This window comes from Myzus persicae, unplaced genomic scaffold (genome assembly GCF_001856785.1).
Source record: "Myzus persicae strain clone G006 unplaced genomic scaffold, MPER_G0061.0, whole genome shotgun sequence".
Taxonomy (NCBI): Eukaryota; Metazoa; Arthropoda; class Insecta; order Hemiptera; family Aphididae; genus Myzus; species Myzus persicae.
In genome coordinates, this window is record NW_019102620.1 from 146,642 (window position 1) to 218,678 (window position 72,037).

At 27.9% G+C, this 72,037-nt stretch overlaps 2 protein-coding genes and 1 non-coding gene across 3 annotated transcripts; all 3 read left to right on the forward strand.

The window, feature by feature from the left end:
* The first annotated feature begins 29,118 nt into the window (after positions 1-29,118).
* LOC111032781 (AT-rich interactive domain-containing protein 4B-like) lies at positions 29,119-47,076 on the forward strand. The gene is made up of 13 exons (XM_022313238.1): positions 29,119-30,501; positions 33,507-33,632; positions 33,717-33,916; positions 33,981-34,060; positions 34,128-34,249; positions 34,595-34,732; positions 35,951-36,069; positions 36,552-37,209; positions 37,656-37,876; positions 37,963-38,056; positions 38,862-39,032; positions 44,842-44,998; positions 46,098-47,076. Exons 3-13 carry the CDS (start codon positions 33,750-33,752, stop codon positions 46,973-46,975), a joined length of 2,805 nt encoding a protein of 934 aa, XP_022168930.1. The 5' UTR covers positions 29,119-30,501; positions 33,507-33,632; positions 33,717-33,749; the 3' UTR covers positions 46,976-47,076.
* A 10,004-nt stretch (positions 47,077-57,080) lies between these two features.
* On the forward strand, positions 57,081-57,152 carry Trnad-guc. Its single transcript has one exon. It is a non-coding gene; the product is annotated as a tRNA-Asp (tRNA).
* A 3,206-nt stretch (positions 57,153-60,358) lies between these two features.
* Positions 60,359-60,742, forward strand: LOC111032727 (52 kDa repressor of the inhibitor of the protein kinase-like). Its single transcript, XM_022313165.1, has one exon. The coding sequence runs from the start codon at positions 60,359-60,361 to the stop codon at positions 60,740-60,742; it is 384 nt and encodes a 127-aa protein (XP_022168857.1).
* Positions 60,743-72,037: the final 11,295 nt, after the last annotated feature.

The window sequence follows — 72,037 nt, forward strand, 5'->3', positions numbered from 1 at the left end:
TGTGTTTTTTTGTAATGTTTGTTTTTTAACTGACGTCACCTTTAATAAAAGATAATACACTTCAAATTTCTACTTTGAGTGTGATTTTGGTAGAAAATTGAATATAATTAATACTCTGAGGAGGCAAAAGTAAAAAATTCTCAGTACTTCTAAACTAATCCGGAAAAAACAATCATTATTGAAAAAAAAAATTTTTCTTTATACTAGTTTTTGACAAAATCGATTTAGTCTTTATTGTTGTAACTCAACAATGAATTAAGTTATAACTGTAGAAACTTGAAATTTTTTACAAATGCATTTTTTACACACGATATTATTATCAAAATGTTTTGAAACTCTGATAGTGTACTGATACATTACTACAACAATTGTTAATGTTGACAATTTCACAAAGTATACAGTAAATCTTTTGGTATTCGTAAAACGAATTTATGAATTTAGTCACCAATAATATGAAAAAAAAAATATATAATACAATGATGAATGGGTGTATTAGTTTGAGGAGGTCTGGTATTCTTTTGACATTCAATTATAATAAATATTTTAAGAGATAGATAATAAATAAAATATTGCACAGTCATTAAGTAAATCGATCTTGGTTGTGTATTCTAAAATCGACCAAAATAAGCCGATTTAAGTATATTTAAGTATATTTTAGCTACCTATCGTCTAGAAATCGGCAATTCCGAAAACAAGAATTCGTCATGCAAGCTTTATTTATAAGCGACTTTTCCTTTTTTGATTTTATTGAAATCTCAAACACTACTAAATCAAATTTTTTGTTATAAATATTGATCATTTTTATTAATTTTAATAATATTGAACATTTTATTGAATTTAAAATTTTAAGGAAGTCGATTTCAAGTAGACTTTATGATGAATTCAAATATGTTTTTAGAAATTTTCTGTTATTCAATGTTTTTAGATATTGTACTCCTAGTAAACGGCTAGCCTTTATTATTAAGATATATATATATGTATTGCATGAGTGAACACATTAAAAAAAAATATAGCTCTATATCGCAATTGAAATAATAATTATAATAAGCCAAAATCACGCTGAATGATAAACCATAAATCGTAAATCATAATATATGATACATCGCACTATCGTCAAGCATAAAAAGGTATTTCATTTTGACAATTTATTAGTCATGGTACGGTTGACTAATATCATTCTACCTGCCTCCGGCTACCACACACTGTGGACAGTGGCCATGCATCGGGTCGTGCGGCCGTGTATTGTTCAGCGTTGATTTTAAAATATTTATGTTTACCTTTTCATTAAAGCAACAAAATCATGCTACTGGGTTTGTTTAACACAGCTAAATCAAAAAAAATCTTTTGTAAATAACAATAATACGAAAAACAAGATATTCAGAATATAGATAAATATTGTAGAAATCCAACTTCCGATATGACTATCAATTCTGGACTTATATAATTTTACATTTGACAATTTATTGACCTATATGTATATGTATATGTACTACTAAACAATTTGTGTCTTTATAAATTCATCACACAAATTTATAATTACAAAATATTATCTAAATATTAGATTAAACTATAGAAACTCTAATATAATTATAAATTATAATACTTAATTCAGTTTAAATATTTATCAACTTTTTAATGGTTCATTTAATTCGTATAATTTTATGTTTAAAAACAATTATGTATTAAATACCTCGTAGCCATTGTATTTTCATCCGAGTAGTAAAAAATAACCACACGAAGTACTTTTAATAATTGAGCTATAGTTTTTGAAAATTATATCTATCCTTTTTTTCAAGGTTTTTCAGTCTGATCATACGATTATAAAAAAACGTTTTAATCGAACAAAAAAAATATATAATTTATGCGTGGTTATATAATATCATGTCTAAGATCCTTTTTTCTGGGGATAATTTATGTGAGTTTTTGAAAGTAGAAAACGTTTTTTTAATATTAATTGTATTCGTATGTATATTTTAGTGGCTCAGTGAGTTTAAAACAATTTTCATGGACGGGTGAAAGCATATAAAGTATATAATATATTTATACACCTATAATATTTATGTTAAAGTAAAAGACATTAAATTTATATTAACCGTACTTTATATTTACTGTAACATATACATACATTATACAAGGAAATAGGTACGTGCCGAGACACTCCGTATCGTATCGTCTTTTTAATCATTTTTTCCCCACTGAACGGCTAGCCAGACAGTAAAAACACATCATGTATATAGTATCATCAAAAACATCGAGAATACTATATTACATAACGGACGATATTTTAACTCGATTTACATAATGTAAATGTTATTCATTGAACGCTCATTATATACTATTACTATGCGTCTATACCTTATAGGAACGTTTGTTTTTTTAGACCACACGTCTTGTAATATAATAGGCATAATAAATAATTTCCCCCCCTCCAATTTATTCAACTTGTGTACAATGTATCCTTATCTGTATATTAAATTGTCTTTCCTTGTCTCCTAATTATGTATACAAGTTATCTAAGAATAGAATCTAATTCTATTTAGTTTTTATATTCCTCATTCCATCACCAACCACTTCATGCACATTGACTCCGTCAGGCAATTAATGACTTGCACCAATGCTCTTTTCTGATTTCTACTTATGACAAATAATAGTTACAATGCACAGATTACTATTTTTACCTAATATGTACTACATTTTCAAATTTTTAGAAGACTGTATAGTGTATATTTGTGTCAATGACACATGAATACATGATGCCCATATAAATATACAAAATAAATAAATAAATGTGTTTATGAAAGTCATTAGGTACATCACGAAAAAAATAATTGACAAACTATTATCAGTTATTAATGATAAGACAAATAATTTGTACATTAAATATCTAAAATTAATAGTTTTTTTATAATAATTAGGTGCATGTATAATTTAAAAATAAAAATAAAAATTATGTCCATTTATTTCAAAACGAATAATAAATATTATATAAAGTTGAGTTAATTTTTGAAACTTCATAAATGACTATAAAATATTTTAAATACTACATAAAGTTAAAATGTAAAAATATGTATTAACTATAAGTTCTGCAGAATGATAAAGTCAAGTGTAATTCGAAAATGTTTGTTTAGTTAAAAAGCTATTCGACAATCCCCCATAGGTGACTTACAACCAATTATCGTGGTAGGTAGGTACCTATGAACCTCAATTATTGCACCTAAAGCATTTTTGGTGTTTTGTAGAACAACCTATAATTGAAGTGTATGCCTATATTTTACAAATCCCCGTCTGATCCATCGTATTTTTCGATTAATTTTTATTTTGAAACGGTTCACGTGGTTATAACACACACCCATTTACATAAAGACACTGTAATAAGTACCCAACAGCTGTGGCCTGGGGTAATAAATGGGCGATTTAAAAAAATATATATAATGCAGTATTATATAGACTGACGTTTTCATTATTCATTTCTATATCATGTTTTATTTTATTTTCGAGCAATGTTATTCGTGTTATGAAATACTCATCGTATTATGATACAACACAACAGCGTACAACGATCAACTATGCATTCTTATTATTGAGCTATCGAAGTAATGAGCAAGCAATCCCGGCATCGTCAACGATACCACGGGGAAAAAAGTGCATTATTATTGTATTGTTCCAACAGTGATGTACTGATATAGCTGTCCAAACGATCGTTTAGTGTATCAGTTTAACGCATAAATCAATAATGACAAAACCAAATATGATAATATTATATATACAGTCCGGTTTTCTTTCGTTGTTACGAATAGTTAATAATTATTTTATTTAAGCCACAAAGCTATCATGAATGATGAAATATTTAATATTCATTATATAATATGATACGAATTCGACATAATCGTAATAATTACACGTATTAGATGAAGTCAATGTCATATTCCCAATTATAAATAATGGTACAGACTATTTGATATCAATGGTTTTCTTTTAGCCATTTACAGAGGTCATCGGTCACCTTCATGTCCATTAATCAAATGTTGAATTTCGACTCATTAAAATTAATTATCATATGTTTAGCTGCTACCGGAGAGTCTCTTGTTTTTCGTTTTGAAATAAGACCATTGAACATTTGAACTGACGGTTTTTTTTTTATCGAGTTTGTCTCTGATTAATACATTATGCATCGTACATAGAATATTGTTAATCGGATTCATATATATATATATACATTATCTCCAATGATAAAATTATTTTTGATTTTTATTGTTTAAATTACATCGGACGAATTTAATCGAGACGCAAGTTATGAACATTTTTAAATTTTACATTTCACATTTTTACATGGTATGAAATTCCATTAATGGATGGCCACTCCACACAAGCTCTCTGTCTGAAATATTGTAAATTTCATTTCATTTTATTCTTCATAATAAAGTTTACCTTATAGTTCTTAGTTAACTTATAAAACTAGGTTAAACAACTAGTGTCTACATACTATATTAATGAACTTATTATTTACTACTCATTAGTTATTACAATCAACATAGACACCGGCTTATTATTAAGAAGTCTAGCTCATAGGAGTAACTAGGATTAAATAGTTACAGGGGCTAGAGTCCTAGAAAACTAATGATCAAAATAACTTTGATGGCCCTACACCCCCCCCCCCCACCACAGCAAGCGTAACTGTTCTCTAAAATTAAAATTAAAAATAAACAATAAAATGAAAGAATAAACTCATCATTAAAAACAAAATGTAAACAATAAAACGAGTACAATATTTATCATAGGGGCTAAATACACCTATAGACGCCAATCCCCCCTAGCTCCCCTAGTTACGCCGATGGCCTAGTTTTACGTTGTAAAATTCGTGTGGTGAATTATGGATTGATTTCGAAATATTGACATGTGAATTGCAAAAGTGGCATTTGTCGGTACCCACATTGAACCCCACTGACACCCCACATAATCACTTACGACCAACATATGATACCTAGTGATGACGATATTAGAAATTCTGTTATTGTTCCCTTTCAAATAAAAGCCATAGCGAGCCCCCTATTAAGTATTATAAGTACGTTGTAAATTGTATTTCAATGTGACGTAAGACAATAATAGATCTTGTTCTCTTGTCGTGACTCGTGAGAACAATCTACATGGAACGGTATAGGCACATAATATATTATGACAAATAAAAGTGTTATTAAAAGTTAATTTGCTTTCGAGTATTTACACAACTAAAGATTAGTACCTAGGTAATTATCATTTCTAATCACGCCTGCCACTAATATGAATCACGAACGTGATATTTGAGATAATATAAAGATGGCACTTAAATATGAACGTATAGTTCATCTGAAAATCATAGGTCGAAACCAAATTAATATGAACTATTTTGGATGATTAATAAGAAACACTGTTCTTTGTTTCTATTCCTTGGAAAACTTGGTAAAATTTTATCTGAGTGTACTGTGTATACTGTATAATATACACTGTATACTCACCTGGAGAGCGAACGACGGGCACAGTTTTAGTAAGTATGCATTTATCTATATCGTTTATTTATAATGTATGTATAATGTATACATATCAAGTGGAAGGGGGGAGGCGGGATAAAAAAGTTGTGACCTGCACAATATGATACAAATATATATATCAACTATCGTAACGGAAATGGGTAAGTTTTCAAATGCCCAAAAATGTGTAGAATAAACAACAATGTAGTATAGCATACAATAAATCAGATTAAATGTTATGTGAGATAGTTTTGTCTGAATATTATAATATTGTTATATTAGTCAAAATGTTTTCTATCTTGAGAAGACCCGAGCCTTGGTTTGGTTACCAATGGTATTTGTGATATATTATGATGTATACTCGCTTGAATATATACAATTATGGTGTATACGATATAACTTATAATATTATTATCGTTCTGCCTTTTAAAAATTACATAAAACTGTTTGACTCAGCTACTCCGGTTCATGGGCATTATTATTATTATTATTTTTTTTTTTTAACATGTACCCATCTTCTAATCTCTCTCGTAGGCGTCTCTTATCTATCTAAATCATCAATGCTATACGCACGTGTTCTACAGGCCGACCGGACATCGTGTCTAGGACTTCGTACCCAAAAACGTATAGGTACTATAATAAGTAATAACAATAAGACACACATGTGTCGCATACTTACATATTATATTTTACCATACAATAGTATACACTCTTGATCTTTACCCTGTGGTGTCCTTTTTACTGGAATCATAAACACAATAAATGTGTCGAAGGTCGATCGGCCATCGGTGGAACTTATTGCACCCGAGGGTACTGCGATAAAAATAAAAATAAGCGTTCCGTACGTCATGTGTTATATTATTATATTATTATTTCGTCGTGTCGAACGCGTTTGAATTGTATAACAGTTTTACACGTGTACTTCACACGAACGCAAAGGAAGTTTTTCGGTCCCCTAGCCTTGTGTACATAATAATACGGACAAAGGTGTCGTGACGGCGGAGGGTGCATGTTATCGTCACGCCCTTTTTGTACAGTAATAAAGGACTTAAATAATTCAAAAAAAATTTTCTGTACATTCCATGCCGAGTGGTGAGTGCTCCGCAGCAGCTGCACGCCGCGCGCCGTCGCCAACAACCCCCCGGACCACATCCGCCCAACCACTCACCCTCGCAGCACTGCACACGCATTCCATGCCCGATCCACCGATTTCGTTCACGATTTTACTAGAATATTACTAAATACATTTATCCTCATATAAAACGTTATGGTTAAACACGCAATATATTATGGGTTTATATGATAAATAATAATTCAATACGAGCCTAAACTCAAATATACTCGATGATGTTTGTATTACACAATTTTATAAGCACTTATCAAGTGTCAGGAGAAGTATTAGAATTCACAGAGTGAAATTATTTTCTCGAGACCAATGAATAAAAATATGAATTTTTGTAATCCTTCATCACCTGCCATACCTACTGATATATCGCGTATACAATAACCAGAAATTATGACACCATGGGGAACCTATATGGCTATATAATATTATTATATGTAAGAGGTTATGTGGCTACAACTTCATACACGACTTACGAATGGGATCTAGATAAAGGTATGATTGAATCTGATTCTACGGCCGGCCTGCTAAAAACCCGTTTTTATAATATGCATCTAGCTAGCGGTGCGATATATAATTTTGGTCTTGATTAAAAGAACAGAGGTCATTTGTATAAGTACAATAATAAATACCGGCCGCTGATTATAACAGTAAAAAATAATTATGACAGTATAAATGTGTGTATTTAATGATTGTATATATATTCTAATAAACCTATCATACACTAGATATCATACTCTTAATCTACATTTACTTCAATAATAATTTTGAATAGTTTTAAAAAATATTAAATATATTATTTTTTACTACAAAAACAAATTACACAATATATATACATAGGTATAACGATACATATAGAATATTAATGCACTTTTACTGTTATTTTTTTCTTTTAGACATGTTCAGACCTCAGGCGCCATGTTTTAGTAGGCATATTTTAACGTCTAGACGTCAAGATTCAAAATCATTTTTAAAGGTACAATTAGTCCACAATAATAATATGGTATTTTTTTTAGCTGCTACATAGTTTTGGTAATTTATTCCTGTTTAACTTGTTTTTTTTTCAAGTGTATGGTTTCATAAAATATTCACATAAGACATAAGAACTACCACCTTTTAAGTGACGATTTACGGTAATTACTAAAATAATAATATCCTAAATATAATTATATTATTATATTATATTATATTATATCCTCCAAAATACACCGTCTTTAAATGTCAATGCTTAATATTATATATTGTTTAGTGTTAAATATGCAATAATTATGTAGGTATACCTAATACATTTTATATTAATGTGTATAATCGGATAATCGGCATAATATTTATTATAGTCAATAGATGATAATAATATATAATACTCTTTAGTGAAAATATGTTTCGAGTGCTACAGAAATATTATAGTAATATTTAAGATGGGAAAACAATTATTATACCATAAAATATTATAACCCAATTGATATCAGTTAAGCTCTAATTGAACTTTATACATAATATTTTTTTTAACGATTCGATTATCTGAAATGATTACAATACCAATTATAAAACATACAGTTAGTTTTCTAAGACGTGTTATCGAACTTAATACCAATTCCATAGCAGAATTTTTTATTAATCCAATGACTATAGTCGTCGAGGATTTTTGTTCTAATAAAAAAAAAGTAATATTATCTTATTTCATTTTGTTTAAATCACAGCACTACTGTAGTAAGTAGTAACTGATAAATTGTGGACATTTTAATTTCAAAAATGTACCTTTAATATCACATACTAATGTTATTTTCTTTTTCATTTTCATCTACTTTATTTTGTTTATTTACCTGTTAGATTTAAATAAGTTTATTATCTGTTATTATAAATTGGGGTTCTACCAGTTTTATGCAAATTAAATAAGTTATCTTTCTTTGGTATAAAATAATAATTATTATGGAACATGATTTTTTTCAAAAAGATCTTTGATAATCGTTTTAATATTATATAATAATTAATAATATGTTACAAAAATGTAAAACTGTTATCGAAATATGTTTTTAATCTCCCAATTTTTCACACTGTTGAGCGTTGGAGACTTGGAGTTTCTTACAGTAGGTCTACTGTACTAAGTATAATTTTGAATTGCAAATTTCCAAACTATAAGTTATACAGCTTAAAATTGTCCGACATGAACGTGCGTTTATTACTCATACGTACTAAATTTCCCTTGCTATATAATAATAAGTACATAATAGATTAATAAATAATAATATATAATCAAATGGATACAAAAATATATAAACAGTGTTTTGCGATATACATCTACATAATAATATGCACTTATGGCCATCATATGCATTGTGTTTATATTTGTCTTGCACTTGTGTTACAACGTCATAATATACGTATTGGACACTATATTATAATATTATACATTTATGAGTTATTTACTTGTTATAATTTATGATGACAACTTATTTTTATTACATTATTATGAATAATTAATTATAAACTCTCTTTTTTATTGTAATACACTAGTGACACTACTATAGGTACGTTTTATAGAAAATGATTAGGGCATCGATTAGTTATAGCTGGCCTATACCAGCTATAACTAAGGCTATACAATTTCTTGGCAGGTGTCAAATAAACCAATACTGTGGGAAAAGACAGAACCATTTTTAATTTAGGTACTAATATTTATTATACCTATATAGACTATAATAATATTCTATTGTGCTAAGCGTTTCGTTGAAAGAATTAAACTATAATAACTATAGTTGCAAGGGTCTCATTTTCATGTAGCAATTTAGGTATTTTCATCGTCCCAGAAATGAAGAAATTTCAATTATTATTGGGTTCCTATAATTATATTGTTCCTTGATTACATTTTACCTGCTAACGACGGCGCCGCGCCGGGTGCATCATAAAACATTTTCTGGTGTATACAGTGTGATGCCTACAGGGTGATTAAAAAATATAAAATTATTTTTACTACCTACCAGCTGCAATATATTTTTTGGTAATTTTTATATTTACGATATTTTCTCCAGGTGAATAGTGATAGTTTTCATTAGTAAAAAAATCCTTGTTGTCAATATACGAAGTATAAATTTCAATGTATCAAAATATATTATAATATTATTATACCTGCTGAGTGAATCGCCAGAATCAACACATACTGGACAGATTTTTTTCCGGGCCTTCAGGTTGTTTAATAGAATAATAATTATTTTATGCTTTTATATTTTTAATTAATTACAATGTACTCGTATTGTAACTATTTATTTATTCTAACTAATTCTTCTTTGTTCTAACATGCGCCAGTAATAAAATTGTAGGAAAAGCAGCAAAAATAACATGATTAATAGATACAGAAAATATTTAAGATCACAGATAGAGAACGATTTCAAGTTAGCAGAATTGTGAAGATTTTAATAGCTATTTACACGGATCAAAAAACGCCATCTACGTATATTATTTATATAGGCACATGATTTCACATGTTTTTAATGCAAAGCTGCAAACCTCTGTTTACTCTCGTTATTAAAAATAGTTGATGATTCTATTAGTCATTTAAAAATAATACAATTTATTTGTACCAAATCTAACCTTAATATGCTTAAAAAATATACGTTTCAATACAAAAATTTTCCTTTTATCCTCAGGAAAAAAATCAATCAGAATATCAAATAACAACGAAAAATCTACTAAGTGTAAACTAAAATCATATGTTTTCGAAGTTTTGATTTTAGAACGAAGCACCAAACTGTAAGTTCGTTACAATATTATATTGGTTTATATATATCTTTCGATAGACAACGTGCCATTTAAAATAATAAAGAATTTTGTATATATTATATATACAAATGGATATTAAAATCTATACACTATTCCAGGGGTGGGCAACTGGCAGCCCGCGGGCCGCATCCGGCCTGCTAGCTTTTTTTATCTAGCCCAAGCTACATTTTCCAATAACATTATTAACAAAATAAATGCTAATTAAAATGTATATTATGAATGGCCCCCTTTTCTTTTTTTGCTTTATAAGCTCTAGGCCGCTCGATTTTAATTTTCTAAAAATTGGCCCTCTAATAACTTTGAGATAACCATCCCTGCACTTCCACAATTGTATAGAATGGCGTTTCAGCTAAATCCACACCACTCTCTGAAGCACTTTATTAATTGCTATTCAATAATCACGGGTATTTTATGGGTATTTATTTGATGAAGTATAATAATTTCTATGATTTAAAATAATCATACTAGGTGTCTAGGTACACGTTTGTTGTATACTAAAATGAACACTGCCTTTACATAGGTAGTTAAATGCGTTATTATAAGTACGATTTCAAATCAAATTTTACTAGGTATAGGTTTCACCTTTTTAAATACTATAGATAATAGTTAAAATAGCAATTGGCAATGCACAAAAAAAAAAACAATTATTTATCTATTACTTTATCTCGTTCTATAAAAACTGATATTAGTATCCAATTTTCATACTTAACATCTGAATTTTTGTTCAATGCCCAAGCGATAATAGAAGGTCTGAAGTTATAAGAGTAATTTTATAATAATGCAGTAAGTACCTAAATAACAATCAAAAATATATCATGACCTAAGGACATACACTAAACATTAAATTGTGTACAATATATTATTTGTATTGATAATTAACAAACGTATTTTGTTAGACACTCTTCACGGTGACACTATTCAAACACTCCAAAAATAATGAGCAAATATTATGTTTGATAATGTATAAGTGATCATGTATAACTAACAAATAAGTTTTTTTATAACAGGTACAATGGTATATTCCATATGAATGTAAGAACAAAACGTTATCTATAATTTTGGTTAGTTCTTGAGTGTATTCAACAGGTTAAATGTACAATGTACATTGAAAGAATACGTCTAATATGCATGATAATTTATTTAAGACCTAGGGAAAACAAAATATCTGTTTCACTTCAAGACAAACTCCTTGAAATTATTTCTTGTTACTTAAATAAAGAAATAGCTATGGATATTTTTTTAAATCCACAGAACAACACTATTGAATTAATAATATAATATTTTATTTGTGATTTTTTAATTATAATTATTATTATTTAAGTTCGTTACCTATATTTTAATATTTTTAGAAATAAATGATTCGGTCCACTGAAAATAACATATTTTTATCGTATACTAACAATATTCCGACTATCGGACCATTCCATTTTTTTTATTCACAGCACTATGTAGGTACTTATATATGGTTCAAAGGTACAACTGCATGCACGCCTCTGCAGCGTGTCTTCGAAACTCGTAACAATGTATTTGACGGAATGCGTTTACACTCTCCCGGGTCATCGGTCGTACACTTAATTGTACATTATGTCCAAGGCCATGTTTCCGGAATACTAGGAAACCGAAAAAAAATAATAAACAGAGAAGAGGGTACATAACTCAAAGTATAATAAAATACATTAGAGAAACGGTGCCGTGAACAATATTTTATGTCGAAAACTGGTTCTAACGCCCGCCTCCGCGCCGGTTCGAACATCAAATAATACAATAATAACAACATTATTAATTATTATCCACCCTTGTCATACCGCCCGTCAGTTCGATGCCACTAAAATCTCTACGATCCATCTATACATTCGTATTTGTTGAAAAAGAAAGAAAAAGAGAAAGAAAGAAAGAAAAAAAAGAAGAAAGAAACTACAATATTATTACGTGAAAAAAAATACATATAGGTATACCTACACGAATTAAAGTGTTCAGGTTTCATGCGGTGTATATCTAATGTAAAAGCAATTTAATTTCAAAACCTATTCTATAGTAGCTTGTCGTTTGAAGCAGAAAAAAAAATATTAAGTTGAAAATAATTATAATAACGATAATCTTTATAAAATGTTAATTTGAAATGCAGTCGGTATCATTTAAACAACTTAGGATGGAATGTGTTTGAGACTAAAGACCGTATTTGAGCCTACATACAAAAACCTAGATTGCCCATAATACAATTAAAATACCTAAAAAAAATTGTTTTCGCCTAGTTACATAACAAATCAATAAATTTGGCAACAAAGCATAGTTCAAAAATATAATAAATACAATTTTATACAACAATTTTTTTTTTTTTGAACCACTGTGCAAAGTGGGCAAATTTAATTTCTATATCTGTCGTGATTCAACATGATCATATTATCTAACGTTGCTTCTTTGCAGTAGATAATTTTAATTACCTCAATAGTCAATACGGCATTTCTCAAACGCTAGTTAGTCAGTCGTCGTCGTCGTACTTCACGTCATACTTATTTCTGTTTGGTGTATTTATGTTTAAAAAATGACAGAAAATAAAATTACATTTGCAAAAAAATGCAAGTACCTAACAATTTTAAAGATTTATTAATCATCAACATTTTTAAATTTAGAAAAGTGTATAAAAGTGTATTTGGTAATGTAACTTGGCATTGTACAACGAAATCACACTTAGCAAGAATAATTAAAAATTGAAATGTAACTGTAAGTAGCAATTTAAGTCATAACCATAATACTGATGGAAAAAATTAAATCGTCAACTTATTCGACGTGCGTGAAAATTAGAGCCAAAAACATGACACATCATCTAATTAAAATGATACGTTCTGAAATACCAAAGAATAGTTTTAACACATTAGATTATGGTGACAGTAAATTAATTCGTGATATAAAGAACCCGTGTTGAAACACACAAAAAATTATTCCGAAAAATGTTGTTGAAGTTCAAGAATTTTTACTATCAGAAAATATGCTAGGTATCATCAAAGCAGAGGTTCCCAACCTCATTCTACGCTTCCTTGTAAATTTACTAAAATCTCATTTCCCCTTAAATTAGAGTTTAGGAGCCTTTTTTTTTTTTTTTTTTCAGTGGTACAAATAAAACATACAAAATAACTATATTTTATACAATGTACAACTATTTACTTTTATTATTCTCATCATTTTAAATATGTTTTATAAATCAACTTACGAAGTAATAATATTAAGTATAAGAAAAAAAATATTAACATAAAGTATAAATATATCTCGGTCTATCGACTTTATTGACTTTATGGTTATACTTAATATATAATTGTTATACATGCCCGATAATCTGAAAACTAATTTAGTGATTTATGAAGTTAATTCATTTTATTAAGCGCAATCGAGTTATTTGTATTTAAGCGTAAATACGGTATTTAGGCACAAACACGGCCCTCCCGCAACAGTGTCGAACCGACATATTAGGTAAAATGACATTAATTTCAAGGCCCCGACAAAATCTCTTGTACTTTTAAGAACAAAATCACTGGTACAATATTTTTGAAAAATGGTCTTTTTGCATTTATAGTTATTAATATTTTTTGTCGTATGATTCAATCTTGCAATTGTATCGATCCGCTGATTATTCAATGAGATACAGAGAATGAAAAGGTTTCAACTCATACAAACGTGAATGATATAAGGGTGAAAATCAGTTACCTACAACATTTTCATTCTAAACAAAAATGATTAATGAAATAATTCCTAACGATCTTAAAATATGTACCTAATATCTTAGACTGAAAAGGTACTGTTACAATACCATTATACATTTACACGACTGATACAATATAAATTATTATTGTGTCATAACTCATAATAAAATATTATTCCAGCATAAGCTTACCACCTATTTTTGTTTTGCTGTGGTGATAAGGTAATACCCAGTACCTACATGCTATATACTATATGGTGCAGGGGTGGCGAACCTATGGCCAGAAGTGGCACGTTGACCAAATTTCAGTGGCACGCAAATATTATTTATCTTAAAAAAAATATTATATTTTAAAACTTTAGTATGAGAAATGTTAAGAATCAAATTTATAAGTTTGTAATAAAATGTGTTTATAAATGTTATAATAAATAATATTTATGATTTGTGTACTCATATTGCTACGATAAAAGTACAAAGTACCCAACATTCGATTACGAAGTTTATTTTAAATTTACCGATACCGCGACCGGTTGCGATAACAACAATTGCACTTTGTCAGCCGTTCAAACGAACTTATAATTTAGTTACCCGTCGGCCGTCGTCAACTATCGTGATTATTGATAAATAAATAAATACAAGTTATTAATTATTATTAATATGTCACTTTCAAAAAAAATGAAATGTTCTGAAGAATCAACGAGTCGAAACTTTCAAGAATGGTGGACATTCAAATATGGTATGATATTCAAAAATAATAAAGCGTTATGTGTACTGTGTTCAGAAAGTGTTGTATGTCGGACTTCATCTGTCAAACGTCATTTTGAAACTATTCATAAAACACAGTTAACAAAATCTGCCGATGAACTAAAATGTTTTATTTCACGTGCACTATCAAATAAAGATACACAAAATGATAATTAATTAAATTTGTTAAAAAATCAGATAATTTAGTGTCTGCCAGTTTTGATGTTGCAAAGTCTATCGCTATTCGGGGAAAACCGTTTAGTGATGGAGATTTTATTAAAATGTCCTGGTTAGATTGCGCTGATAACCTTTTTCAAGACTTTGATAATAAAGATGCAATTATACAACGTATTAAAGACTTGTCAATCAGTAGAAATACTATTAAAGAGAGAATACTAAGTATGAATTCTAATATTGAAAATCAATTAATACACGATTTAAAACAAAGTTCATTTTTTTCTATTTGCATCGATGAGAGTACAGATCTAACATCGTCTGCGCGCCTTTCAATAATTTGTCGTTTCTGTATTAACGATGAAGTTCGTGAAGTAATTTTGCATCTAAACCAGCTAAAACTACCGGTGAAAATATATGTGAAGTTGTTGTAAATGTCATTGAAAATATTGGATTAAATTTATCTAAAATTATATCAGTAACTACCGATGGCGCCCCTTGTATGATTGGAAAAGACCGAGGTTTTGTTAACCTTTTTTCAAAGAAAATTTGACATCCTTTAATTGGTTTTCATTGTATAATTCATCAGGAAGCGTTGTGTGCTAAGAACGAACTAATGCAGTATGAAAATATTTTAAAGCTTGTAACAAAAATTGTAAACTTTATAAACGCCCGAGCATTAAATAAAAGGCAATTCAGTTTATTATTAGAAGAAGTAAATTCTATTCATAAAGGACTCGTGATGTACAATAATGTTCGTTGGCTTAGTAGAGACAACCTTTTAGAACGATTTGTAGAATGTTTAGACGAAATTCGTTTATTTTTGAGTGAAAACCAAATAAATTACACTGAATTACTTAACAGATATAAATTGGTTGTGCAATTTAATGTTTTTTACTGATTTTTGTTTGCATTTAAATGAACTCAATTTAAAATTGCAAGGTACCGGAAAAAATTTAGAGTTCATGTTTAGTTTAATAAAAAGCTTTGAAACAAAATTAAATGTATTTATACGTGATATAGAAAACCATAAATTTAAATATTTTCAACATTTAAACAAATTCATGAGTGAAATTGAAATCAACGAGACTCCTAAATTAGATGAAAATATAAACAATGTTTTAAGTATCATAAAGGAAACAATTCAGCAGTTCAATAACAGATTTATAGATTTTAAAAAGTTTGAATGTAATATTAAGTTCCTCAAATGCCCTGATACTTGCAATTACGATGAATTGGTTTTACATTATTTTGAATGGATGAATATAGATACATATAGATACATTTGAATTTGAGTTAATTGATCTTCAATCCTGTAATACGTGGAAACAAAAATTCATTGACTTAAGACAACTAATCGAAGAAATAGAAATCAACCGTCTTCAAGCAAACATGGTAAAAAATGCAGATACTGAAATTAAAGTCAGGAATTCGCTTCCAAATACATTTAATACATTCAAAAAAGTTACTCATTCTATTCTATCAATTTTTTCGTCAACTTATGCTTGTGAAAGTTTATTCTCCATAATGAATTTAATAAAAACGAAGCAGAAAAATACATTAATCAATGAAACTAGTGCTGCTTGTGTTTCACTGAAAACTACCAACTATACTCCAGATATTAAAATGTTATCTTCTAAAAAACAACAACAGAAATCAAATTAATAAATTAAATAAAACTTTACATATATACTATTTATTTATTAAATTATATACCTAATAAAATGTGTTTAATTAATGCATGCTTTTTCTTTTCATCTTACCTAGTAAAATTCATTTTTTTGTGGCACGCGAACATAATTCAAAAAACTAGATCTTAAATTTCGGCACTTGATCCAAAAAAGGTTCGCCACCCCTATTATATAGTATAGTAATCAGACGTCTAATAAAATTCTAATAAGACGTACCGTTCAAATTTGATTGACATTTTTGGAATTTTTTTTTTATTCAGTTACTTCATGAAAACAGCCTTCTTCACAAATAATATGTTAAGAATAATGTTAAAAGAGTTGGGATAAATTTCGATTAAATTTAAACACATAGGTTTATGTAAAATATTAATTTATGATTTACGGATGCAGTAAAATGTATTTATTAAATATATTGTGACCATGTAAATGCATCAACTATTACGCTATACATTTGTAAGCAGCTAGATACTATTTTTTTTTATAAAAGTTCAATAGTTTTGTATAAGTACTTCAGAGAATTATACTGTATATTACACTGTGATCAGTAAGACTTTGTAAGCGTGGATAAGATGTAAATTGCAATATCTAAGTAGACAAAATTATATGAACAACATAATTAAGAGTAAAATGTAAAATGGTTATTAAAAAGTTTAAAAACTATTTCTTAGTATAGTTTCAAATATATTTAACTTAAACTAGTTTGTTTACATTTGTACCTAAACTTAAGAATTTATTTGTACCTAACTTAATTAGTGTAACATGACTGCAATTTCAGTTGCGTAAAAAGTCAACAAGTTAATTTTATTTTTAAAAGAATGTAAATGTGAATTGTTACAAGTTTACAACCCTACAGAGGCTGAAAGTTTTAATTTATCGTTGACTTAACCACTCTTAAATTCTATGGATATACCATATACAGGGTAATTAATGTTGGTGCCGGATTTAGAACAGGTGCTGCCTTAGGCCCTTTGAGTATGAAAATGTAGTATTTATTACTAATTTATTTATTTCATTATTAACAAATTAGGTCAGTAGTAATTATAAACAAAACAAGTAATTTTAGGAACAATTTATGTGTACCTATGTAGATATCTTATCTCTATTACTCACATTACGAGAAAATTGATTCCGTGTTATTGACATTTTCAGTGTCATGCGTTCGTAAATTTTACATTACGATTACGAAAGGTAACACAGCGCAGGCCATTGAGTTAACCAATGTAAATTCATGCATTTAATACTATGTTTTTTAAATATATACAATACACATTAACTATCATATAATATTAATGTACTCAGTTATTATGCATAAAATATTTATATGATATTTTTTCAATTCCTTACAAAATTTGCCACCCCCTAAAATGTGCCCCCTTAGTCTGTAGGCCTGGACCTCGCAGGCCTAGGCGTAAATCCACCACTGATTAATGTAAACTACAGGGTGAACCATTTAGTAACATGGTCTCATCGTCTTGTACAATTGTAACTCATTACCCATAGTAGATTTGTCATAAAATAATACAAAACTTAAGAACTAAAAATATTGCATACGTAATTAAAAATGCATAATAATTTATAATTTAATTTACTGTTAGAAGTTAGTATCACTGCATGGAAAAATGATTTAAATAAAAATAAAAAATTGTTGTTATTATTATTTATTTATATTGTTTTTATTTTTTCGAGAGTCATTGTTTTTAGTAACATTTTTAATTTAAAATTATCCCTGAGCAATTCTATTGATTGTTATTGCAAACAAAACCATGTTTTTGACATCTTGCACAATCCTAAAGAAGTAGGTAATATATATATATATATCAAATAGGCACATAAAGTTCAAACAAATAAGGGCAAATAGACGTAACTGTTTTTTAGTCACCCCCTGGTTACCTTCTGCTGAATTGTGGAAAAAAAATAACTTATGATTAAACTTTCAGCATTTTAACAGTATTCTTTAAAAAAACGTAATAAACTATACAAGTTATAGTTATAGAGAGTTCAAAATAATGAACGGTTTTTGCTATGTTTTAAAATTGTAAGAAAGGAACGACAAATGCTGGTGTAGCGTTCACAACTGTAATGAGCTACAAATTAATGCACTAATTAATACTTAAACTGAGTTAAGCTAGACTTAAATATTAATTCATATTAATATAGTCTAGTACTTTGGTCGCAAAAAAACAAAAACATAACAGCAAAAAAAACATGAAAGTTGAAAATGTCCGCCAACAGCATAAAACGAGTCAAAATATTTTTTAAATGTTATCAATTACATGAATTGATGAAATAAACATATGGTATACATTTAAGTGTTTACGGTAATTCGTTTTTGAATTACAACAATATAAGAAAATCGCTACATGAGAAATCGACGAATATTCAACGTTGTAAGAATGTGAACTTCAAACACTCATAAAAATTTAATTTGACTTTCCGGTAGAAATTTTTTTTTTGATAAAAGTAGACAGTTTTATAAGGAATCTTGTATTAAAATTTTTAAATCTTAAATATAAAAAGGAAAATTTTTATGAATTTCTAACTACATATTCAATATTATAAACCTTTTTATGTTTACCGTTATTATTAATCTTCCTAAATTATTCGCTACTTTAACTACTGTTATTATTAATCATAATTGATTATTTTATATTTTGTATAGGTATTTAATAATATGTTTTAATCGCACTCTGTTCACTTTTTCTACTCTCTCTAATTGTAAAAATGTTTTGTTTAATATTTTGATTTACAACTGTTACAGGGTTTTGCCCGTTTGAATTAATTAAATAAATAAAATAAATTAATAAATATAATTTGATAATTTTCGTGATTTTTACAAATTGTATCAAAATTCTAAGTTTCAAAGCTCATAAAAATTTATTATGGATATACCCACAACTTTTTTTTTAATATCCATTAACAATAACTTACGAGGAACCTTGTATTATATTTACAAGTTTTTTGAATGACCAAAAATTTTTTTTACTGACTTTAGTTTAAAAAACAAATAATAATCCAAAATTTCATATGCCTATAAATAGTTCAACACAAGTCAAAATATTTTGAAATTTGTATGGTGTATAGAAAATGCTAACAAATATTCAATGAAAATTTTATGTGTCTATAGTCATTTTTTTTAGAGTTGCCCTAAAAACCATAATCGTGTTTTTCGAAAACTGATTTTTCGTAAAAATCCCCGTTTGTTTGTTTTTCCAGTTGCTTTTGAAAACTATTCGGAATTTCCAATTTTGACCTCCCAAATGCACCAACTAGATTCACTCTCCAACCAGAAAAGCTGCTGTTGAAGAAAATTAAAACACTTTTACTGCCCGAAACCTTGATGACAGACACAAAAAAAAATTAGTTTTAAAGTGTGTTTAATACATTCTAATTTAATAGCAGCATTTCATTACGATTTTAGCTTTTAGATATTCAGCCAAAAATTATAAATTCTATAATTAATAAAAAAATAATTAATTTTTGTTCAACTAAATAATAAATTTTCATTTTATAACAAACAATATTATCAACTTTTTTTTGTCGTTCTTGCCACCTGGAGCAACTGCTTCTTTTGTCTCGCCCCCCACCCCCTCCCACCACACAGTTGAATGAAACCGTGCCACTGTATGGTGCTGGACTGATTGCTCGTACCGGAATCTAAAACGAAGTATGATTAGTTGGTGTTCACTGACGGTCCTACAGCTAGCTTCAAAGCCGAGACATGCAGTTTAGGAGAGTGGTCAGGACATCTGTACACACGCTGATCTCTTTAGTAGGTTGGATTACTGCATCTGATGTTGAATGAATAGACATGGCTGCTTCAATCCTAAAAGGCAAAGTCGTAAGTATTTTTTTAAAATCAATTATAATATAATAATAATGTTTATTATATATCATTAATTTATAAAATAGATTATTACGTTTTAGCCATTTTGAGTGGTCTGTATAATGATGAAAGTCTAATCTTATTTTTATCACATCTAAAAATGAACATTAATAATAATTTATAAGTTTATTGATTTATATTAACATTAACACATTAACCTGTGTAAGGTGTAACATAAAATAATTGTACTTTTAGTTTGAAAATTACCGGTTAAAAAGTTATCTGGGACACTACTTTTATCATTTTCTTCCATTTCCTCAATATTTTGATCCCAAAAAAAGTTAAATACTATAATCAAATCTAACACTTAGCCAAAATATTTTTATTAATAATGATTTTACCCTTTTATCATATTTTTGTATGATTAATAAAAAAACTTACTGTTGTGTTTTGTTTTGTTCATATAAGATATAGGTTATGAAATATATTTAAGCACTTAAAATAGGCGCACATAAAACACTATATTGTGCTGAGGTGACACTAATATATATTAATTGCTACCTATTTAACACCGCTTCATGGGCAGTACCATAGTGGTCATGAAACTTGACAGGAGCTTAAGTGCTATGATTATAAGCGAGCGAGCGACGACTGTACAAGAGATATGAAGTATGAGTTATAACAGTAATACGTGTATTATTTTTATGTTTGATTTTAAAACCAATTAAGTGTCAGCTCCAGATCTCCAGTCATTCTACTTTAGAAAGAACTTACGTAAACTTGACTATCGTACCTCATTAAAGCTAATATCGCTAGTCGTATGAATTTTGGAGAGATTTTTATTGATCTTATGTTTGATTAGGTATATATAATAATATCTCGATACATCACGTTTAAAAAAAATTGTACAGTAAATGTATATTTGGATATTCAATATTATTTCGGTCTGTGAATTATTATTTGTATCAGAATTAGAAGAAAGAGTAATAAGGTGACACTTTTTTAAAATCAAGTCTTTTGAAATTTAGAATTTAGAATTTATATAGGTACCTATATCCTTTGTCTCACATTCAAACATGATTATTACTATACGCATATTAAATACAGGGCTTGTATCTTAATTGCCTGTAACCATGCTTTAACAAATTAACGGATAAAATAATTAGATTGTATTATTATTTAAAAATTATAAAAGTCATTAGGTATGAAATCTACAAGTATAACTATTTTTATTTCCGTTTTGTTTGTCATCGCCCCGCCACCAGGTGACCGTTCGATGTAGTATGACATTTTTCATGTTCTATTACAAGACTTTTAAACAAAAGTAAATAATAATAATAATAAATTGTTACTTAATTGCTTCAAGAAATAACTCATTAAAATGTATATACTTTAAATACATTTTTAACGTTTGTACGATACGTGTATGGTGTATGTAGTACGCACTTGAAATTGAAAATTATTATAAATGCAAATTGAAATTAAAGTCTATAAAAGTCGTCTATAGTAGCGAGGTGATAAAAGAAAAGTAGTTGAAAATAGTGTTTGCAATTTGCACCAAAATCCGAGTATCCGTGAAGTCGATTATCAAGTATTCAAATATTTCATCGCTGTAAGTACATTCGTTGTCATCAAAACTCAACGGACTCTAATGGCAATAAAAACATTTTCGGGATTTTTAAATACCCAGCGTTAGTATAAGTTATGAAATTTACTATGTATATGGTACATATGCCATACTAAGTAAATAAATATTAATAATAAACCGAATATTGTTCTAATATTATTATCGTGCGTATAGTACTATAAATACTACTGTATCTACACCACGACCTTACGTGTTAAAATAAAACCATTAGTTATTAGTAATAACTAATAAGTAATGATTTGCAATTAAAATGATTTACAAACGATTTGTTGCATTATAAATACGCACCTAATACATCCGTTGATGTAGAACGTTCCTTTTCACGCTACAAAACTTTGTTAACTGACAATCGACGCTCAATGCTGTTTGAAAACTTATACAAATCATTAATTGTTCAATGTAATAACATCGGGTAAAAATTTAAATGTTTATCATTTGATTAATGTTTTTGTTTTTTAATTTTTTAATTTTTAATATTTTTTAATATCACACATTTTTGTAAATCATTATGCATTGGCAATAATATTGTATTATAATATAAATTGTATAATACATAAAAAAAATTAATCATTTAATCATTTTCTAACAATAACATTTTTTTTTTAGAGCATAACTGCTTACATATTTTATAGATTTTTAGGGCATATAATTGTTGGCCCTAGTTATTACTTATTACTATTGTATATATTTTGTATAATAATAAAGTGTATCGGTGTTAGGTATGTGTGTATCATGCTATATATTTAATTCTGTTAGAAAAATAGAAATGAGACCAATTGAATATTATTGTTTAATTAGCTGTGGACTAAATATTAATAACAATTAAAATTTATAAATCATAATATTATGTATTTCATAAATATATTATAGATATACGTTTCCTTCCCACGAACTTGGCAAGACCAAAGATATTTCGTATGTATCATAGCAATAAGCATTATTATTGTTATTATCATCATCATTTATCATCATCAGTGAGTGAATTGTATAATAATCTTGTATATTAATTTTGTCCATAGAGCTGTCGTGCCACTCTATTGAGCAGAAGTCGAGTCATCACCTAACCTTTTTATCAACGACCAGTACATTCAAGCATACACAATCGATGGGAATTCGATGATGAGTGACATTATCACAGAACTAAAATGTTCAATTATTGTATTCTAATGCACGATATGCACAGGCGTGCGTAGACTTTGGTTGCAGGGTATACGTGGCTGATAGAATTCGTAAATACATAAATTGCATTGCGCAGCATGGTAATAAGCCACTTCCTGAAGGAGAATACTTAAAATAAGTTTTTTTAGGGGCGTCTAATATTTTAAAAGGCTAAAATGCATGATTGAACTTTTTTGAAATCATTATTTTGGAAGTTATAGCCTTTCAAAGTTTGCAATTTTACATTTATACTCATGCGCGCCACACTACTTCACTGCCGCTCGGAGCCACTATATATTGCTATAATATACTTCTTAACTTATGTGAGCTCAACAGACTGGATATCATAAAATCAAAATTCTTTAATCAAGCAAAATAGAAGCCAAACCTCATCGAAAGTAGTTGGACATTGCAGAAGTAATATTGAAAACATTTTTTAGTGAAACAGGTAAGGCTGCATATTTCAAGTAAGTGAATGTCGCGCTCTGTTGTACATTAGGTGTCTAAAAGGTCGCTGTAATGGATGGTATTTAATTCGAATTCAATGTATAATATCATTTGTATATGAAAAACTATTCTGAGCGGAGACGGTATGTCAATCTAAGATATTTTATATTGTTATTTCTTATTAATTATTTTTAATACGGTAACTGGAGAGTTGAATTAATATTATTCATAATCTTATTCTTAAATTATCAGTGATGCTGGACAAATATTATGTATACTTACATAAAATTGGACTGTTTTGGAGCCGAATCACAACAAAATGACAAAAATTGTTATAATTTATGTTAATATGTAATTTCGTCTACATTTGAACTTGAAATAACTATTTAAAAAAACTGTGTTTATGTTTATTTTTAGATTTTTTGGTAACAGAATTAACTACTTACGTAAAACCTTAGCTTAAATTTTCAATCTTCAGATATAAAATTTGAACAACATTTAATACATTTTAAACATCAAAATCATTTATCAATTTTCAATTTGAGAAATGTTACCTACATTGAACTTTTAATGATAACAATATATCAAAAGTCTAGTATTAAATATTTAAATTTTCATGCTTTTTGACAAACCATTAAAATTATATTGACATTTATAAAAAAAAATGAAAGTTGAAAATGTCCGTCAACAGCATAAGACAAGTCAAAACATTTTGAACATTTTATCAAGTATACGAACATCACGACATATGCGGGTGTAGCGTCCTTTTAAGTGTACAACTTTAATGAGTTACAAAGTAATGAATTAATTAATAGTTAATACTTAAACTAGACTTAAATATTAATTTATTTAAATATAGTCTGGCACTTTGGTCATAAAAAAATAAAAATATAACAAAAATGAAAGTTGAAAATGTCCGTCAACAGCTAAAAACAAGTCAACATTTTTTAAAATGTTATCAAATATTGCTGAAATAAACAAATGGTGTAAATTTTAATTGTCTACAGTAATTCGTTTCTAAATTTCAACAAAATAAGAAAATCGCCACATGAGACATCGACAAATATCCAATGTTGTCAAAATGTCAACTTGAAATCACTCATAAAAATTGAATTTGACATTCCGATAGTTATTTTTTTTTTTTTTGATAAAGGTATAAAAACTTATAAGAAATCTTGTATTAAATATTTAAATCTTAGATACAAGAAATCTTGTATTAAATCTAAGCTATTAAAAAAAAAATTTGATGAATTTCTGACACAAATTAATTTTCTAATTTTTGTGATTTTTTACGAATTTTGTCAAAATTCAAAATTCAAAAGCTCATCAAAATTATTGTGGATTTATGCTCAACTTTCGTTTTTAAAACTATGGTTATAAGATTAATGATTTATAAAAACTGCTAACACAAACATTCAGTAAAAATGTTATGTATCTGTGGTCATTTTTTTTAGAGGTACACTAAAAACCAATATAGATTTTTCGAAAACTGGTTCCGCCTAAAAATGACTGTTTTTCCTGACGCAGTTGAAAACTATTGGGAATTTTAAATTTTGACCTGCTGAATGCATCAACTAGATTCACTTTCCTACCAGAAAAGTTGCTATTGAAGAAAATCGAAACACTTTTACCGCCCGAAACCGTGGTTATCCGTGAATTTTTTTCTATTGTCTTAGTCACGTCATTGCTCGGTCAAGCCGTATACCTCGTTTAATTTAAAAAATAGAGTAAATCGACGTATAATGAAACTTAATGGTAAGAACACTATAAGTATATAAGTATGAGATTTTAGGATAGTTCAATTTTTTAGCAAGTTATGTGTTTATAATATAGAATTAGTTAAAAATGCTTATAAGTTATAGCTCACTTAAAAATTGAACTATTGTAAACAACCAACATGGGAACACGGATTATGTTCACACCATGACGTTTTATAATTGGTCGATTTACTCTAATTTCTAAGCTAACGGAACCAAACGTGATCTGCTGAGTGTAAGTTTGGTATGTTACGCGTTTGTAACACATGCGAGTGTGGCGTCCTCTTAACGTGAAATTTTTTTCCATGATTTTAGTCGCGCCATTATTCAGTCAAGGCGGTTTGATTATGACTGGTTGATTATTGCGTCGTTTCCATATCCGCGACCTTGGTTCTGTTTTTTTCAATTCCTGCTGTATATGTTGAGGGTTGAAATGAAATGTTAATACTATAAAAATTTTTTAAAAAATACCTATCTATACATGTCCTACTGACATATTAATATTGTAATTTACCTGCATTATTACGTGGAACGAAATATTTTTTATCAAGTAAATACACAAAAAATATTGTTCAAAATAACCTTGTTAATTAATTAACTGCGATGTTGGTACTTATAAAATAAATTATAATTTTTATAGCTTTATGTAGTTTACGTATAACTTGGTATGTGGTAAGAAGAAGTCAGGGGAAAAAATAGCCTTGAAATAAAAAATATATACAATTTTTTTAAAAAAGCTAATTATTTATCAAATCAATATAGGTAGATATATTTTAAGACATTGGTAATAAATTAAGTATATTATGTATCTTATTTCTACGGATACACCCTGACCCTACATTATTTTATCCAACATTGGCTACACAAACGAATCGTATCATTACAACTTAGCTCAGTGGCGGCTCCTGAACAATATGAGGGGAGAGGCAGAATGTTCCCGGTAGATTTGTATTTTCAAAATATATTTGAGAAAAAATTACGTTAAAATATAAAAAATGAGTTTCAAGTTAACTTTTAAAATAATTTAATTGATATTTAATTCTTAACTTTAAAAACATATAAATAATAAACCATAAATAAACCATACTAAATTTATCTCAATTGTAAAAATAAAGTCAACTAAAAAAAAAATATAGATGCATATAATACGTTAAATGTTAATTGTTATTTGCATGATAAGAACCGTTATCTTTAGTTTGTGATTAAAGTATTGTGCATAAGCATTTTGAAAAGATTGACGAAGTTTGGCTTCATGTAAAATGGGATCGTGCAGGTTAATTTCTCCTGCGTCTGCTTACTCATATGCCTAAGAACATATTTTCTACAAAATTAGTGTGTGCGAAGGACATGTATAGGTATTTTTAAAATATTATTTTTATAGAATTAACATTTAATTTCAACCCTCAACATATACAACATAAACGGAAAAAAGCAGAACGAAGGTCGCGGATATGGAAACTACGCAATAATCAACCTGTCATAATCAAACCGCCTTGACTGAGTAATGGCGCGACTAAAATCATTGAAAAAAATTTCACGTTAAGAGGACGCCACACTCGCATGTGTTACAAACGCGTAACATACCAAACTTACACTCAGCAGATCACGTTTAATTCCGTTAGCTTAGAAATTAGAGTAAATCGACCAATTATGAAACGTCATGGTGTGAACATAATCCGTGTTTCTATGTTGGTTTTTTACAGTAGCTCAATTTTTAAGTGAGCTATAAGCATTTTTAACTAATGCTTTATTATATACACATAACTTGCTAAAAAATTGAACTATCTTAAAATTGCATACTTATATACTTATAATGTTCTTACCATTAAGTTTCATTATACGTCGATTTACTCTATTTTTTAAACTAACAGAGTTAAACGTGATCTGCTGAACTCAAATTCGCAATGTTACGCACTTGTAAGATGCAGACAACACATATGGGCGTGGTGTCCTCTTTATTATAATTTATATCATACTATTATTTCTATATTCCTTCATCATATCAGATAACCTTGGGGGATAGTGGTCGGACATTCGCGGTGAATTAGGTACATGTTTCGCCTCTAAGACTACATCGAGGTTTGTTTCATAATAATAATTTAATAAACGTACATGCACACGAGTTGAACACATTTTATATAAAATCTATAATATTCTGTACGCAGAGTACAAAATTACAGATTAATGTTATGAATAGTAATGTCATACTATTGTAGTTATTGTCTATTACGAGTATATTGCTATAACTTACAATTATTGAATTTTATAAATATTATAGATTTGTATTTACTAATTTTAAATACTAAATTTAAAAAATATTGGTTGGCCAGATATCTAATATGAAGAAACAAGACTTAATTTTTAGATTTTGAATAAACACCTACTTTTAATTAAATAGCTATATATATTATTGAATGTCCGAATGATAATAAATAATATAAATTACAAAAATAATAAAATATTTTTTTTGGATATTTGATCACAATTTTACAATTAATTAAAAAAAAATTTTAATATTCATTTTGTTCTATAATAATATCATGTTCTATCGTCGGTTATTCACAACGTCGTGGTCTATGTGGTCTGCGATCCATTACGACGAAGACCAAAAATAACTTTGTATATTCGAATAATCGAATTCGATTCGAACAAAACTAACAAACGAATTATCTGCCTTCGAAATTATTTTAGTACAATGACTATGATGATGGATGATGTCAAACAATTTAATATGATATTGCTTTTAAAAATGTAAACCAAGTTTTTATTAATTAATTTTTTTTATTATTTTTTTTACTACTTCATTCTTGTAGAAATAAAAGTTTTCTGTTTCAGTTCTTTATTTTCTATAAAACCAGGAACGGCAGGAACCAGTATAGGTACTTTTTAATATGTACAACTTAAAAAAGATTACTCTGTGAGTGTGATCAATTCCCGGTAATTAAACTTATTTTAATACTAATATATGATACTATTGCACAATAAGCAATTAACCATTATTCCATAACATACAATTAAAAATTAAAAATAATGTATCTATCAATCGCATCTATCAACAGGTACGTTTGAATCACGTATTGATGTATTATATAAACCGTTCAATGTGAGTATGCTTATGTAGTACCTATACTATAGTATTATTTTTTATCGTAATTGTTCAGTATAGGTACGTTCATTATTTGTAAAGTCAGAATAACTCTCTTCTAGTCCTGAACAACTAGAAAAATAATTCAAATAAAATTAAAGACATTCCTGATACATTTTTGAGTAATAATTGATAAAATAAATTGATAAAAATACAAATTTAAAAAAAATGTACTTATTTAACGTGTGTGAAAATCATAAAAACCACGGAAAATTTGGTAAGTTTCAAATCGGGCCTCCGTAAAAATAAGTTAGTGACCCCTGTCTTAAACTCATAGACGAAGCACGGCAGGCCGGCGGGGCTGGGTAGTGTAGTAATAGCAAACTGCATTACAATTTATAGTATTATAATAACATAGATTAATTAAATTAATAAATTGAATTTATTATCATTTACATATACTAGATAACCCCCTAAAATCTCAATAGTAATATTGTGCCACCGGTATAATTTGCAATTTGGATTCCAAAGAAATTAGTTTGGATTTTGGACAAAAGACGTCTCATTGGCCATTCAAATACGGCAACAAATAGTTTTTTTTATATTGACTTCGTTTGTGCCAATTATCGACACCCTACGTTACTATTTTTTACGAATTTACATGTTTCCATATCTGATATGACAGTGGGCTATCTAATGTATGTTTAATCTTTGATTATAATAAGTAAATCTAACGAAAACGTTGGAATCAATAACAAGAGATTACAGTTACTAGTAGGTTGCAGTAGCGTGTATTATAAAAATAATAGGTGTTACTCAAATAATTTTAGGTGACCTACCCCTCATTATACTGTTATACCGACCTATAAAATGTCCTATTTTTCTTTATCAATACCCACCCACTCATATTTAAGGTGTTGCCTGAGCAACACTTGGACCCTATGTTACACGTCACTGGTAAGTAGTAACACTTATTACAATTTTATTCATAATTCGTTTAATTCGTTTAAAACTTATTAGTTATTATTATTATTCATCATGAATAATGATACAATACAATAATTACCTACGTATTTATGCTATGTTTTTGACTATTCGCGAGCTGGAGTAGGCTATGCTGATTAGCAGATCACAGAAGTGTGGAATACCTAACACAATGAGTCCACAATGCTCCACAAAATAATATGATATAATTAACTTATTTTATCATGGCTCTACAGGTATCTATACTACACTGTGGTATAGATATCTGTGCCATACTCCGTCTACGAGTATAATGCCTATGGTAGATATTGCGAGTGTGACAAATGGAAGCCGTTCGTTTTAGAGACATTCAATATTATTATTTTAAATCATATTAATATGTACTAAATTAGTACACGATCTGAGATTATTATGCACTAATATAGAGAGTCGGCTATGTAGTTGTTTTATACGATATGTCTGTGTCATATATTATACTTACACAATTATTGCAATTTTCGTGACGTATACAAAAGTACGAACGCATATTGGTCACACTGCATAGCAGAACACAACGCTCCGGGAACTACTACGAACTACCGTCCACCGGCAATCGTACATCGATTGTCGATCGGTGACCACCATAGATAACAAATAACCGCGACGGCGCGACCACTGCCTGAACAACAAACATTCTCTGCGCGTCCTAAATCGTAATCATTAAGGACCAAGCTACCAAAGAAGGAACTTACCTCGGCTATCGTCGACTGCGAACATAGATGATAATTAATTCATTAATATCTATGGGCACAGCAGAATTTTGAGAAAAACTGATTATCGTCGCCTTCATTACAATTTGTGCACAGATCTATTGATACCTGTGGATTTATGAGAACAACTAAAAAGATTGCCGGTAAGGATGTCTGATGCACAATGCAGTTCGCTTATCAATTATTGTTTTTATTATTTATTATAATTATTATAACAATTTCTTCTACCCGTCCGACTCTCAACGGTTATGGTTCTCCGTTTGACCGATCTTGAATTAAGACACTTATTCCATTTCGGTGGTGTCCCGGACAGTACATTTTTCACTAGAACGATGCATGTAGTCTATAATAACGCGCAGCGCCTCGAAACAGAGAGGAAGTTGTGTCATTCGGTCTGCTTCAATGTTGAACGTTCGTGTCTAAGATCGGCAGCTGTTCGTTTTAGTAAATGTAATAGGTATTTTTTACTAACGAGAATGAGTAGGTGGTAGCTATCGATATTGTAAACCTATTTAGAAATGTATTTATTCCCCCCCCCCTTTAAACTCGTTTTTATTTGCACTTCTCTCGAAAAGGGATGCCTGGGGAAGTATTGTCCTCTCCTAATTGTCTTAGTATCTCATAGTCCTCAGTTTAGGGATTCGACTATAAATATTGATAGATTTTAAAATTTAAAGATAGAATTCAGTAGTTTTTTCTTAAATTAATTTTGCTTGTTTTGTGATAATTTATACTCGGGGAGGCATAATACACAGGATTGACCATCGGTATTGATAGGCTTCCCAAAATAATAAATAAATAACAAATATTCTATGACCTGATATAAAATTTTAAATCAAATTTACTTTTAACTGTGTTAGAAACACTAAACACACAAACAAATAGATTGAATGAATAAATAGTAAACTGGTATATTTGTCGTTTAGTGACAAAGCAGTTGTTGACATTGTGGAAGTAAGATTAAGTACTTATTTCTATTGTAAAATTAATTACAAAAACTAACATTTTGTATGATTACTTGCTGAAACATTTGTCAACTATTAATATTATTTTGATATTTTTAAATGTTCTATAATGAAAGAATTTTAAGATAATGTAAAATATAAATATAAATAGCAACTTTGGTTTAATGTTTGATATATTTACTTATTCTGGAACAACTATTCAGTTGTTAGTTGTTCAACTTGATAATAAATTTATGTACTGCATTAAACGTAAATAAATGAACCTAGTTGTTTTTTATCCATGGGTTGATTTCAGAATGAAAAAGATGACATATGAACGATATCTACCACATGCACCTTCTTATTATTCTATTAATACTTAAATGGAAGTCAGTATATACTAAGGTCATATGTTTATTTATGAAATATATTATGTTAGGTACTTAGATAATAGATGTATATCTATATAGGAGATAATATGTAAAATACTTAATATCTCAGGATTATATGTTCTAGTTGGTTACAAATGAAAATATATTAATTATTAAAAAAATGTTTAAAACAAATGATGCTTTATTACTACACTTACATTTAATATTTATTAACAATGATACTGAAATTACTAGAATTCATAGTTTTGAAAAATACCATGTGATATATTATAGACATTTGTATTTTAATTAAGTACTTAATTTACGTTAATCTTATATTTTAATGTTGAAGTTAGATAGTACAAGTGCAATATCATAAATACTGATTACAAATTACTAGGGTTCAAATTTAAATGCCCTAAAATTAACAAAAAAATGCATTTAACTTGTAAAATTGTGCATGCACGTTTGTAAATATGAAAAATGAGTACAAAATTACACTTGTGTTACACTGCACAATATAGTACTCTGATAAATGTTATATGGAATTAAATTGGCTAATTGGTTGGTGTGACATAAAGATAAATTTCAGCTTTATCTAATTTAAAACCAGATTACTTGATATTAAATAGTTCAAAATTATAATGATTTATACTACTTAATACTATGTTTATATTTCAATGAAGTCAATATTTTAGTAGTTAAACGGGAAACTGGTACAAATGTCTTGAAAATTAAAAAATGCACTAAAAATGCTCAAAATGCTCCAAAAAAAAAATATTATGGTTACAAATGCAGTGCTTGACACACATTTGTAGCCTTGCAAGCACCATGTAAGCCATTCAAAAAAAAAATGCATTGAAATCCGAGCTCCATAATTACTAATTAGGTGTGTCTGTAGTAGGTATAAAGTGTGCTGCAATATATTTTTGTCTATGTAGTTTAGTATAAATTTAATTTGAACTTCAGTTGGTTGATCGGGGAAATAAATGTTTTCTCGTTGTTTAAAAGTTTTAAATAATAGCGTGAAAATCCACAACTAACTGAAGGTAAATATTTAATCAAAAAAATGAGCTTTCCGTGTTAAAGGACTGATAAAAAATATCAACTGTTAATTTTTAATTAATTAATATTTATATCCTACACAAATATTTTGGATTTTTTAAATTATGTCTTACTACTCTTACTATTGATTAAGTTTTATGCAAATATTAAATAAATTGTTTTTTAAATTTTATATAGTTTGGACAATATCTTGTAATTAAAGTTGACTTAAATAAAACATTTAGTTAAAGTATCAACAAAGCTAAGTTAGTGTTGTTTATTAAATCATAGTGTTAATGAGTTTTTTAGGCTTACTTCAATATCATTCTAAACATACCCTTAATTATTGTATTCCATACCTGCCTATTTAGAATGCTTATAAATTAACCTGCTTCAAAACTACACTGTTATTAAATAGAAACAAATAATATTTTTTTTTGTAAAATATTGGTGAATTTGGATAAACCACCTTTTTTTGCTGTTGGAACAAAAGAAAGTGTCAAGTACAAAGGAGCATTTTGTGAAGCAAAAATCAGTTAAATATAAACAACTGTACAATACAAAGTGTGACAATTTATCTATCATAAAAAAATTTAATTTAATACATTCAAGCTATAAAATGTATATTTTTCTGTTGAGGTTAAATATTCTAATGGTATATCCTCAAAAAAGAGTTGGTTCAAACAAAAATTAAAAAAATTAATGCCTGTAGTGATTATACTGTTGGTATGAATAATATTTTTATAATTATATTCATGTATGTGCCTGTTTAATTTTTTTATTTTGCAGTAATTACACTTTGTTGCTTGTGCTTCTCTTGATCAACTTCCTCTAACACACTTTGAACATATTCGTGTTACTCCTGTAAACACTACTGTAACACAAGTTTAGACAGAAAATTTAGAAAAGTTTTGGGTAATTGCTTTCATACATATAAATATTTTATAAAGTAGTTAATTGCATATTTCAGTTTCAACTTAAACTAATTGTTTTACACAGTAACGGGAAAGTGAAGAAAAAGAAGCTTCAGTAATGGAGAGAAAAGATATTGGAAAAGTAGTTTGTGTAGAAGATCATAATAAAAAGAAAGTAAGAGACAATTGGTTACCTTGTTTGGTAGTGGCACCCACTTTACAATCCTCAGTTAGAGCTAATGTTGTAGAAGACTACCTAGTTCGTTCATTTAAGGATGGAAAATAGTGAGCACTGCTAAAGTTTCTTAGTTTAACTTACAATATTAACTTTCATACTTTATAAATATAGCTATGCAGTACCAAAAAAAGATATTACCGAATTTACTAAAGAAATTGGAGCTAGAGTGGAAAATCCTACACTAAAAACTGGTAAATATTAAATTGTGTACACATGTGTTTTCTATCTAAATGCATCATCATTATTATTATTATTTAGCCGTTGAAAAAGCCCTATTATTTCTTGACAAAGACGAACTCCCACCACACTGGGATAGAAATTTGTTATTTGGTGTTGGTGAAATTTGTATTCCTACAGATAATAAAGCAGTTGATAATGATGTAAGTATATTTATGTAAAAAATAACTAGTGGGAGTACTATGTTAATTTAATCCCCACTATAGTTTTGAAGTATTGTAAAAATTATTATTTATTAAAAGAGTATACATTTTAGTATTTTACCAGTTTGGATAAGTATTGTTTTTTAATTTCGAGTCGAGTTTCAATTTTATAAATAAGAGTTGAGTTCATATTCGAGTACTCCAAAATAGTTGAGTACCCAATCAAGTATTTTCAATAAAGTCTACTGATTGAACTCAATTTGAAAATTTGTCCATAGTCGAGTACTCGACCAATACTACATTTTACAATTGATATGTTTTATTTAATAAATTATTTTTTATTAGAATTCTGACAAAGAATCTATTGAAGATAAAGACCATTTTATCGCACAGTTATTTAAATTTATGGATGACCGAGGAACTCCTCTTAATCAAGCTCCTGTGATTAATGATAAGGACGTTGATTTGTACAAATTGTTTAAGGTATTTGATTAATTCATGTTGTACAATAATATATGTTTTTCATGGGATATTATTGGGAGAGTAAACAGCCAGTTGTGGTTCTTTAACAAATTAAATAGGTTTTGAAATCTTTTATTTTTAAATTCAAAAAGTTATAATTTGTTTATACATTTTGCATCACTGTTATTTATTTAAGATCTTATACCAGTTTAAATCTAACTATTTTATACACCAACTAGTTATTGTTTAAATCAATATATAATCCTTCAAAAAATACTCTTGATCACAGTTATCAACTCAGGTTAAGATTTGGCGTTTACTTCTCCATAGTGAGTTTGACCCACATTAAGTTTATTAATAGTATGAAAATTAAATTTTAATAAATATTTAAGAACCCGTGTAATGAAATTATATAGTTATAGTATAATAGTTAATAGTACTCTATTATAGTTTAATGCATGTATTTTATTTCTAAGAACTTTTTATCATTAATTTATAGATGAATTAAATTGAAGGTACTACAATTTTCTTATTAGCTAATTTAATGTATTTTGTTTATATTACGATTCTCAATCCTTATTTCAAAAGCTATCATAGATAAAAAAAGATTAGGGAACCAAAATGCAATAAATAGTAAATACTATATAATACTATTTTATTATATTACCCTCCGTTATAATAAAAAGAAAAATATTACAGTACAGAACAAAATTTCTAAGGGGAGGTTGTCCCACTTGCTCTTTCACAATTGTATTACGCAATAACCTTGTCTACAATTAATATTACAATTTTTTTATGGCAAAATAGTTTTACATTTTGTGAATTCTTGTTCATAATAATATAGTATAATCATTCTGGTCTCGTGACTACTAGTGGTTTATTTATTCATTTACAATTAATTTAAATGGCACTAACCCAGCAACAATTTGTATAGTTATTAAATTTTAAACTTTAATATATTTTTTAGTTCATAAAAACACGGTTTTGGGGGCCAAAATTATTTTGTCTTCTGACTTTAGTAGACAACTGTGTTCTTGATATCCTTTTATAAAATAATTGTTAAGTGTAAAAATATAACTTAAAAGAAACTACATAATTTTTCTATTTTACACTTCTGTAAAACAAACAAGTCAATTAAATTAATCCTCCTCATATGTTTCATTCAAATTTGCAAGATTATTTATAAATAATAACCATTTATATGACTAATAATAATTAATACCATCTAATTATTTTTAGGTTGTCAATAGTTACGGTGGGTGTAATAAAGTAAATACAGGTAAACTATGGCAGTTGGTTGCAAATAAAGCTGGATATGAACCACAATCATATCTTTCTATTCAACATTGTTATACACAGTAAATATATTAATTATTAAGAACTAGTTATATTCATCTGACCAGGAGTGGGCAACTGAGGGCCCACTGGTTGCATCTGGCTCACGAGCTTTTTAATCTAGCCCAAACTACATTTTTAAATTACATCATACAATTTTAAAATTTATCGTCTATACTCTATAATTTATTTAACACCGATTAAAATGTATATTTTGAATGACTCTTTATTTCTTTTGCTTTCTATGCTTTAGTAACTTTGAGTTGCCCACCCCTGATTGAGACTAAAATAATAAAAAAATGTTTATTTATTTATATATATGTTTTATTTTAACTCATAATATAGACTAATGCTGTTAAAAAATCAAATAGTTAAAATAAATTGCATTAATAAATAATAAAAAAATAAACGTAAATTAAAATGTATTTTATAAATTTACCTAGTCTTTTAAACAATACAAATGTAATAAATACAATATTAATAATTTTCTTGTGTTGTATTACAGATATTTACATAGTTTTGAGGATTTTTATCGAAAACTTGGGTCTACTATGTGGAGTCATCCAAGGGTAGTAAGATCGAGCAGAAAATTTAGTCGCAGTATTATTAGGGATGTTGATAAGGCATTTCCTAGCACCTCATCAGCAACTGATAAAAATAAAACCATAAATAATGAATTAAGAGATAAAAAAAATAAGAATTCTGCTGTAACTAAAAAAAAAGCCAAATCTTTAAAAACTGAAGAAAAACTTCTAAAGAACAATGAAGAAATTTCAAAGAAAGATGATAAAAAAAAAGAAGATTCTGCTAATAGTATGTTGCTTAGTAAACAATTAATGAAATGGGATCCAAAAATAACAGATTTAAAAGATCCAGTTAGAAATTCTAAAACTAAAAAAGAAATGAAAATAATCCTAAAAAAAGAGCTGGATTCTGATGCAATAGATGATGACCAAATCATTGGAGATGAAAAAGTAGAAAATAAAATGTATAAAAGAAATGTACGTGGAAAATCAGAATTAAAAACTAATATGAAAAAAAGAAGATTAATCAAAGAACAAGTTAAAACTTATTTTGAAGATATGTCATTCAAAAAATTGAACAGAGGAATTTCTTATACCCATGCTTCAAATAAAGAAAAACTAGATGAAGAAGTACCAAAAGTAAAATATGTTTAATTGTTGTATATTATGCTTTTTATTAATTAATTTAATTAAGAATTTAAATTTGTACTGGCTAATACAGTAGAAATAATAAGTGATATCTTTAATTTTTAATTTGGATTTTAACAATGATGACTTATTGATTAACTTACTTTAAATTCAATGTACACATTTTCCGTATTTATTTGATCATGCAAAACAAAAACTATACCAAATTTGTTGTTTTTCTAAAATTGCGATTACATTTAACTTACATTTATGAAAGAAGATTAATGATGATGTACTTCACTTTATAACTATTATATTCCATTTCATTTTAATAGGCGCTAGATATTTTTGGTATAGTTACTAAATGTAGTTTGGTTTTGAAAATAAAATCTCAACTTATGATATTTACTATTGATAAGATATGTTTTTAAAAACTATTTTTTGTTTTATTATTTTAGCTGACACGGTCAAAGACCGCATTAAATCTACGCTCCAGATCAAGGAGAGCATCAATATTAAGTGATCTTGCTGACGGTGCTTCTGTTGTACAGCTGACACAGCCTAGATTCTTAGATAATCTAGTTAAAATTAAAAAGGAAGATGTAACTGAAAAAAAAAGAAAGAAAAAGGACGATAAAGAGGGTAAAGTGTCCTCAAACGTTACAATTCCTACCCCTAAGTATGTTTTTAAACTATAATATAAAATAAATCAGTTCTACATATGTTATACTATTTAATATTGGTATAATGTTTTTGTTAATTTAGTAGTATTGAAAATGCACCGTTCGATAAAGATTCACCTTTGGTCATTGGAGATAATTTAGTTGTTTATTATGGTGGTACAACTTATGATGCAAAAGTAAGTTATTTAAATACTTAAAAAAAATATATTTATCGTTTTAAAAATATATTTTGAATTTGTTTGACTTAAGCCAAATAAATAAATTTTATTTTTAATCTTTTTAAACAAACTATATATGTAAAAAAAGATTAACTATTTATTAATCATTTGTTACTATTTATTAGATTAAACTATAACTAGTAAATATTATGAATAAATAAATCAGTGTTTCTTTTAAAAATGTTTTTTCAAATGAGTTTGATGTTACTTTTACTTAATAGTGGTAGTTTATTTTAGATTCTGAGTGGAGCGATGAATGTTTTGTTTTAACCATGATATGTGTTGGTTTGTGTTTATGTCCGTCATCACCTTTTGGGATAGTAAAAAAGAATATTGGAGGCTACCCCATATCTTCTTCGCCTGAAACCATTCATTGCATACAATGATTTTATAACATTGAATTAAATTTACATATCCATTGCAGTGACTCTCTAGCCACCTAATGTACAGCAGAACGATACCCACTAACTCGCTTATATTTTGGGATTTACATTGTTTTTATTATTTACAATTCTTATTCAAAAATTTAATTTCTTTATTTCAGTCATCTCTAAAATTATCTAAAACTAGATCATTTGTATCAAATTCATCATGTTTCTCACACTCTCGCTTTGACAACTTTAATCTTGAATGATTTTTTTGATCTTAGGTTAAATTTGAGTTTAATCATCATCCCATATCCAAAATACTTTGATATTATGTAACATGTTAAAACTAGTATTGTTTAAAATAATCAAATGACATAAACATTATAAATTTTTAGGTTATTAATGTGTGTGATATTGAAGGAGTAATGAAATATTACGTGCATTATAAAGGATGGAATTCACGTTATGATGAATGGATAGATGGTATGCGTATTGCTTATAAAAAAAAGGAACAAGAACCTGAAGAAGATAATGATGCAGATTGTTCAAAAAGTAGTATTCCAAAAGTATGTATAAAAGTTCTTAATTTATTTATCGAATGATTTCATTCAACACTAACAGCATAAGATAATAATAAATTATCAAACAACAATAAAATACTTCAATAAAAGATGTAAGTTGATAAAATATAGAAACCTAATTAGTTAGAATTAGTTAAGTATATATAATGATCAGGTGGTGAAGTCGGGATTGTATTTACATTGCTTTAAATTCTAATGTCCTGGTTGGTTAATCAGTTTGTTGCTACTGCTGTTGTCTTATGGAGGTGTTTCATTCCGAATTGTATATTGCATACTGGACATTCTTCTACGATATGGTTGGCTGTCTGAGTATCATGTCTTCAAAGAAATTGTGGTGATCTCCAAGTCTCCATTTACATAGCATTTTTCCTGATTTTCTACAACCGTTCTTAAGTATGTTACAAGTCACCCTTTCCTTCTGAGGTAGTTGAAACTCTAAAACTTTTTTTTTTGTTCAATGATGTTATTTTTGTCGGAGTTTTCTAGATTCCATTCATTATTCCATTAAAAGTTAAGGTTATAATTTTTGTTATTTAGTTTTTGTGCCACTATCCAGGGAGACTTACGGGATATTAATCTTTAGCTACGCTTGTTATTCATGTAATTTTGTACGGGTAAACTTTTATTTAAAGCATGATTGGTTTATTCTCAAACTAGGGTTCTATATCTTCAAATGTGAAGAGGAGCTTTATTGCTCAATACTGGTAGCCAAGAGGCTGGTGTTAATTTGATTATTTCAGAAATTGATTTCATTGTTGCGTTTAGTTGGGTATCTATTTTACTTGTGTGTAAGCTCTTAATCCACACTGGTACACAGTCCTCGGTTTCTGAGTAGGTGAAGACTAGTACAGATATCCTAACAGAGTTAGATCTGACCTCAGGTAGTTTGAGCCAATTTATATACTATATTGTTTCGAGTCTTATTCTTTGCTTCCACCTTGGTTAAGTTCTCAGTATGATAACGTTCTGTTCAATTGTACTCCTCAATATGTTGAGTACCTAACCTTATTCATTACTCGTTAAAGACCACCTTTATTTCCTGTCTTGGCATTTTGTTGTTGAGATAGAATAGTGAACCTCAGTTTAGTTGGATTTGGTGAGTCTCCAGTTGTTACAGTAACTATTTAATTCATTCAGGTCTTCCGTTAGGTATTTTTCACAAAGTTTGTATGTCTTTTCCTGACTTCCTGACATAGAAGAGCTATGTAGGCTGTGTAAATAATTTATTCGACTTGGTTTTGGGGTAGGTCATTGATATATAAATTAAAAAGTATGAGGTCTAATACAAAGCCTTGTGGTTTTTCATTATTTAGGGTTCTTTGCATAATCCTTTTATTACCTTTAACTACATTGAAAAATCTGTTACTCGGCATACTGTTTATGATTCTACTTTTTGTTTTGCATGATTACTCATAGGCGTTTAGTGATGAGCCAATTCAACCATACACTGCATCATATGCTGCCTTAAGATCTATAAGGACTGCAGCACTATCTTTGATGTTTGCGGTTAACGATAAAATTTGGTCACAGCAGTTGCTATTTGGTCTCAATCAAACCTTTTCTATTTGGATCGATTTATTCACAGCTTCTGTAGTGTGGTTATATATAAGTCTTTCAAAGATCTTGTAGTCGACATTTAATAGGAATATTAGCCAGTAGCTTTTGATATCATTGTTGGATATAATAGTTGTAAAAAATGTTGTTTATTAAATAATCTAGATAAATAAAATTCAAAAAAGGAACTGAAACAAAAAAGAACCGGTTCAAAAAATTTTAAAATTGGGAACCAGAACCCAATCGAAACCGAATTTAAATATTTTCAAATAACCAAAACAGAAACTGGAACTATTTTTAAATGAACAAAAATGTAGTTCTACCATAACCATTTTGTGTTTACCTCTGTGGCCTGTTCTCAATTTATTGGCTATCAGAAGTGTAGAAGTGCTTAGATAAGGTATGATTACTTTTTTAGAACCCCCAATCAAAAATAATTAAGTACTGGAACTGTAACTGTAAAACCTGAAATGCCAGTCCCCGATTCAAATGCAGAATTCATTAAATATTATATATGAATTCTGGCAATAAAATAATAGTTGCTATTACAATTTACTAATATTTTCAAGGCCGTATCGAGGGGGGGGGGGTCCTCCCTCCCCCCTTGAAATTAATTTCCAGTTACGGCCTTGAATATTTTATTATAATTTATAATGAGTAATGTATTCGGTGGATATTCTTCTTCTTCTTTCTGTTATACTCTTAACAATTGGTTATTGGAAATTAGAAATTTTGTATTAATGATAGGTTTCTTAATTTTATAGAAGGAAATAAAATTGCATTTAGATATACTCAAGGTAATTTTGTTATTTAAGCGCCAACTTTAGTGCCTATATTTTTTTGTGCATCATCTATGGATTTCATGTAATCAATCAATTTGCAATCATCAACAAACGAAAATAATTTAGCAAAATACAGACAAACATTTTTATCATTTATGAATATACTAGCTGTCCCTTCACGGCGTATTATATAGCTGTATAAAAAAACCCTTTTTACCCCCTTAGAGGTCTAATTTAGGGAAAATCCTTCCAAAAAATAATATTAATATTAAAAATAATATTTACAAATGATTCTAAATTAGAATTAGAATTTCTAATGATTCTATACACATATTGTTAATTGTTATTAAAAAAATTATTCTATACCTAGTTAATAATAATTATAATTTGTATAGTTAAACACGTTTATCGCATATCGATAAGAAATATATTATTTTTCAATAACGCAATTTGTATAATTGAGTTATTTGGTGTTTTCCATATAACTCTTCATTTAATAAAAATGTTATGATAGTTTGTAGTTTATAATTTTAGCAAGTATTTCTACGTCAGAAATATAACGGCTGCAGCCGTTGCTACGTACGATCGCCAGTAGACAAATTAACTGTCGTAGTGTCATGTCGATACAAAGATTTATGTTATCATTATTATATCTTTCCTAGCTGATCCCTTGCACTTCGCTGCCCTTTAAAAATGTCAACTCTATATGAGACTCGCTTGTGATAATGTGAGCAGTATATTATTAGGTAGGATATCTACCTGCGGTTAGGTGAACACTCTATATGAATAATATGTTTAATTTTAATTTCATTAATTATTTTGATTGTGTACATGTCAATGAGCGGCTTTAAGTGTAACTCAGCCGACAGCCACCTTGGTAGACAATGTACTAAAATTTGATTTGATGCTTTCAAACATGATCAAAAAATTTAAAAAAATACTAAGTTCTGGTAAGAAATTAAGAGAGTTGAGTGGAAAATTAGTTATTCATTAAAAAAAACATGCAACTAGTATACCTAAACACATATTGTATGGCATAGCGCCACAGCGGCCCGCGGGTGACTTAAGTCTGATTAAAATTTAAAGCGTGATTACTTAAACTAACCATGTGAACAAACACTTATCAAAAAACTCACTGTAAAATTGTTCAAACCTTCCGACTGATTCCACTGTGAAATGAGCACTAAGAAATTATAAATGAACTGTTTAATATCATGGATAGAAGATAGATGGGTCTGTTTCAAATGATAAGCGACAAGCGTGATGCCTCGACTAAAGGTCCGCTCAAACCGAAGCGGTATTACTGTATTAGTGGCAGCGAAATTTTATGTCCATACGCTTTAATACGAACGCACTCACTATCGCGAAATTAATACCGCGGCGAAAATGTTACCGCAAAATTGAGCTTGATATTTTTATTTTTCGCTGCAGACTATATTTTTCGCTTACCGCTACGATAATCAGTTGTAAATACCCAACTATGAGTTATCGATATTTTATTATTAATATATTAATATCTATAGAAAGCTTATCATTACATTGTATGATATATTCTGCCTTTATATTCAACCACATATCAATTGATCGTAATCGTACACCTTGCACTGCAATTGCAGTTTACACCTTGCAGTTGAGTCTAACGTCGTGGTGTTTGAATATATGAACGATTCTCTTGTTTAAAATTTATTATTTACAATAAAAATGACCAATAAAGTTGAACAGTTAATTGCTATTGTTAAGGAATATCCCATCATATATAATATGACACTTCTAGAATTCAAGGATACGAGAAAAAAAGATTATACTTGGGATCACGAATTAAGTGTTAAAATGAACGGTGAAAGCGGTAATTAAAAATATAATTAATCTATACAAATACTAGTCATTATAATAACAGTAATAAATATTAGTTATGATAAAAAGTAATAATAATTAATGTTATTAAGAAAAGTCAGTCTTGAATTTTATTATTTACTATCAGTTTTCAAACATGTGCAATTAAGTAACAATTCTTATATGAAATAGGTAAAAATAAAAATAAATAAACAACCAGCTATTTTATCCAAACTTAGTAAAAAAAATAAAATATTAATAAATAAAAATGTAATAATTACTAAAATACATGTACGCGCATGGGTGTCACAATGTCGATTAGTAATTTTCGGCGAAATATTTTGCTCTCCGGTTAGGTTAGATCAGCGATATTTAAAAAGCGATAAATACCGCTGAAGTTACCGCCACTGCTACCGCTTCGGTTTGAGCAAACCTTAAGAGAAATAGGGATTCATGTGTTTAAAAAACTATAAGTTTCATATGTTTTTTATTTATTTATTTATGTATTTTTTTGACAAAAAGTTATGGTTGCATGTTGCAATGGAAACACACAGGTCTCCGTGCTGTAAAATATGTAAATAGATTATAGATATACAATTTGTATGCAAACAATTTATTTTTGCCTATTTCAATCCTTTAAAATCAAAATTTTGAAAAATCCTTTTTTAGTGGAACTTGACATTATAATATTAATCCAGCCTCAAAATTTCAATTTGATAAATCAAATAAGTTTGGCTGTGCGTTGATTATTACTGAAGTAACTTTCCTTTATACATAGAGAAGATTAAAAAGAACTAGTGAGAGGACTCAGCTATACAACTCCATAACGCAGTAACCAACATTCTCATCAAAAATAACTTTTATACATAATCTTTTGTAACAATTCATTCTGAATTTTTCTATCCAGTTCTCTTTAGAATCAAGATATTATTTCAAGAGTTATCGCACTGTGAGTAGACAGAAACTACGTAGTGTTAAGTTTGAAATAATTTACAGAAACAATATTATCCTACACAATTATGAAAAATACAGATAAGTACTGTGTTCTGGCGTTGTATAGCTGAGGGATGATTCTATATTACGGATTACGTGCATTACAAGACAGTCCATATTCTTGATGGATTAATTATTCACTAAACAGTTTTTTAAGGAAATAATAGTTGTTTTTATTTCTATTAAATAGTAGGTATCTATGTAAATTCAATAATATATTTAAAGTTAGATATAATATATAAAGTACCTATTAAAAATAATTACCCATAGTTTAATAATATGTTGTTTAATTTTAAACAATGAGTATGTATTTTTTATTTTTTTTAGTATATTTTTAATATTTAATCCAAATAATATGTTAGTATTTTTTTTTTATATAAGCAAATAATTATTTTTCCAAAAATACGATGACCATCAATATAATTTGAGTGGTAGTAGTGTGGTACTATCTTAAAATTCCAATACTTCCAATACATTTTTAATTAACAACTTTTTTTAAATATTAACTCAAGGTTTTACAATTATTATTTAGTTAGAAACACTTAGTTGTTATTATTATATTATTTATACTAATAAGAAAAATAGCATAAATCATAGCAACATCTAACAATATAATATTAATATTTTTTTAGCAAAAAAATGTGGTTTCAAAAAAGGTACCAACAATAAGTAATAAAATCAGAAGGTCAGTTAATCCACTTGCATCAGATTCAAATATTAAAAAATCACGTTTTAGCAATACTCGGCCTACTAGAACATGTACTTTGACTGGTTCATTATTCAATATTGGTATGTAAAATGTTTATTTTTATTTTTTGTTAATTAATATTTATAAAAATAGATAGATAGGTACAAGTTAAGTAATCAAAAACTACACACCTATTGTGGATAACGGTTGTTGTTTTTACCATCCATTTCATGTTTGGATACATGAATATTTTTCCACAATATGAAAAGAATTAATTATGATCTATTGTAAAATAATTAAACTTTAACAAAAATGTAATTTGATTTTACTGTGTAACCTTATATTATAATTGAATATAATAATTAAAAATGTATTTACAATAAAAAAATACTTAAAAATTATACTAATAATCTTAACAATTTAATCTTACAATAATAATTTATAAAACCCAGTTAACAAATAAATTATATTAAATATGTTATTGTACATTTAATAGTACTATATTGAATGAATTAATTTTGAAATAACCAAACTAAAAACTTTGAAAAGTTAAAAATCCTCAATTAAGTTTTTGAATTTATTCATACATGGTTCATCTGAGCTGAAAGCTGCCAATATGCTTGTGTTCCACGTTAGTCCTATAAATTCCAAGTCTTCATCCTCTTTTCTATATTTTGATAACTGAACCAATAGTATTTTGCTTTCAAATGATATTCCCTAAATTGGCCTTGTAGTAGTGTATCGGGTGACTTTCTATTCAATCTCAAGTATACAATCTCTTTCCCATCATGGTTTATTAAATTTCTCATTGGTCACCAATCATTGACAAATGGCGATCCTTGGTATAGGATTAAAAAAAAAATATTTATACTGCTATTCATTGCACAAAATTTAACAAATGTTCATAGATTGGAACTTAATTTCTCTAAATGTCACTCAATGGTCCCGGGAGAGATTTGATTTTTCTTATTCTACCAATGCTAATCCTTTATTATGAGTTGATAATAAAGTATCTGACTTAGGGTCACATTTTACCTTGAATTAAAGTTTTATTCTCATTTAGACATTCAATGCTGCAAATCCCTAAAAATGGCTGGATATTATTATATTTCTGTGTAATTGGGTCTACCCTAAATTGTTGAAATAATAAAAAAAAAGATGTAATGTAATGTATAATCTGTATGTTTAATTATATTGTAGATAATTCTGATTCGGATGAAGAATACACTCTAATTGTAGGATCACCCAAACAATATAGTAAGAAAAAAGTCATAAAATCTGAACCAAATATTATTATAACAACTGATCCATTAGACACCAATAATCGGAAAAAGACGCTAAATCCAAAGACATATCCTAGTAAAAAAGTACTCATGGAGCAAAGTGTGCCTAGAAAACCAAAGTCTTGTGTGTTAAATGTTTATAGCAATAAATCTCAAAGAAATGATTTAAAACATATTTCTGAATCTAACATTACTGGTACCGATTTTGATGATATTATTGAAAATACAGAATCATTCATGTTGGATCAACAAATAAAAATTGATGCTTCAAAAACTATTGAACCAGTCATAGACTATGCTTATAAATTTAAAGAATATGAATCAGGCAATTTTTATTTAATTCCTTCTGTCATTGAAGATACACCTATTAGACATGATTCACCAAAATTATTTAACTTAGAAAAACCTGATGAACTTACTAGAGTCATTGATTCTCCATCACAAGAGCAAGTAGTTGAACAAAATGGGTTAATGGTATCATTTGTGCCTAATAGCACTAGCATTTATTTATATGACAATAATGTTGAGATAAAAGTTAATGAAAATTTGAATATTACAAATAAAGTCAAAAATCCAATTATGAGAAATGAATCTGATAATGAATCTAATGAATCCCAAAACTTAATGATAAGTAATGTTACAGTAGATATGCAAAATGTAATAGAAATTGAGCCACATTTTCAGGATGAAGTTAATGTTTCTGATTTAAAATATGAAGTTTTGGATTTATGCATGAATCCTCCTAAATCACCACTTACCAACGTTTTCAGTATATCAGAGGCCAGAGCACAATGAAGTCCACGGCATGATCGTGGAAGAAGATAACCTTCCAATGGACAAATTTATAAAAGCCGCAAATCACATTTCAAATAATAAGAAAAAAAAGAAAAAAGAAAACCCCTTCAAAAATCATACTATTCATTTAAAAACTCCTGAAACATTAAGTATATTTGATCCTATTCCTTGTCCTTGTTTTTTTAATTTTGATAATAACATTCCAAGTGAGCGAAAGCAGCTTTTATAAATTTTCTTTGCCGGATACTAGCAAAATGTTTTATTGTGCTGAATCTGATATAAATAGTGTTGTATTTAATGAAGAAACAATTCCGGGTAGTCCAACTGACACATCAGAAGAACAACCTCCGAAGCTCTGAAAATTATCTACTACTTCTACTCTTATACCTTCATATAGTAAGTTTTCAAAATTAGTCTTTTTAATTGACCTTAAGTAACGCACGCAGATAATTATTTACTCCAGTCTATTTTTAATATAATATAAATTATTTTTGTGCATTTTTCATACTCCATTAAGTAATGTTATCTTTAAGTGATTATTGTACAATCACACAAATATTATATTTTTTTTTTTTCATACAAATTTAAAATAAATTTTTACAGAAAATGTATATAATTCTTATCAAGCAAAAAAAATTATTTAACAAATAGTATTAAAACTTTAACAGAAATAAATTACCAAATTCGTCACTAAAGTTAAAATTATAACAGCTGTTGACGAAATATTTGTTCACTTTAATATAATCTAAATGTTATAAAATTATGCCTTCAGTAAAAATATTCTAATATATTATAATATACAGAGTGTAACCGGAAGACCTTACAAACTAAATAAATTATGTTAGAATCAATATTTTTAAATTTTTTATACATTAATTTCATTTACTGACAGGTATGGTATAAAAAAAATTTTTTTCCTCAATAATAAAAATAAAAAAAATTCAAAATAGCCTATTTGTAAATCAGGCTTTTAGAAAAATATTGATTGTAAAAACATTTATTTAAGGTTAATTTTTACTATTTATTGCAATCTCATTTTTTGTTAAATTAAGTTGATCCAGTCGTAAAAAAATTTTAATTCAAAACATACAACTTAAAAAAAATATGATGCTTACTTATTAAAATCTAAATATTTTTTTTTTAAATAGTTATTATTTTTGAATTTAACATGTTCCAAAAATGTTGGTATTTTTAAAAAATCATAAAAGTAGGAAAAAAATTTATTTTATTTGCCAAGTCTTCATGTTACACCATGGATACATATTAAAAAAAAAAATTGTAGCAATCCATATTAAAAAACCTAATAAAGATATTCTGCGACCACCTATAATAGATGAGAAAATATATACTATAAAATGGAACTTTATTTTTCTATTAAGACAATGGTACATGTATTTTTTTGTTGTAATTTATGTATTATTCTATTAACATATGTTATATGCGGTCCACTAAACAAGTGATAAAACATGGTAAACGGTAAAGAAATATCGGTTTGAACCCAATAGGTTTTAATGAAACATCCAGAGTATAGATACACCTCAAAAATTCAGTATTCGAAATTTTTTGCCAGTAATTGATATGTTTAATTTGAACTTTAAATTTAACACATTTTAATTTGTACTATATTATTTACTATAATAATTTATTATATAAAATTTAAAGTGTTAAACATAATTTCTTATAGTTAGTAGCAAATGTGTTCAAATATTTGGTCTGACATAATGTCATTAGCTGTATATGGTAATAGTATGATATTATAATAGTATAATATTATGGTAATAGTCTCCAAATAGAAATTTATTATTATTCGGTTGAGTTCTTTTTTGTTTTGACATTTAAAAAAATTGAATTTTTAAATAATTTGCTTAAAATATCATAGTCCTATTATGAATATGAACACAGAAGCTAAACTAATCTGGATAAGATACATCCAATAATATGTAATTTTTTCATAAAATTGTATTATTTTTAACTATAATTCTGAAAATGCTTGATCTTTTATCTCATATTTTGAAATGAATCAATGACACTACTAAAAATAATTTCATCCTTCATAATATAGCCGTTTAAGATTCTAGTATTGTGCTGAGTATATTTATAACTCCTTATAAATGTCTTAAAACAATTACTAAAATTATAAATTGACATTTTTTAATTTAAGATTATAATAAAATTATAATATAATCAAAATGATGCAAAATGCAAAATAAGAAAAAAATTAATAATAATGAATTCTTTAAAACAAAATAGTATTATTTAAACTAGATACTTGAAATTACAATGATATGGAACATGGAGGTGCTTAATCACCCCTTAGCACCCTGTAGTTGCGTCACTGAGAACCAACAATTTGATTTTCTTCAAAAATTAAAATAATTAAATGATAAAGAAACTAAAAGAGCAATTTTATTAAACCAAATCAACCAATATGAACATTTTGGAAACTTACTTAGTCAGTTTAGAAAAATTAACAACATTTTTAAAAATGAAACCAGCAAATTGAGTAATTTCTGCCAGGAATATTTGAAGCTTAAAACATAAATTGACAAAGCAATTGTATTTCACCTGGCACCACATACTTAAACACACCCCTAAATGTATGATATTTTTTGGCCTTTTTTTATCATATTATAATATATTGTAACAGTTAAAATTTTTCATTACATGAACATGAAATTTAAATATTTCAGTTCCAAACATGGATTCACTTGAAACAGAAACTATGTTTATGTACAAAATGAACCGATTGATGACAAATCATGCAACGGCCTTAGCTGAATTAGATAAAAATAAACAAAACAAATACAGTAAAGGCCCAAGATCCTGCTTCTGATAATGCTAGCATACCTAAATAAAATATAGTTAACTTTTACTTTTTAGTTTGACCTATTTAATGTTACCTATTTAGTATTAGTTGAAAGTAGCTTGTGTATTTTAGCACTTACAACTTATGCTAAATAGTTTTTAAACGCTTTCTCTTTTGTTATTAAAACTAAGTGTTTCTTTATTGTTAAACTATTTAATTATTTTGAAGTGTTTGATTGCAGTCTAGCACTATTATAATATATTATTTATATATACTATTATGCCCTGTTTTTTTAAAAATTGTTTCAAAAATCAATCAAGCATCTACCATATTATATTATTATGTGTCTATAATTGCTAAACATTAAGAAATTATTTAATCTTTAATGTATTATTATCATAGCAATAGTTCTTAAAAATTATATTTATGAAAGTAACTGATAAATTATACAATAATTATGATTAAATCAACTTTTGTGTTTATCAGAAAATAATTTGTAAGAATAATTTAAGGTATTTTTATATGAGTAAAATGTGGACTTCAAAATATATTATCTTATTTGTGTATGAATATTGTATGGTTAATCGGAAGTGTGTAGTGGGGTGAAAAGTCAACAAATTACTACTTTCCTATCCAACAAACTATTTTCAAAATATTTATACAATTATTATTATTGATATTTGCCATAATTTATTATTAACTAGAGACACAAGATACTGTCGACTTCAGTGTTTGAAGAGGCTATGTGATTATGCTTTACAATAATTACATACAGCACTTATACTCCTATTATCCATCTCACTTTTGGCAGTCACTTTTCCAAAATATATATTAATTATTTAAGATTATAATATGCGTGTATGCCATTTTCCAATGCAAGTGGTGAGCACTGAGCAGTCAGACTGCCTTTAGAAGAATATAAAACTTCTTTGTAATCATTATTGTGCATTGAGACTTTGAGAGTAACTGATTATATAAAATAAAAATTGAATAATCAGACTTAGAAAGCCTTAATAAATAAATACCTTATGAAGACTCTCTAATCAGACTTAATTAACAAGTTTTTATCAATAAAACTAATAAAAAGATTATTATTAACTTTTATATAGAGGATAAAATAAAAGATTTAGTGAAAATCAAACATGATAACAAATCAAACAATCAAACAAATAAATTATTGTCTTTCTTCGAACACAGTGATTTGTATTATTGTTATTATTATTATTATTATTATTATTTTTATTTTTTTAGGAGAATATTCTGTTACCCAGAGCATTAAGTATTGTATGTGACTTGTTTTCACTTTTCTATCATAGGTTGGGAATGTAAAAATTATTTATGAATAATAAAATGTAGGTAGTTAAAATGTAATCTTACATAATTCTTAAAATTTCTTAATACTTAAAAATGCATTTTTTATTAATAAAATGCCATCAATTCATCATTGATTTGATAATTATAGGTTGTGTATAAATTATAAAATAAAATGTTCAAACTTCTATAAAGTAAAAACCACCAAATTATTTTAATATTTTGAGAATTGAAGTCTAAAAACATTAAATGTAACTATCAATCACTAGAGTATTTTTAAGTATAATTTTCAAAATAATCTACTGAACTAATCACCAGTTATACAAAAAACTAGAAAATAACCAAAATGAATGATAAAAAGTTAGTTTAGTTTTATTAATCGGTTAATACCAGTAATTCAATATTTCAGTCACCTAATATTAATACATAATTATATTTGTTAATTGCAGCTGCACCCAGCAGCTTTATTATAAAATAAAAAATTTGAAGAAACAAATTTTTGTTACTTTAAATTATATAATGATTATGATTATTGACCAAAAAAAGCCTAGGGAGGGGCAACTACGCCTACGTGATACCTACGCACGCCCTTGACTGACTGAATGTTCGCAAATAGCTAAATTAAAAATGTTATGGTCGCAACTCACAGTCATAAAACTGTATGAATCACTGACCTAAAATATGATAGATAGGGACTTGACTATATTTGGACAATTGGACATTACCTTCGTACCACCACGTAGTGGAGCACTGAGAAAGGATTTTCCAAAATTCACGTTTCTTAGAAGTTCTGTCGTAAACATTTCGAGGTTCACGAATCTTTTTCGAGAAAAAAGCCATTTTTACAAACTCTTGCTAACATGAATAATATTAAGGGAGGACGGTGTGGAGGTAAAGACGCGAGGTGATATAATAAAAAGGGCAGTTACGTTAGTGTGTCCACACTCGGGCAAAATCAATATGAAAATAAAAACATGTAAAAAAAATATGTGTATTTTTTATGTGCTATGTACTTGATAAAAAAAATTTATATTTTAAGTTTCAACTATTAATTATTATAAGAATAAATGTTAATATATTTGTAATCACACCATTATTTTAAAACTGGTTTTCAAGGTTATGTGTATGTTTAGGACGAATTGATATGTCGTAAGCGATGTAGAACTATTCGTCTATTCCCTATTATATAAGTTAGTTCCTCGGTTTCCTTCAACCACGACGCAGTAAACCTGCAGTAGTAAGCTGATACTTACTAGCTGATATTTTTGCCTATTTATACTCATAGCAAAATTAATTATACAGTCCACAAAATATCAAAATCAATCAAATAAACTCCAAACAACAGACCATTTTTCTAGGAAATCAATGATGGCTAAAATATATATTATAGATCGCTGCTCGATAAATTTTTCCATCACTACGCCACCACATCAATCACAAATCATCCACCTCATTATTATAATCGGATCCATCGTGTAGCAAGGGTCTCCAAACTATTTTACTCAAGGGACGTATACAAATTAAAATCTCTTCGCGGTCCAAAACAAAAAATTTATATAATTAATCGCATTTACATTTGTATAGTTTTATGTTAGGTATGATAGGGTGTTTCATTAAGAACGCCGAATTTAATTTGCCCTGTATTTTCTGTATTTTCTGCAAGAGAAGAGAGAAAAAAAAAAGAAAACGGTCCGGTATCAGACTGTCGCCGTCGCTGAGACGGGCGGCGGAAAAAAAGTACAATTGTAACACTGATTATAATAATTATGAATTATGATTAAGGTGTAGCGAACAGTGGTGGTGTGGTGTGCAGATGATAGTGCGATGGATAGTAAACGCGGCGTATTTCATATACCTGACTATTCATTAAGCTATTAAAGAATAAAGCAGTATGTATATTTTGTTACGTTACAATCTTACTGATAGAAAATTGTTGGTTAAGATTCTAGCTGGTAATTTGAGAGGGTCAAAAGTTAAATATTTATGGATGGATAAAAATGTTAGGAGAACTAAAAAAAAAAATAAGAAAATTTAATTGGTATTTTTACACAAAATAAGTTGTAGCTCCGCTTGAAGCCTGATCTGAATAATATATGATTATAATATGATAGTCCCAGTAATATTGATATTTATGTATAAGTAATAGATTTATGAAGTATCTTTTTCAAGATAATCGAGTTTCTAGAATAGTACAAAAATATCCGGAAATTTAACAATTTCGACAAAATAAAATAAAAATAAAAAATGACTACAGTATTACACAACAGCGAACCCCTTTACATCAACACGCTGACCCCCGGGAGCAGTAGTGTAGTAAAGATATTGTTGCCCTGGGTTCACGTTTCTTTAATACTCTCCCCCCTTTGTTTTATAGTGACAATTTATTTTATTCATTAATAAACTTACATCACAGGTGTTAGATTTGCTGCTACTAAAAATCTTAAATTCTATAATGTCTAGGGTCCGTAAACCACCAAATGGGAACCACTGTAATATATACAACAATTGCATCACAGTAGCCGTGATTAAGTAGATTAACCTAAAATCGCTCACAAGGTTGAATAAATTACCATCACGTCGAAGAGTATTAGAGCAGCCTCAGACTATTATAGGATCACGGCCGCCGAAAAGCGTTTTCCTGATTTTTATTGAATTTCGGTGTTTTTTACACTAGCACTCATGTGGTAACTAAAAGTGTAAACATTATCTGTACATTTTCAAAAAAAATTTTTCCACAAAATAACATAACGACATGCAAATTTATGTCAATATTGTATGAATGAATTATGCATTTAAAGTTTAAACTCAAATATTTGTATATTAATGTGCCCATATAATATTTGAGGTACTTACTAGCTTATTATATCCCCGCCACCAAATTGTATTATCTTGCCGCCGCCAACAATCATAAATATATCTGAAAAAATATTCAAAATAATAATAACCAATAGTATATAAGTGATTAATAATAGAAATGATTATTATTATTAAATTATTTTTAAAAAAAGCGTAAATAATGATATGATATCAATTAAAAATATTTAGGCTTAGGTGAATCATAAATAATAGTAATTCTCCATAAACTTATTAGATTATTAACCTGCAGATGAATTTCTTATTGTGGATGGCGNGCTTATTATATCCCCGCCACCAAATTGTATTATCTTGCCGCCGCCAACAATCATAAATATATCTGAAAAAATATTCAAAATAATAATAACCAATAGTATATAAGTGATTAATAATAGAAATGATTATTATTATTAAATTATTTTTAAAAAAAGCGTAAATAATGATATGATATCAATTATAAATATTTTTTATATCAACCTGTATAAAAAAAACCTAAAAGGCTATAGCCACCCCCTCCCCCCCACCATATAAATTACTCTATATCGCGTTACGCCTATATGTGGTCATAGATTGTTGGTTGTTATAGGAGCGACTACACCATACATCTGTGTGATGAACGATGAACTCTAAAAATTAAAATTATATTAAATTATATTAAATTATAATTAATGTATATTAAACTTTTATAATTAAATTTTTTTTTTTTTTTGATAACCCATTCATTCCATTTTTTCAACTTTTTTATAGTATCGACTTTCTTTACACTGAGAATAAATCAAACAATAAGTTTGGTTGATTTCATCACTGAATAATTTAATGGTTTCTTTTTTTTACATTTTTATAAAATAATGACATACAATTTTATTACTATAGGTACTGTATGAAATATGAATACATAATTAATTGAAAATAGGATTTTTTTAAATTATGCCTATATATTATTTTCAATAACTTTGAATGTATTTAAGAAAGACGTACTTATGAGAGATGCTGAGATGATTTTGAGATAGGTACATCTAAGAGAAAAAAAGATTTTGTCAAAAATTGGTATTGAGTAAAAATTACCATTATTCCTTCATTTTTTCTCCTGCGCTTTCAAAAACTACTGAGAAATTTTGAACTCCTGAATGCACTAACTATCAGAAAAGATCCTGAAGTCCAAAATTGAAGAATTGTTATAACCCCAAATGGTGATGAAAGCAAAAAAAAACACATTTTAAAGACAATACATTCATCGCTTAGAATCTAAAAGTACATAGATACAATACAACCATTGATTATACAATAAAACGTATGATCAATTGTACAATATACATAACTACACATTAAACGCTACATAGTACATACAAAATTATAAAACTACATATTTTGTTTTATTTTTATTCATTAAAAAAATGTAATGTTTCATGATAATTCATGTTATCTTTAACAAAAAAATATGTTTTCTCTATTTTTTTTTATTTTTTTTACTATGCGGTGGATGTTTAGGTAATTTTGACCAAAATTAATAGCAAGTTAGGCCGAGTAAAAATATAAAAACCTGGTGACTTGGATACGAACGTTTTTAAAACATTTAGAACGGTTCATTATTATAATTATTTCTATTATATAATTATATCGTAAGTGATTTTATTTAAGTAGCTGAAAAATGTATATTAGTCTTGACTGTATATTACAGTGCCAATAACATTTTAAAACCTATGGGTTCATTATTAATTACCTATGAATTTTGTATGTGACTTTTTGCAGTATATAAATTAATTTACCTATAAACATATATTCACACTTATACTCCCAAATAGTATTTTTTTGTGGAATGAACACTCGCCCAATCGTTATATAATTATTTACCCAAACAGACCACATTTTGGGTGATTCAAGGGCGATAATTTAATTTGGGCGATAAAAGTACTGCGCCCCTAAACTTGGACGTACATTAAGGGCCCGAGGCTAGAGTTTAGGCCCGGCCTAAATACGACTCTGCATGCAGGAAACTTTTGGCGTCACACATAAATAAATAAATATTAATTAAATTTGAAGCTACCGTGTGGCTATCGAGTGAAAACCATATCTCGTGTGGTGCCACAGAGACTTTTCTGTGGCGACACGTAAAGTGGTCCGTGTGAAACGGGCCTTAGTCGAGCCCCCGTAACTGAGGGGACGGACGGTATGTACCTACATGGGATATCAGGTTTTGCGACAAAAGTCAGCAGAAATAGGGAAAATGAGTCTGGACGCAATTTCCCGCCACCGCTGTATTGTGTGATGATGACCTTAAAGATTTACTTTTTTATTTTTTTATTTATTTAAAAAAATACTAGTTTTACAATTTTCTTTACGTTTTTAAAATTAATTTAGTAAAAATAATTTGTACATTTCTGGTTTTGTTGTATAATGATTAGTGTATGTTAGTTGATATAGTGCACTAAGTCTAAAATAGCTTCCAAATTAAAAAAAAAATACCGTAAAAAATGTAAAAGTTTTGAAGATATACCTACATTATTTATAGATCTTACAGACGAAACGTGCAGGTTGTAGTTCGGCGTCCACGCGTGACGGCTCTGATCAAGGTATAGTATGTACATATTACTGTAAATGTATATTAAGTTGGATTTTGTTTGAAAAATAGTTAAATCACCCTTAACTAAAAAAATAAAAGAGGAAGATTCCCTTACAATGTTGTTTTTTCTTCATAACTTATACTTTTCGGGTAGTATGTGACACATTGTATGTTTGTAGAGGTACAAAGAAAAAATTCTTTAGGAAAATGGAATTAATTCGACAAGGGTTAAAACAAAATATATTATTCTCACCACCTATTTTATACATTTATATTTAATATCGCTCAATTCGTTTTAAACCAATTGTAAAAATAGTTATTTATTACTTTACGTCTGTATCGACAAACTACATATAAAACTTAAGTAATACTACAGGTACTTACTACCAACCTATATTATTTTTAGAATGACTGAAATTTAACTTTATAATACATACGATACACAAACTTTAATTTGAACCAAAATTAAACTGTATGTATTAACTAGAGATGGTCTATATAAAATTTAATTAAAGCACAGATAAGGAATTTTTGAATGATTTTATAAACTAAAATTATTTTCCTCTTAAGTAACATCCTCGGTAGTATAGTGGTAAGTATCCCCGCCTGTCACGCGGGAGACCGGGGTTCGATTCCCCGCCGGGGAGGACAATTTTTTTGTAAAATTTTAATCGTTTCGTTTTTTAATTTTTTTTCATCATTAAACAAATATCTATGTATTACATTATCAATTTTATACAAAATAAAAAGTAGCTGTAAAGTATAGTTGTCATCTATCGAATGACGAGGTATACGCGTTGAGTAATATCTCGGTAAAAAAACATTTCTGAGCGGAGACCTAGCTGTCTGCCTATATAGTGACTATATTTATAAATTATAATATGTAAAGCTTTTCTATACCATCGTGGCCGTCGACAGTTCACCATAAGAGAAACTCGTCAATTTAATGGTCCAATAATTTCCTAATAAATTATGTTTAAGGGTTCATTAGCATTCATAGATTACTATAGATTAATTAAATGTTTAATGATTGTTTATGCAACCAACAAAATAAAGTTATAGCTGACAGACCATCTCCACATATAATCATTTTACATATGCAATAATATATCATTTAACATATTATTCATTTTATCATTCATGATTGTTATTCACAGCTAGTATCATAACAATTTTCAATGACTATTGGTACGGTATTATCGTACCTATTGTATAATAGTACTTAGGTAACATTCTTTAGGTATTAAGCTATGTATCCATATAGGGAGGTACAATGAATTTATAACCTGCATAATTTATTGCACAAATACATGTAATGATCGGGGCATTTAAGTTGGTTACCAAGTAAGTATACTAGCCGCAAATTACAGCCTACATGTACTACACAATAGTTGGGTCATGAATTATTTTAGGTACTACACTAGTTGTATCCCGGATATTGAAGGTGCTACATTAATTAGGTCCAGGATTTTTTCAGGTTCTATACTAGTTGGGTCCCCAATTATATTAGTTATTTTACTAGTCAGATTCCCAATATTTTTTGACCAGTGTAACTAACATTTTCCTTTCCATTTTAAAGACTTACGAATCTATTTAAAACTGTGGTTAAAAATGTTTTTTACAGTTTCTTTTTAAGTTTCTTTACTATTAAAATATAAATTATTAAAATTCTACTAATTATTATGCTGTAACATAAATATAGGTACAATAGAAAGAATTAAGGTCGTTTACACCAAAAGTGATTTTTTTCAACAATATTTTATTTTTATTTTTATTGGGTATGTAATATTATGTGTTTGTTCTTATATATACTTAAATTGTTTAAATGTTTAATATTCTTTCTTATTATTGTACCAATATGTATATATATTAAATCATAATTTGTAAAATTCTTATAATTAATATTTATAACGGAAAATAAAACAAAAAAATATTAACTGTAAAAAACATTTAATCATACCACTATTATAAATAATTAAATATTCATATATTTTAGACAGCACGATTTAAAAACTCAATTTTTATAGAAATTGTATGTAACCCCCTCCAACGTAAAATTATGGTAACAATTTGTAGCAATGTACTTACCTACTAGTAGCCATAGGATGAAAGACTATGTTCAACATCAACGCTGGTTTATAAATTATAGGTGCGTAATATTTCAAATTGAATAAAATAATTGATTAAGCTAAAACAGGTTAAGCCACTATAAGACGTAACTACGTAACACTTAACCACAATAAGATACTAGGGTGGATATCTGCAGGAAGGAAATAGGGAGCATATGCCCCCTCCCCCGTTCAAAAAAAGGTATCAAATTTTCTATTTGTAATTAATTTTGACTAAATTTTTTTGCACCCAAGTCATCAAGAGAGAGTTACTATATTTACTATGAACATTTCATTATTTTTCCGTTGACAATCATCTGCTTTTATTTTATTGAAATAGTGATTAAGGCATACACAGTGCAATATTTTACCTACAACCGGTTATTCATTTCGTTTTTAACCCCAATAATGAATCAATAATACACACATAAATATATTATATAATAATATTACCTACTATATTCTAAAAGAAAAGCTAATTACTGATTACTGCTGCAATTTTTACGATTACACCAGTCACCAAGTCATCTATTATTTAATTAATATGCCGTACTCAGTGCCGTACTCAGTGCCGTAGCCAGGGGGGACTAAGAGGACTACAGCCCCCCCTCCATTGACTGTGTTTATCTTAGCCATTATAGCCATATATTATAAATTGTAATAGTAAATTGTATAGAAATATTGTCGATTAAATATATTATAAGTAATCCTTATCAGAACTCAAATCGCTTAAATCTAGAGCTGTGATTGTTTTCATTGAAATTTTTCAAGTTCTTTCCAATTTTTCAATTTTTATTTCTACCGGAATTTCGTACACGGCGTAACTAAATTATTTTTAACATTACATTAATAATGTAGGCATTACACAATTCATGTGTAAAGATCGAGTAAAGAATGAATTAATTCTAAATTCTAGATTTTTTTTTAAATTTATGACACCTATATTATTAAGTAATACCTAAAATATATTAAACAGTTAACATTTTAATTTTATAAGTAATTCGGCAAGTGTATTGTGAATGAATGAATAATTAACAAATGGCCTATATAATTTAAAAAAATAAATAGTTACAAAACCCATATAAAAACAAAATGTTGATGACAATTTACTGCTCTACTTAAATCTATAATCTTTATCATAGGCGGTACGACACGGGGGCCAGAGTAGGCGACTGCCCCTCCTGCGGACCCAGGCTCGGGTCCAGAGCAAAGATCTGGGGGGGGCACAATTTTTTGTCTTTGTAAAATTACAATATTGGAAACACTGTCCACCATTAACTAAGATATAGTACTATCTTAGTTTAAACTAGGAATTAGGGCCCGTTTAGGTAGGTTACTCGCCGATCGAAGTTCGATACCCGCATACGGGTTTATTTTTTTGTATTTTTTCCAATTATTAGTAATGTTTCAAAGGTATGTTGTACAGAGGTTTCAATAAAACGTTCTAACTATGTTTACAATGAAACACAAATATAACTCTTTATAACAAACACTATATTGCAGTTGCAGGTATGTTAGAAATCAACAGATCTATAATGTTGATGATTAGGTTGCAAACACCGGACATTAGCAGTATCAGGGACATCACATAAACGCAAATTCAACATGCAAATTGATGTTGCATATGTTATATGGAAACATACCTTGTATGTTTATAGTACACATTATTGCACAGTGGGTNATTTTTAATAAAATCATTACAACAAATTATTCCAAGTAAATGTATACATTCCACTAGTGAAGAAATGAATGACTGTGTACAGTTTTATTCCCGGATATTGACAGAACCTACTGTTTTCAAAGCTGAATTTTCAATATGGAAATCAAAGTGGCTTAAAGAAGAGTCACGCCCTAATACAGCGATTGAAGGGCTTGACAATTGTAACATACTTTTGTTTCCAAACATATGGAAACTATTACAAGTCTTAGCCACTATACCTATGTCAACAGCGACACCAGAAAGAACATTTTCTTCTTTAAAAAGATTGAAAACGTATCTTAGGAACTCGACTGGTGAAACTCGTCTCAACGGATTAGCGTTAATGTCAATACACAGGGAAATAAATGTTGATCCAGAAGAGGTGCTAAATCGGTTTGCAAAACAGTCGAGGAGAATGATGATACTTTGAAAAATTCTGGTTTGTACTTTGTTGTAAATTTAATAAAAAAAATGTTGTTAAATACAGTATAAATAAAAATAAAAACTTATGTATTTACTATTTAGAATAATGAGGTTTATTTATTCTTGTATTATTGGTACCTTAAGCAATGACATGGTTATATTAAATTAAAATTCATAAAAATGATGGTGTAGTTTTATATTATAATGAAACCCCCCCCAAAAATGAATCTTGTATACGGCCATGTCGTATACCGTATACGCCACGCAAAGTAAAGTATAACAATACTTTGCTACCCTACACGGGTTTTTTCGTCCTAAACGTCTCTGCACGCATTGTTGAAATTAAGTACAAAAGACAAGAAGTATAATTTAAAAGAAAAACAAGTAACACTTCATTAAAGATTGAAATAAACTGAAATATAATTTAATCGATCTTACCAACAAAACAAACAATAAATTAAAAATTAAAGGACCAATCATTAGCCATATGGCACCTCACGTAAATCTCAACAGGGCCGCTCCCGTCGTTGCCTCCACCTTAAGTAGTAATTTAGTTTTAATTTACTCAGCATTTGTTCACTACTACTTCGTATGGAATAATAATGTGTGGGTAAAATGATATCTTTTAGAGTCATTCTTATATTTAACACTGTAATAATAATATTATATTAAATCATTTTAATTTTCAAGATTGCCTACAAATTAATTTATTATGATTATATATTTATACTTATAAGCTATAATTATTTAATAAATTCTTCGTAGAAAGCTCAATTTTCTTCCTTCAAATTTCTTTTCCGCAGATATACCGTTATGACACTGTAGTGTTGGTAAAATTGAATCCTTAATTTTTTGAGTTGTAATCACTTTATGAGAACTTTTGCAGGTGCTCCATGTTACAAGTTCATTGGACGTTGTTCTCGTCTTTCGTAACGACTCAATTTTTTCCAATTTTAATCCAACTGTATTTGGAAATGTTTAGTTTTGTCGTGTTTATGTATAAATCGGCTGCTTGTTTAAAACAATAAAGCCGTCAGATTGGAGCATAGTAACTATAAAAGGATTATGTGGTGTAGCATTCACCGTAAGTTTAATCAGGTCCTTAGGAACTTAGCAATTTTCAACGCTTTTTCGTTTCTCAATTTAGACAAAATCCCTGTCACGTGGCAAATATGAATGGCCAGAGACCAAAAATGTATGGTTTATCTCATCATATTTGCCTGTAATCGTCAAATAAATACAAAGAAATAATATTATTTTATTTTTATTTTATCCTATGCTGTTATCTGAACACACGGTAAGTTTTCTTTTAATCATAATATAATTATGAGCAAGACTACTGAGTGCGTTCAGGTTAATTAGGTTAAGGTTAGTTCGAAATTTATTGAATGACCTTCATCATCCGCAAGTTCTGACACTATACGTTTCTTTTTTTGTCTTACGTTTTTCGAGAAAATCTGTTTCCAAATCCAGTTCTATTGCTATATTGTTTGCTACTTCAACATAAGATGCTATACCACTGTCTCCCAAATTTTTAATTGTATTTACTAATTCTTTAATCACTTTATATGTGGTGTCAATTTTGGATTGTAGAGAGCAATTAATTCTATCAATATTTGAGAGAATATCATTCCATATATCATATATGTAGTAAACAAAGAAATTTAAAAGTTATTTGTTTTAGAAAAACACTAGCTCCTGATACTGTATCTATTACAGCTAGGATCGTTTGTAATATTTTGCAAAACTATATAAATATCTAATATGTTTTTACAGAATGCTGAAACCGCACGCTTTTTTGATGACCATATTGTGTTTCACAGTGCGCTTTCGATGTAATTTTAATAACATTTATTAACTAATCCCACCTAATCGTGGAACCAGAAAAAACATGAAAATTCTTTGGAGTGTAACAAAAAAAGTTATGCATTACACATTTAAGCATAATTTTAGTAAAACTTTAAATAGTATATGAGGAAAAAAAATTAATTTAACTCAAATGCGCCCTTGGCAAGCACCCATGTCGCCAACTTCTAGTTACGGCACATAACTCTCACGACAATTGTTTGGGATTTTTGTTCACCAATATTATGGTCGTGGAACATAGCCCTCTTTATAGGTTGTTGACGATGGCACATAGCTCAGTGTTTTGAGTCTACCTCAATTTTTTTTTTGGCACTTAGCCCGTTATTGATTTCCAGTCTTCGTATAATGATACTTTGTTCTCATGTAGTCGTGTACGAAGACTACTAGTACCTATGACTGATTTCTGTACACAACTCACCTCACCATCATGTCGACTAATAATAAGACAATTCCTATTAATTTATTCTGATTCATTTATATATATTGCCCCCCTCCTCCCGTTTATAGGACCTCTGTAATCTCCCCTTGATCGTATTCGTATAGGTAAAACGTATTCATAAAACCAAATCGTTCTATGAAACTTAAAATATTTTATACATAAAAGTAATAATTTTTATTTTAGATATCAAATAATAAATACTCAAAAGAACTAGCAGTACGCAAGTACGTTGTGATTACGCGAGGATAAATATAACAAAAGTTTACATTACAAATTTTTGAAGTGAAACTTCTTTCAGAGGCGCTACAATAATGTCTAGTTAAATTGGCTATAACTCTGTTGATATTATTTAAAATGATTTGAAAAATATCTCATCTACGAGAAATTGTCAATTAGTAATAGTCAATTAATTTCAAACTTCATTATTTAACTACAAATTTGTTGTTTTCTCGAGAAATCGTGTTAATTCCTTTAACTATACCCGACTAGTTTTCGTTTGATGTATTGTCTATGTATGAATTTTAAGGCTCTCTTTTCAAACGATGCGAATCATTGGACTGATGTATTGGAAGTTTATATTATAAAATGTATAAATATATTTTAAGAGATTTAATAGAGAAATGCTTTAAAGTAATCTAAACATTTAGACATCTAACCCTGCATTTCCACAACACATTATTCTGATAATATATCTTTATTATTATTATTATTTGATACACGTACGGTAAAATTATGAATATTACTTATTTATGTTGTTATAAAAGTAGTTCTTTTTTCACCATTTTCATTCGTTACTACCCTTTCTTCAAAATACATTGCAGCTGCAACAACTTCACTTCGCTTAGTTAAAAGTTTTCTTCCTTAGTTCCAACCATTTTGAAAATGCACTTAATATAGCAGTATAAGCAAAATAGTTCAAACAGAGACAATTTTAAATTAGTAGGTATACACTGCAGCCTACAATTGTTATACAAATGACTAATGTCAGAAAAATTAATTAAACCCGATACGTAAAAATAGATACAATGTTGAATTTATAAATATTTTGATTACTTCGTGGGAGGGAGTTCCATTCCGAAAATGATCATAAAAATTCATAAAAATTGAGTTCTTGAATCAAGAAGTGTGAAATACATGAACACTTAATTATTTACATTAGTTGGGACTGGAGACATAATAATTATGCCGTTGGTCTCCTTTCTGTATTTTTGATATATCTCAAATACTGGTGTCGAAAAAATTCTAAAAACTGTCAAGCAAATTCATACAAATGACAATGCACAATATTTGAATACAAATGTTTGATAATTTCATCAGTGGCTGTTTGGGGACAAGTACGTCCTATAATAGGTTCTCAACATTTACAAATTGAACATCATAACATTAAAACTTAAAAAGTAAACTCTAATGACATTATACATTAAACAATGTATAATTGAACATTGTTTAATATAGTTCTACACAAGTTATATATATTATATTCATGACCAATAAGGCAATAAAATACCAACAAAGATCCAAAATTAATTTTCATTTATAGTAGTGACGGGTTAGAAAGCTTCCGGTTCATATTTTAATGTACCATATTGGGGTATACAAAAAAAAATTGTAACTACAGTTATTTGTTTTTTAATTGAACAAAATAAGAAAATGGTTTGATGAATTTGCAGGGTGAATGAAATATCCAATGTTGTAAACATTTCCCAGGCTAATTATTTCTCCCAGTCTGCTACTAACCTGTAAGAAGTACTCTAGTATCTGCTAAGTTAATAGATAAAGTAAACAATGTTGATATTTAAATGTTATTTTATTAACAAAATTTTAAATAACTGACAGAATAAAACATTTGAACTAATTAAATACTAACATATCTTTTTATATAATTTGTACTTTAATCAATTATATAACTACTTAACCAGTTTTGTAATAATATAATTTGTATTATATGTTATGAAAGTAGATACTCTAATGAATATAAAATATTTTATCATCTAACAAATAAGAGATTTGATGTGAATTCTACAAAAAAAAACTATTAAATTTGATAAGAATATAACATTATGATCAGAGATTTAAAAGAATTTAATAGTTATAGTATTAACAATCCTTTTCAAGCACTCCATCTCCAGGTATAGAACTATCTTCAACCAGATTCATTTTTGGCATTATAGAATAACCTTTATATTTTTAAAAAATAATTTTATTAATTCAATTAGGAACATAAAATATTTTTTTACCATTTTTATTCTTACTTAAATAATCTGGTTCATCACAATCATCATCAATTTCGCAGTCAATGATTGGCCCAACGCCTAGTAAAAAAAAATTATTAATAATTGAATATTAAAAACTGATCAAAATGAATAATAAATATATTTTTACCATATGGCAAAAATATTCTTCCCGGTGATAATCTTGATTTGTTGGTTTGTTGAGTACGGATGCTACAAAATAAAAATAAAAATATTCATCAAAATCTTTATATGAAATAAATTAATAAACTTGATTATTCGTGGTCCGCCAATACACTATATAATTTTTTATGTCTTAATTTTTGTCATTGAAAATAGACAAACTTGTTGAGTGGATGTTGCTCTGCTGATGGATGGTATTAAATTTGAATTCAATGATATCATATCATTGCATACGAAAAACGATTTTATCCTATGTCAGTCTAGGATATTTTATATTGTTATAACTTACTATTAATAGGATAGCCGGTTACTTGAATTAATATTATTCATGATAATATTCTTAAATTATTGGTGATGTTGGAAGAATATTAAACATACTTAAGTAAAATTTAGCTATTTTGGAACCAAATTACAACAAAATGACAAATGTTATTCTTTATGTTATTATGTAATTTTGTCTAAATTTGAACTTTATATGGGTTTAAAAAAAATCCAGCCAATATATTTTTAATATTTTTTAACTTTAAGAAAAATTTTTAGGAATTTCTAACTTAAAATAATTTGCTAATTTTCATGATTTTTACCAATTTATTTTATCAAAATTCAAAATTCAAAATCTCATAAAGAATTTATTGAGGATCTAAGATCAATTTTTTAACAATTTACGAAGAACCTTGTATTACATTTACAAGTTTTTTGACAGAGAGAACAATTTTTAATTGACATTAGATTCAAAAAAACAATAAATAATAGAAAATTTCATATGCCTATAAATAGTTCAACATGAGTCAAAATATTATGTACAGAAAATTCTGACACAAACATTCAGTGAAAATTTCATGTATTTGAGGGTCTTTTTAGAGTAACACTAAAAACCAAAATTGATTTTTTCAAAAACTAGTTTTGCTTGAAAATTCCTGTTTATTCTGTAGCTGAAAACAATTGGGAATTTTAAGTTTTGACCCGAATGCACCATCTAGATTCACTTTCCTACAAGAAAATTTGCTGTTGAAGAAAATTGTATTTAGCACTTTTACTGCCCCAAATTGTGACAGACACAACAAAAATAAAATAAAAAACCCACATTATTGCAAAATCAGTACATTCATAGCTCTGCTCAGAATTTAAAATGTATTATGAATATCATAATTATTTTTTACAAATTAGCATATACTATTTTTCACTTTCAAATTATTCATACAAAAATAACAAGTTGAATTGTAAATTTGCATTTTATTCTTTAAAAAGATATAATCAATTTCATATCCTACTTAAAATAGCCACAGTTTGATTAATTAAAGATTGAAAAGTAAACATAAATTAGATTTTTGAGAAGTTCAGGTATTATAGTTTATAATTCAGGAGTTGAAATTCAATTTATATACCATTTTAATGATGATGCATTGTTTCTGCCAAAATTAAATTTGAACTGTTTTTTATAACTTATTTCTAATTAGGCATTATAGTATATTAAATTTAAAACAATAAATAAATTTTGATGATCAACTGTGGTTAACACAGATTCAACTTTGATTTTTTTTTTACTCACTTTATTTATGAAAGGTTGCTTGAACAATCACTAAACATTTAACGAATCAATAGTGAGCTAATGGTTCTTTAAACATGATTATTAAGGGGCCCATAATTGGTCCATTAAATTAAAAAAATTTTCATACAACCCAGTATTATCATGTTCAAGCAAATGAATGCTCTTACAAGTTTGATAACATAATAAATAGAAAAAGGTTAGGTTACACTTAAGTAACTTTTATAATAAACCTGTTAAAACTATTAACTCAAGATGACATTGAAACAATCAATGTTGGTATTAAGCTTTAATTAAAAATACCGCACCCACATGTGTTATCACTCTATTACTTAATGCTATTAAATTTAAAAGCAAGTTATGAGCATTTTAAAATCGTTATCTTTTATATACTAACGCTTAACCAACATGTACAGATGTGGCATCCGTTATTGACAATTAATAAAAATATAAATTATAAAATAGCTATTGTGTTCATTGAATAGTAGCATTATTATGATCGATACAATTATGTGATTGGAATTATTTTAAAATAAAAAACAATTACCCTGATATTTGACTGCATTGATCAATTTCTGGAATTGCATTCCGACTGGATTTAGGACTTTTTTCTACCATAATTTTATATTGATAGATACACCTGAAAGAAACAAGTATGTACACAAGAAAAACGTAATAAAACAATATGTTTTTAATTTTTTTAATACTCATACTAACGATAAAGATTTCATAAAGATGTTTCAGTACACTTTATTTCATAGGTACATTATACTTAAGCAATAAATACCACTATGAAATTAAAGATAGGAAAACGTCAAGTAATTATAATACTTTTAATGAAATATACAATTATTGAGGAAAAAAAATATAACAAAAACCATAAAATCTCCTCGAATACATAACTCATGGTAAATAAACCATTCGAGTAACAATAAATGTTTGTTTATTTTTTAACTGCATCTAATAGGTTATTTAGGTACCTGCTTTAATATTTACTTTTTTGTATGACTTTTCTTAGAAGTAAAATTAATTAATTAATTAATTAAGTAATTAACACAATTAAAAAATAGTACTAATTATGTAACCAAGAGCAGAATGTACTAACTAAGGCAATTACACTATAACTCAATAGCTAAAATGTACTGGAGGTACCTAGGTATTCATATAATAAGGAAAATCTTTTAAAAAAGCTAATATTCAAGCAAAATATGAGCTCTATATATCAAACAATGAATAACGATGAATTCATCATGCGTGAACTATTTCAATTTATGTTGAAAAAACTAACCAAATTAAAAATTAAAAAAAAGAGTAAAAAAAAAAGGAACTTTTAGCGTCCAGTTTAATTACATTACATTACTTTAATTAGAGTAGAATATGCCTTTACATAAGTAGTCAAATGTGCAGTATACAGTATTATTTACTTGCCAGCTAAATATTTAACAAGCGAGATGATCGAACGTTCGTAAGGGGGTAGTGGAAGAAGAACACACACGTAAGTTGTTCACGGTATTGACTTAAAATAGGGCGTATCTATATGCATATTGCCGATTATGCATTATTATAAAACAAGAGAATAGGTACCTTAAAGTCTCACTTCGTCTACTCACCAGTATGAATCGGAGCTCAGCTTAAAAGTATTCAGGTAGCAGTCGTTCCGTCGGCACTAAGATACGTGACTACGAGAGTAAAAAATCAATATTATCTCTCCTTTAGCCTTTGGCACGAATCGAAATATCAGAATTTGTGACCTTTACGTATATATTTTAAGTTCATGGCAAAGTTGAAAGTATTTTATTTTGTTAATGTATTGCCATATGTTTAAACGTATGTTCCGCTAGCAGTATTTGATAAGCGAGAGCAAAGTTCCCAAACACGTAAAAGTCAACATGAGACAAAACAGAAATTGACCGATAGATGGCGCACTCATACAGAATTAACAACGCATTAACAAAATACCGGGCATCAACTTTAAACAATATTCGGCGATACTTCCAAGTTACAAGTACATCGCAAATTTACACATTCACCAGAGGAATCGGAATAAGCGATCTGATTGCGGCGAGTTGGCTAGCGAAAACGTCAAGAGCTCACGATAAACCGGATCGCGCATACCGAAATGTGCGAGCGATGACGGTCGGGCTTAGACATTTTTTAGAAACCCTTTGATATTTTATGTTTTTTTAGTTACGTTTTAGGTGCTTCGTTTATTTGACGCCTCTTATAATATCTTAAATGACGTCACTAAGGTAATCCATAGTAATTTAGGTCCCTATTTTTCTATACTAGGTATTAGCAAACATTCTTTCAAATATATGGTTTAAATCGTTTTTTTGTATAGCTGAATTGTGATGTTGAGGTAATATCATTAAATTCTATGTTCAAAATGTGAATACTAATTCAGTACCTACTACTTGTTTGAGATAAAGTATTACAAAAACTTTCTAGACATTATGGTAAGTATTGTTCACATGTTATGTATAAATATTTATTGAAAATATTTTGAATGTATTGTTTTTATAACTTGGTTCTAGTTTAATATTAAAAATAAAATACCTAATACTAATCTCATAATAATATTGTACAGTAAGCCTCATTTATACAGTGATTACTGATAATCGAATATGGTTACTTATGTATTATCTGCAGAAATCGTATATATTTTTTTAACTATTAATATTACCCGAATAAATTAAAATTTATTAAATGTAAATTTAACACATACCTATAATACTGGTTTGGCACTAATTTAATACGAATAACAAAAAAAATATTAATATAATTAAATTATTTTATTGTATACTATAAACATTCACATTTGATTATTGTGCCCTTTTTCAGTGGTTTAGTTTTTATTATCAACAGGGCTGGCTTTGATTAAAAGGTTTTAAGAAAACTTACACAGGCAGTAGACGTTAGGGTGCACCTTATGCCGCTAAACTATAAAAAGTAATTTTAAAACTTTTTGACCCCAGGTTTAAAATCAATTTTGCAGGAAAATTAATACGTCAAAATGACAAATGACAATAGAATGGAATTTTGGTAAATAGTACCGAACACAAAATATAATTACTTATTTTTATAGTCTTTAAATTATAAAGGTTTAATAGGATTGAAATATTGTTATGTATAAATGAATTTTGAAATTTGTGATGCATGAATATTGAATAACGGTATTTTAACTAGAAATAAGTACGTTTTAAATAGATAGATATAACCTTCAAGTTTGGTAATTTTTAATTTTAGATTCTGAGTGGAGCGATGAATGTATTGATTGTACAATGATCTGTCATCACGGTTTCGGGCAGTAAAAGTGCTTCGATTTTATTCAACAGCAATTTTTCTGGTAGGAAAGTGAATCTAGTTTGTACATTCGGGAGGTTAAATTTAAAATTCCTAATAATTTTCAAAAGTAAAAGGAAAAACTAACAAAAAGTTAAGGAAAAGCGGGAATTTTTATGCAGAACGAGTTTACGATAAAATCGATTTTGGTCTTTAGTGTAACTCTAACAAAAATGTCATTAGATCATGACATTTTCACTGAATATTTGTGTTAGCATTTTCTATACATTATAAAATTCAAAATATTTTGACTTGTGTTGAACTATTTATAAACATATAAAATATTCGATTATTATTTTTTTTTTTTTTTGATTTAAAGTCGTAAAAAATATTTTTGCTTGGTTAAAAAACCCGTAAATGTAATATAAGGTTAATCGTAATTGGTTGTTGTTAATGGAAATTAAAAAAAGGTTTAGCTGTTGACTAACATATAAAATGTTTATTTTATTTCTTTAGATATCCATAAACTTGTATTGGTTGTGTAAAAAAACATGAAAATTTAATACAAGACTCTTGATTTATTGTTACAATAGCAATCGACAAATATTTAAAATACATAGGCACGATTTTTTTTATAATCATTTAAAGTTCAAATGTCGACAATATTTATCAAATATGTTAATTGAAAATGAATTCGTCATTAAAAATGTATAACATTTTCAATTTTTATAGCTAATAAGGTTTGACAATTTAAAACAAGGCTCCGCTTAAGCAGTTTTTTCAGTTTTATATACGAGTATATATACAGTTATTTTTTACAGACATCTTAAGTTCAAATTTGGACAAAATTGCATATTAACACAAAGAATAACGTTTATTTTAAATTAGTACCAAACCAGTATAATAGGTATGCGTTAAATTTACATTTAATAAATTTTAATTTATTCGGGTAATATTAATAGTTAAAAAAAAAATATACAGTTTCTGCAGATAGTACATAAGTAACCATATTCGATTATCAGTAATCAATAATCAGTATAAATGAGGCTTACTGTACAATATTATTATGAGATTAGTATTATTTTATTTTTAATATTAAACTAGAACCAAGTTATAAAAACAATACATTCATAATATTTTTAATAAATATTTATACATAACATGTGAAAAATACTTACCATAATGTCTAGAAAGTTTTTGTAATACCCAGCGACGGATTGGGCCATAGGGAAATCGGGAAATCCCCGATGGGCCGCGTACTAAGTAAATAGCAGAAAAGTAGACTTAAATATAACCTAATAAATATTACCGTTGATTTTAAATTATTCATTCTATAATCAATGTTATTAGTGATATTACGTAATAACAGTCTATAATATTATAACGTAAAGCGTTGTAAATTGTAATAATATAATGTCTACAACCGAACTGAATAATAATATTAATTATCAATAAGAAATATTAGAAATAACAATAACTATACAAAAAATCAACCTCCGTGGACAGTAAAATAATTGGTTATTCGAGTTGTCGTCGATCAGATGGGCCGGCGGGTTGCGGGTAATCACGGCTTTGAATGATGCAAGTCGTTAAATAGGAATATTTTTATTTTTTATTTATAAATTATATTATTTATATAAAATATCAATCGTCATTCAAAACCTCAGCACTTATCAGCACTCGGCAGTCAGCAGTTCACAATTTGGTTAATTTTACAATTTAATTACTAAGTACTTAACTAGGAATATTTGATAA

Bases quoted from the DNA above. Each gene is read 5' to 3' on its own strand.
- LOC111032781 (XM_022313238.1), top strand. From the start codon at position 33,750: ATGGAGAGAAAAGATATTGGAAAAGTAGTTTGTGTAGAAGATCATAAT. The intron at 34,250-34,594 runs GTAAGTATATTT...ATTTTTTATTAG, and splicing joins ATAAAGCAGTTGATAATGAT to AATTCTGACAAAGAATCTAT. The intron at 44,999-46,097 runs GTATGTAAAATG...ATTATATTGTAG, and splicing joins TGGTTCATTATTCAATATTG to ATAATTCTGATTCGGATGAA.
- LOC111032727 (XM_022313165.1), top strand. From the start codon at position 60,359: ATGAATGACTGTGTACAGTTTTATTCCCGGATATTGACAGAACCTACT.